Source organism: Candoia aspera, chromosome 3 (assembly GCF_035149785.1).
Source record: "Candoia aspera isolate rCanAsp1 chromosome 3, rCanAsp1.hap2, whole genome shotgun sequence".
NCBI classification, from domain to species: domain Eukaryota; kingdom Metazoa; phylum Chordata; class Lepidosauria; order Squamata; family Boidae; genus Candoia; species Candoia aspera.
Genome location: NC_086155.1, coordinates 79,691,662 through 79,762,900, shown reverse-complemented (window position 1 = coordinate 79,762,900; position 71,239 = coordinate 79,691,662). Strand labels below are relative to the sequence as shown.

General features: G+C 40.4%; 5 protein-coding genes across 5 annotated transcripts in view; 3 read left to right on the top strand and 2 right to left on the bottom strand.

Moving 5' to 3' along the window:
• The window catches only part of LOC134493552 (di-N-acetylchitobiase-like), a 9,290-nt gene extending 8,975 nt beyond the window's left edge, over positions 1-315 (top strand). The window contains exon 7 of the mRNA XM_063298190.1: positions 1-315. This exon is cut by the window's left edge and continues 2 nt beyond it. Within this exon, the coding sequence (XP_063154260.1) occupies positions 1-187 (187 nt within the window). The 3' untranslated portion in view covers positions 188-315.
• A 2,607-nt stretch (positions 316-2,922) lies between these two features.
• On the top strand, positions 2,923-22,179 carry LOC134494614 (di-N-acetylchitobiase-like). The gene is made up of 7 exons (XM_063299866.1): positions 2,923-3,060; positions 4,088-4,226; positions 5,372-5,580; positions 17,404-17,572; positions 19,348-19,445; positions 20,662-20,823; positions 21,991-22,179. The coding sequence occupies exons 1-7, from the start codon at positions 2,923-2,925 to the stop codon at positions 22,177-22,179; spliced, it is 1,104 nt and encodes a 367-aa protein (XP_063155936.1).
• Positions 22,180-26,278: 4,099 nt separating this feature from the next.
• On the bottom strand, positions 26,279-51,528 carry SPATA1 (spermatogenesis associated 1). Its single transcript, XM_063299865.1, has 13 exons — positions 50,596-51,528; positions 46,570-46,676; positions 43,599-43,716; positions 39,900-39,953; positions 39,464-39,800; positions 38,451-38,702; positions 35,284-35,434; positions 34,815-34,875; positions 32,881-33,004; positions 31,275-31,400; positions 30,846-31,024; positions 29,192-29,290; positions 26,279-27,072 (listed from the first exon to the last, which is right to left on the bottom strand). Exons 1-13 carry the CDS (start codon positions 50,707-50,709, stop codon positions 26,968-26,970), a joined length of 1,827 nt encoding a protein of 608 aa, XP_063155935.1. The 5' UTR covers positions 50,710-51,528; the 3' UTR covers positions 26,279-26,967.
• Positions 51,529-56,574: 5,046 nt separating this feature from the next.
• Positions 56,575-61,093, top strand: GNG5 (G protein subunit gamma 5). The gene is made up of 3 exons (XM_063298189.1): positions 56,575-56,874; positions 58,519-58,648; positions 60,862-61,093. The coding sequence occupies exons 1-2, from the start codon at positions 56,794-56,796 to the stop codon at positions 58,642-58,644; spliced, it is 207 nt and encodes a 68-aa protein (XP_063154259.1). The 5' UTR covers positions 56,575-56,793; the 3' UTR covers positions 58,645-58,648; positions 60,862-61,093.
• Positions 61,094-61,441: 348 nt separating this feature from the next.
• Positions 61,442-67,831, bottom strand: RPF1 (ribosome production factor 1 homolog). The gene is made up of 9 exons (XM_063298188.1): positions 67,586-67,831; positions 67,172-67,228; positions 66,278-66,358; positions 65,603-65,698; positions 64,787-64,940; positions 64,447-64,529; positions 64,192-64,373; positions 63,986-64,112; positions 61,442-62,878 (listed from the first exon to the last, which is right to left on the bottom strand). Exons 1-9 carry the CDS (start codon positions 67,733-67,735, stop codon positions 62,837-62,839), a joined length of 972 nt encoding a protein of 323 aa, XP_063154258.1. The 5' UTR covers positions 67,736-67,831; the 3' UTR covers positions 61,442-62,836.
• Between the last annotated feature and the right edge of the window lie 3,408 nt (positions 67,832-71,239).

Genomic DNA, 71,239 nt, shown 5'->3' with positions numbered 1-71,239 from the left:
TTCACAGGGTGCTTTTCATCAATTATGGTTTGATGATCCCAGGAGTGTTTCTCTGAAAGCTGCCTATGTGAAAAATCGTGGCCTCAGGGGCATTGGAATGTGGAATGCAAATTGTCTTGAGTATTCTGGAAGTTCTGAAGTGCAGCAGCAGACAGAAGCAATGTGGGAAGCCTTGCTGCCAAAATAATGAGTGCGTGTACTCTGCCATTTTGAATTTAATACTGTTTCAGTTGTGTAGCATTTCTGTTTTAATTACACTGTGTTAAACCTAGCCCATTCTTGTCAACAAATAAAATTAGATTTAACTTTCTTACACGCATATATATATTGTTTCTTCCCTTCTTCAACTGGTCTGGCTTATCATAGCAAAGCTTCTATTTCTGGCCAATTAATATAATCCTAGAATTAGGAGAGCCCTAGAAATAACTGGATAGCCTTTAAACAATTAACTTCTTTTTTCCTAATAAAAGACAAGTGTTTTTTTTAATCATCATACTGTCTTCCATCTCTATCCTGAAGTTATAGCAAAACTGAAGCAGACCTCAACCTTCCCTGATTTAAGCAGATTTCTAACCCAATTCCAAACTAGCCAAGACATGAAGAGAGGGAGAAGCCGTACTGAATAACAAGAGCCTGAAGTATGATGGAAAACAAAAAATGAAACAAAGATCTGTTCACTGACCTTTTCTTTGGCCCATCAGTGATATATTCTCAAAGGCCTGATTTCTGCTATGTTGAAAGAACACCCAACTCTCCCAACCCAGAAGGGATTCCCAGTTAGACAAGGCCCAAACCAGATCAAAAGGAAGAATGACCTCATTTCTATGGACATTTTATGGGGTGTCTCAAACAGCTTTCTGATGCTATTCCTTTTAGTAGCTATTGACTGTCATCAATAGTACTCAGGAAAATCTCATCCTCAGTTCAGAAAGCAGCATCCAAATGAATTCAGGGCCAGAGCAAATATTTGTTTAAGAAAACCAGAAGCTAATGAGTTAAAGTGGTTTCACAAAGCAGCAAATGAACCATTCATGTGACAAAAGCAAAACATTAATCACATTTTAAGGTTGCTGCCCCAAACCAGACTATTGAGACTAAGGTTCATTGAGACTTGTTTGCTTTTAAATGGAACTTTTTTCCTGCCGCCTTTAGAAGGAGCTATTGACAGTGGTATATTTATAGCTTACAAATGAAGTTGGACTAGATAAAGTTTTCTCCAAACCAGCAAAGAGACTCTGTCACTTCCTGATAAATTTCCTCCTGTTCAAAAAAATCTGTCCTATCAAAATCTACAACTACTGTATTGCACTAGAGGGAGCCCATATACACAAGATGAATGCCTGGCTTGCAGTTTAACTTCAGAGTACAGTGAAAGATTTGGAGTTAGTTTTGAGAGGAACAACAATGGCATTAAGGTTTACTTGTCTGGAAGTGTGGCTAAGTCCTGCATGCACTGACCAAGCTGGGATTTCTCGGTGCAGGATTGTACTGCCAGGAACTTGACACGGGATATTTATTTTATTGGAAATCCAAAACTGCCACTGCAACCTGTAATGAGTGTAATTTTGTACAAAAGAATTCAGAAAGAGTAGACAAGTTTTTCTCAACTGGGATTCCATGAGGGATCATGACTGAAGAAAAATTAACGTTTTCTGAACTTTTGAGAGCCAGTTTGGTGTAGTGGTAAAGGCATAGCCTGGAAACCAAGAGACCGTGAGTTCTAGACCTCCCTGAGGCATGACAACCAATTGGTGACTTTGGGCCAGTCACTCTTTCTCAGCCCAACCCACCTCATAGACTTGTGAGGAAAAGAGGAGGCAGGAGCTTTAGATATGTTTGCTGTCTTGAGTTATATATAAAAATGGCAGGATAAAAATCTAATAATTTCATGCCCCGCACAATGCTAGTGCTCAGTAGTGGGAGTTTTTACACACCACAACTTGATGTAATCCTAATTCATTCCTCTCATCTGCATGACATAATTTTTTTTAATCCATTCAATTGTGTCCGATTCTCGGAGACTGCCTGCACAAGTCCCTGCAGTTTTCTTGGCAAGATTTTTCAGAAGTAGTTTGCCATTGCCTCTTTCCTAGGGCTGAGAGAGGGTGACTGGCCCAAGGTTACCCAGGTGGCTTTGTGCCTAAGATGGGACTAGAACTCATGGTCTCCCAGTTTCTAGCCTGATGCCTTAACCACTACACCAAGCTGGTTCTGACATAAGAATAGCAATGGGCGATTACAGGACTGTGGCAAGCATATAACATCTCTTTCCTATCTTGGGCTAACTTTTCACAAAATATAACATCATACACCATAGATTACAAACCATAATGATCTAGCTACCCAAACCCAAATTTCACATTAAGGCTTAGTGTGTGAATTAGGCTATTGCATGCAACCATAAACTATTTCTTCTGTTTCTTTTGGCTTAGCTAGGCCCACTGTATCAGGGCTGCAAAATTCTAACCACCACCAAGTGGCAACACAGAGTTTTCTGCATCAATTTGCTGCCACCTAGTGGTGGACCAGAATTTTAAGCCCAGATACTGGTAAACTAGCTTTCAGATGCTTGTTTAAACTAGCTAACAGATGTTTTCAAATGCTTCAGAACCTTTAATCCAGTTAAGATGGTAAACCAAACGGAGATGGCGATGGGAATGCTGGTTCAGTCTATGGAATCCCCAAGGTTGTCTGGTCAACTCCAACATCAAAGCCCAGATGCCTTTGTTTCTTGTGGGCATAAATCACTTTTGCTCTTTTCAAGCGAGGAAAAAAAATGGAGAAAAACCCATGCAGGGTTCTCAGGCGCTCGAAACGAACAGAGTTGGCCCATCCAACTTTCCATAGCTGATTTCAGCGGGGGAGGGGGCGGAGGAAGGACAAGAACTAAGGAAGCCGATTCGAAAGGAGAAAGTCTCGGGGATGAAGCGGTTGCTAGGCGGCGGGGGCGCGCGCCTCCGCATCGCGCTCCTCCTCCGCCACTGGCTCTTGGGCTTCAGCGCGTGCCTGTGTGAGCAACCTGCGCTCTGCAACCCTATCTCGACTCAAAGGGACTTCGAGGTGCACGGACGGAGGGGCTTCTAAAGCGGGGCGGCGGGGAATTCAAGGGCATGGAGAGACACGTGTTACTGCGATCAGTCCCTCTCCGGCCGGGAGTTCGATGTCATCCTTCTTAAGCTCGCTAAATAGGTTGCCTTGCGCTATACTTAATGTTGGGTGTTAGAGCTGTTACTTTAAATGCTAAGGCGCATCAGCGAAAGCCCTCGCTACTGCTGTGTCTCCACGCCAAGAAAAGCTTCCTTTTGAAGTCGGGGCACAGCAGCTGTTGTATTCTTACCATGTGGGTAAGGTTAGTTAAGGATCTAGCAATGAGTTTGCCCAACGAGCTAAGCTTTGTTGGTATTAATCGTGGTCAGGTATTTTGCATTGTGGCTTAGTGTGTCATGGGAGCCTGATCTCTGGTGGCTTCGTGGTTCCATGCATTGTTGGAAGCTAGACAATGGTTTATTCAATGTTCAGGTTATTATTTCAGTGGTGACCAGTGCTAAATCTCTAGACTTTGGCCAGGGGGAAGAAGAGCTCCATATTTGAAAATGGCAAAGGATTGAACCTGAAACCATCTTTATTCAAAATGTGGTCTACAGCTCCCTCCTGTTTCATTTCCAGCTGATAGATTATGAAAGGTATAAGGGCCTTGTTGGTAGGGTATGGAGGAGAGAGGCAAATCTTAATAATGTATTATATACAACTCATATATTCCACTGATGGTTAAGTGGATAACGCCTCTTATAACAAAATGCCTAAGGGGGGAATGTGGTGGCAAAAGAAGTCAAACTGAACACATTTTAGAATGTCTGTTACTACCAATGTACCATTAAAGAGCAATTTCAGTCCATTTAACTGGTTGCCATTCTGCATTTTATCATTTGGAAACCAGTTTTACATTTGATCATGATTGTTTATTGTGGAATGCATCGATTCAGGATTTGCCTGCCATACCAGGTCTAATTCTAATGCCAAAGAATTAACATGTCAAGATTAGGGAAAGAAGGGAAGAGAGAGATTATTTTTTGCTGTGCCTTTCTAGGTCTTTGTGTTTGATGTTGGTGGAAAGACCTGGAAATTTTATGACTGGACACAAATTACAACAGTGGCAACTTTTGGACACTATGACCCTGATCTTCTATGTTATGCTCATTCAAAAGGATCCAGAGTTGTTTTACATGGTATGTTTTATCCAGAGTAACATAAAATGTTAACAATAACATCTTAATGCAGATCGCTGATATCAGTCCTCTGAAATGTGGCCTTCCGAATTAAGCTTAATCCTATGACATATGCATAATTGTATCCCTAATAATTATACAAGAATGATGTCATATTTGTCACAAGTTTATAGTAATGAAAGTACATTGGTTCACCAGACCATGCCATGAATTTCAGGATAGCTCATATTCTCCATTATGTGAAGCTTTTTTCCCCATAAATGGAAGATATATTGACTGAATTACCTTTGGGAATCTCTTTTGAATAGAAGAACATTCCACTGGTTTCCGAATAAGTTTTGTCAAGCAGTTATCAAGTTGGGTTGGCTGTCACCAAGCCAGCCAGTTCATAAATAACATTAAACTGCCCAGGCTCAGCATGATAGTTCAAAACACAGGAAAACTGTTAGAATCGTCATTATACCAGTTAGAAATAGCCCACTCTCCTGGGTGAGGGGGAAAAAAAGCACTGCTTGTTTTAAGATGTTGGTTGCATCCTGCTGTTTTCTTTTAAGAGATACTTCCATTAAACATTTTAAACATTTACTTCCATTAAACTATAGACCTGTTACTCTAAGAAATATTTTAGCTACTTTAATTTGTTCAGTTAATAAACATTTTAGGTCTAGAAACTGTTTAAGACACATTAATGCAGGCATTCTGTAGCTTTCTTCAAGTAGTCTTGTTCAAATTGTTTTTTTCTTGTGGAAATTCTCAAAGTTAAACAAGTTCCTTAGTTCAATCTTTGCTTAAAGGAAAAAAGACTTCATATGGCCAATGTATTTGGAGATCCATGTCACTGTGCTATTTTGAATGAATTGGATGCAAGTAACTTTTGATGATATGTGTATGATAATGAACATTACCATTTGGAACTCCATTGTTGATTATAGCTGTAGCAGAAAATTTTTTACACTTGTGTTACCCCAGAAAAGGAATTCCAGATCATTCATTTAGAGAGAAATGAATTGAATTAATGTAGCTGAATCACACAGCGCTCCCAGTCTCATGGACATAATTTCAGGGCAAACTTCTGGGTGATCCCTTTTTTTTACCCCTTTTAGTGGTGCGAACCTATTGGCAACTAATTGTTATTTGTTGTTTAGGAAACATATCTGTGAAGAAAATTTTAAAACCTGCTGTTCGAACAGCCTGGATAAAACAAAAAACAAGTCTGGCTAAAAAGCAATACATGGATGGAATCAATATAGACATTGAACAAACAGTTAAAAAATCTTCAGCTGAATATTATGCATTAACTGCTTTAGTTAAAGAAACAACAGAAGCTTTTCACAAAGAAATTCCAGGTTCACAGGTAAACCAGAAGGAAAGGTTGTTTTACATTAAATTCTCCATTAGTCAATTCCATTTCTCAATCTTAACGCATGAGTTTCTTTTGACAGTGTTTACTACTGTGAGCCCACATTTTAGTGCTGTATATTTATTGATGCAAATATATTATCAAACTAGTATCAACACAACCTAAGGGTTTTTCTCCACTTGCACCTAACCACAGCATGGGAACCTCTTTTTTCTACCATGTTGCCCTGAGATTCTCCTTCATCTTCAAGTCAGCCCATACATGAAGCTGCTTAAAGATATATTTAGCAATTCTGTTCAATGTTTTCCCTTTAAGCAGCCAACAAACCACAACAGTTTTACCGTGGGTGCCATCTGTTATGCTTCACCAACCATTTTGTTGTTGCTGTCAGGTGACCCCCAAAGTGTTGGATCAGCTCAATGCTCAAAATTGGCCACTTTAGACTGGGATAAGGACACTTCATCCATACCAGGCACTTGCCTCTGTCCTGCTTTCAGCAGCAAGAGAGTCTGGTTCTTTCAAACCTGGCTCTCTCCTTAAACCTGCCAGGTCTCCAATCTGATCTCTGGCTCAAGAGATCAGCCATGGCAAACTAAAGGGAGGGAGGCTGCAGTTGAGGAGTGAGCCATCTGCTGCTTCATAGCACAGCCTACTCACTGCACCTGTTAGCTGTTTTTCAGGATTTTAAACATAGGTTTAGTGCTGTCCTAAATCCCATACTAGCAGCTGCTGTTTGAACTATTCTGAATACTCTTGCTGTTAACCATGAGACGTGCTGCTGGCTACCAGCTTAGCTGGCTTCGAAAAAGGGTTGAACTAATTCCTGGAAGTCATGGGGATCAATGGCTATTAGCCTTGATGGCAGTGTGACTGCTTCCGAAGTTCATCAGCCGGGAGACTAGTGGGCTTCCTTTGGCAGTTGGTTGGCCACTGTGAGGACAGACTGCTGGACTAGATGGGCCAGGGGTCTGATTCAGCAGGGCCCTGCTGATGTTCTTTTCTTATGATCCAGGCCTCTGAGCTGGGGATTAACTCAAAAACTGTTGGATAAAGGTCTCCTAATCTGGGCAGCTGATATACAAGAAAGCGGTGGCAGATGAAGTAGAAGCAAGTTTTGACAGATGGCTGAACCTGCAGGTCTGGTCTAACTGTCAAAACCATCAACAATCACAATTGTGCTGTGATCGGCAGATGGGTTTTCTGCTGGCTGGGAAAGGTGGGGGGTGGAGAGCAGTGTTGCATGGGAAATGAGGACACTATGCAATGACTGCAACCCAGAACAAAGGATTGGGATTGGTAATAGGGACAGCAAAATCCGTGCTGGTTCAGTTTCCTGCTGGTCACAAATAGGAGGAGAGCAGAACGGAAAGGTGACTAATAATAGACTCACACTAGAAACAAAATAATTACATTTGGGAGGCCACAGCAATTTGCATTTTAATTTGCAGAATGAGATATTCTATCTGTCATGAGTGCCGTTGAGCTGAAGACATCAGCGCAATGGCACACATGACAATAACAAGGAAACAGGGGAAGGGGCTCAAGATAAGTAGCCATCAACTTACAAAGACTGAAGGACAAGAGACAATGGCTAAACGGATCGCGAGGCACACCCAAGCTGTTAGCGCTAACGCAACGGAGATCGCCCAGCTGACAGCAATCACCGGAGGAATAGGGAAACCGATGATGGGCGATCCCGGAACGCCAGCGGGGCCTCGCAACCCCTCACCTACCGGCAGGACAGCGTGTTGGACAAAGGGGGGGTGACGTAACCGCGAGTGAGGGGGCGCTGACCGGCGCGGGGTATTTAAACCCCGCACCGGCGCGCTCCTGTCACTCTCAGCTTTTTTCCTATACTGTACCTACACTGCGAATAAATCAGAGCCTGTTTCACAGAATCAGCGTCTGAGTATTACTCGGAGGTAGGCAGCGCATGACATAAAGCTGAGAGTCATAAACTCAGCCTCGCCGAGCCCCACCGGACGACAACGAGCCGCGGGAGGAGTAGATGGCGAGAAGACCAGGAAGATGAGGCCGGCGCGACGCGGACAAGGGGGGCGAGCCGCACGGCAAGAAGCAGAGGAGGATCGATCGAGGCCAGAGGCACCGCGGACTCCTGGAGCCATGGACGCCCACCCGACCCAACCCGAGCCTCAGCTCCAACCCCAAGGGGAGATGGCGACGGAGGCAACCCGACCACGGGAGGGAGCAACATACCTCCCGAGACCAGCGGAGAACCCCGCGCCCCACATCGCACCCCAGCAACGGGCGTGGAGCGGCAGCCCAACGGCGGTAAGCACGGGGGAGGACGATGAAGCAACCCAGCAGACGGCGGAGGAAGCGGACCAACGGCCGAGAGAGACTGAACCCCACCGGCAACCCACCCCCGCCGACACGCCGACGGAACCGGCCCCAGCGGCGGCGCGGATCGCGGACGAGGACGCACAAGCTAGACTCGCGGCCATGGAGACCCAACTGAAGGAACTCCGGACCATGCTTCAGTCGCTCATGCCCCCCGCGCCGCCCAACGACGTCCCCGCACAGGTCCACACCCCGAGCGAAGCGCCGAACCCCCACGGGCCAAATGAAGGTCAACAGACGGCCCAGGCGGACGACACCACAGGCCGGGAAGCGAGAGGAAGGGGCGCACAAAACGCCCGGGCCCCAAAGGACTTCCCCATCTTCTTTGATGGGAACCCCGCGAAACTGTCGTTCTTTATCACGAACGCCAGGGAGTTCATGGGGAGGCACGGACACTCCTACGACTCCGAAGCGGACAAGATCGCTGCCGTGGCGATCAAACTACAAGACCGGGCGGCGGACTGGTACGTCCAACTGTACGAGTCCAGCTCCCCCGCCCTCGCCAACTTCCCCGCCTTCATCAATGAGATGAAAAATTACTTCGAGGACCCACTAGCCAAAGTGAGGGCGAAAAGCGCACTCCAAAGACTTAAACAGGGCACACGCACTGTCCCAGACTACGCCCTCGAGTTCAAAGCCCTCGCGGAGAAGGTCAACGACTAGTCCGAGACCACCCTGCTGGAAATGTTCAAAAGGGGGCTCAACCGCGACGTACTTCAATGGGCCCTCTACCGCGACGACCCAGAAACTCTGCACGGGTGGATCCACCTCGCGGGGAAAGCAGAACACGCGCACCGCACCTTCCTCATGTCAACTACGGAAGACACGAACAACACCTGCAAAAAGGTACCCGCATCACACGTGGGGACGGCCGGCCCCACATACCCAAAGAAGAAATTTAATCGGGGGCCCTGCGGGAGGTGTGGAAAACTAGGGCACAAGACGGCAGATTGCTTCGCCAACCGACCGCCGACCAGTGTGCCTAAACCCACCCCGAAAACTAGCCCCAAACCACCTAACCTGCCGCCGCCCCCTCACCGCTGAATGACCGGAGCCACAGCGACACCAGAGGAAGGCGGGGACGCCTACTGGGGGGAAGAGGACGACGTAGACCCAGACCAGCCGGCGGGAAACGCTCCCCGCCTGCCCTGAAACGCGTTGCGAGGCAGGCGGTGGGACAGCAGCGCGGACCACCTCGACGGAACGGCGAAAGCTCCGTGATAATGGCGGCAATCAAACTCTCTGCCGGCAACGGAGCCACCACGGCCGCGGCACTAGTGGACTTGGGGTGCTCAAAAAACCTCATCCACCCCGACTTAGTCGCCAAACTCGACCTCCGCTGCTTTCCCCTCCCCACGCCGTTGGCATTCCACCAGCTGGACGGCTCTACAGCGGGAGGGAAACCAGCCACGCTGCAAACCGAGCCGGTCACCCTGCAAATGGGCACTCACACCGAACGCACATCGTTCGTCGTCACCCACATCGGACGACCCATTGCAGTCCTAGGGATACCATGGCTCGCGACAAACAACCCGCGCATCGACTGGGAGACCCGCACCTTCACATTTGGCGACGGCGAGTATCGGGCACCAGTTCCGGCGGGCAGAACCAACCCCACTGTGGGACGAGCAGAGGCGACTACACAGGACAACGCCGCTACCACAGCAGACCTACCGGAACAATACGCCGACTTCTCCGAGGTCTTCGGAGAGGCGGAAGCTGACCAACTACCCCCCCACCGCAAGACGGACTGCCGGATCGACCTGCTGCCCAACGTCCCCCTACCTAGACCGAAGATCTACTCGATGACCCCGAAGGAGATGGCAACCCTCCGGGAGTTCATCGATAAAAACCTAGAGAGGGGATTCATAGAGCCAGCATGCTCACCGGTCGGAGCCCCCGTCTTATTCCGGGAGAAGAAAGACAGCACCCTACGGCTCTGCACCGACTACCGGGGCCTAAACGCGGCTTCCCTGTCCAACAAATACCCCTTACCCCTGGTGAAAGACATGCTCGCCCATCTGTCCACGGGCAAAGTCTTCTCCAAACTGGACCTTCGCGAGGCGTACTACCGCATCCGAATTAGGGAGGGGGACGAATGGAAGACTGCGTTCAACTGCCCCCTAGGCGCCTTCCAGTACAAAGTGCTGCCGTTCGGACTCGCGGGGGCCCCCGGGGTGTTTATGCAGCTCATCAATGAGGTCCTGCATGAACACCTGTTCAAAGGGGTCCTTGTCTACATAGACGACGTCCTTATCTACACTAAAACGCACAAGGAACATGTGACCCTAGTCAGGCAAGTCCTCAACAAACTCAGAAGGGCGCAGCTCTATGCCAAACCTACAAAGTGCGAATTCCATAAAGCGCGCCTAGACTACCTGGGCTACCGAATCTCCGGAGACGGCATAGAAATGGACCCCGCAAAAGTCGAGGCGGTGCTGAACTGGGAACGCCCCCGCAACAGACGCCAACTCCAGAGCTTCCTCGGCTTCGCGAATTTTTACAGGTCATTCGCCCGGGGGTTCGCAGAGATAGCCCTCCCCCTAACGGACCTCCTCAAAACCAAAGGGGTGGGGGACACCCGTCGCGCCAAGAACCCGGGCACAGTACTGAATTGGACTCCCGCGTGCCAGACCGCATTCAACAAGCTGAAAGCGCTGTTCACCACGGAGCCAATCCTCGCGCACCCGGACCCAGAACGGCCGTTCGTGGTCCAAGCCGACGCCTCAGACTTCTCCCTGGGGGCCATCCTACTCCAAAAGGACCCCACAGGACTCCTGAAACCATGCGCCTACCTGTCGAGGAAATTTTCCGAGACAGAAAGGCGATGGCACGTCTGGGAGAAAGAAGCCTTCGCGGTAAAATCGGCGCTAGAAACATGGCGACACCTACTCGAGGGAGCCACCCAACCATTCGAGGTCTGGACCGACCACCGGAACCTCGAGGCCCTCCGAACGCCCAGACGCCTCAGCCCAAAACAGGTCCGATGGGCCCAATTCTTCAGCCGCTTCAACTTCCAGCTGAAGTTCATGCCGGGTAAAAAGAACTTCCTGGCCGACGCCCTTTCCCGACTGCCCCAAGACGAAGAACCCGCCCCAGACACCATTGGGACGGTCCTATCCGCCTCGCAACTGGGGATGGCCGTGACCACCCGAAGCGGCGCTCGGAGGCAGCTCGACTCTACGGCGCAACCGACGGCGGGACAACCTGTGACCAGACGACGCCAACCGCAACTACCAGGGGGGATACGCACGGACCTCGCCGCCGCCCTCCAAACCGACCCCTGGTTCCTGGCAAACCCCGACAAGGTAACGATGGCACAGGACCTGGCATGGGGGGACGGCAGAATCTATGTCCCGGACGCGCAACGCCAAGCGATCTTGCATAGATCACACGACGCCAAGCAAGCGGGACACTTTGGGTTCCTTAAGACCCTACACCTAACAAGGCGTCAATTCTGGTGGCCCGCGCTAAGACGAGACGTGAAAGCATACGTAGCGTCCTGCCCAACGTGCGCTAGGGCCAAACGGGCACCAGGCAAACCCGCGGGGCTTTTACAACAGGTGGCAGAACCCTCCCGCCCATGGGAGGAAATCTCCATGGATTTTGTAGTGGACCTCCCACCCAGCCAGAAGAAAATGGCCATTTGGGTGGTGAAGGATTACTTCTCGAAACAGGCCCACTTCATCCCCTGCACGTCGGTCCCGTCCGCACAACAACTAGCCAAACTCTTCCTCATCCACGTGTACAGGTTACACGGATGTCCCGCACGTGTGGTGACCGACAGGGGCACACAGTTCACTTCTAAGTTCTGGCGGGCCTTTCTAAAGCTGACGGGGACCCAACAGGCCCTATCCACTGCCTGGCACCCCCAGACGGACGGAGCCACAGAGGTCCTTAATGCCACCCTAGAGCAATTCATACGCTCATACACCAACTATCATCAAGACGACTGGGCCGAACTGCTCCCGTTCGCCGAAGTCGCATACAACAACGCCGTCCACACGAGCACGGGGAAAACTCCGTTCGAGGTAGTCTCGGGGCGCGACTTCGTCCCCATACCAGAGCTACCACAACCCCCGGAACCCCAGGTGGATGCTAGCGACTGGGGACGGAAGATTGCGGAATCGTGGCCAATAATCACGGCAGCGCTGAAGGATGCACAGGCGGCCTACAAAGAGCAGGCCGACAAGCACTGGCGCCAACAACCGACATTCCAAGCGGGGGATATGGTCTACCATACGCCTGTATGAGCGTATGAATTGCTCTAGGGTGGCACAACGTTAACGCGCCTGACCTGACCCGGGCTTTTCACCGGGCATACCCCGACAAGCCAAAACCAAGGCTAGCAAACCGTCCCCTGCATAACCCCTCCCCCGTGGGCCCCCCCGCCTACCGTGCCCCAAGGGAAAGGGCCCCCCCAAGCCCGCGACTTGGGTGGACCTCCACCCCCCGGGACTCACCCCCCCCGCCCCGGGCCCACGAGGCAGTAACAAGCGGTCGCCAGCACCCTCCCCCCGCCCCGGGCCCACGGGGGAGTGGCAAGCAAGTCAACAGTGCATCCTGGGGGCAACGCCCAGGAGCACACATAACAAAGGCGACGCACTCAGAATAAAAAAGAAGGGCCCTACCTGGAGCTGATAAGCACCCGACCAGCCACGCCTCTCTCCTTGTCGAACTGAGCCAAACAAACAGGGTGTGGCCGGAGCATGCGCACGCCCAGGGTGTGACCTGGGCATGTGCACTAAGAACACACCCTAGAGAGACACGTGGTAGAGGGCGGAACAAAGGGAGGGGCGAAAAACATTCCGGCGGGAAATTAAAAAAAAAAAAAAAAAAAAGAAACCATTTTGACAGCTCCCTGGTAAAAACCAGAAAACCGGGGGGGGCACTATTCGGACAGGGGGCAGTATGTCATGAGTGCCGTTGAGCTGAAGACATCAGCGCAATGGCACACATGACAATAACAAGGAAACAGGGGAAGGGGCTCAAGATAAGTAGCCATCAACTTACAAAGACTGAAGGACAAGAGACAATGGCTAAACGGATCGCGAGGCACACCCAAGCTGTTAGCACTAACGCAACGGAGATCGCCCAGCTGACAGCAATCACCGGAGGAATAGGGAAACCGATGATGGGCGATCCCGGAACGCCAGCGGGGCCTCGCAACCCCTCACCTACCGGCAGGACAGCGTGTTGGACAAAGGGGGGGTGACGTAACCACGAGTGAGGGGGCGCTGACCGGCGCGGGGTATTTAAACCCCGCACCGGCGCGCTCCTGTCACTCTCAGCTTTTTTCCTATACTGTACCTACACTGCGAATAAATCAGAGCCTGTTTCACAGAATCAGCGTCTGAGTATTACTCGGAGGTAGGCAGCGCATGACACTATCCTTTGTAATTACACACAAGACATTTTACAAATAGCCATAAATAAAATATTAAATTACAATGGACCCTAAAAAGGATAGAAAATTAAGAAAATTAAGATAGTAGAAAAACGTAAGTAACCCTGTTTTCATTGAAAATATAAAGGAAAAAGTATATTTCATGTGGCACTTCTAAGGAAGCAGATACATGCAACCAAGCTTTATATTTAAGCCTGTCCCTTTCCACTAATCTAGAACGCCAACCTATAGCTTGCTTTTTTCGCTATTCAGTGCTAAAGCATCATATTGTGAGAATGGAATTGAACAGATTCTCATATGTAGCAACTCCAGATAAGCAAACAGCTTTTCTGTACCAGTCAAATGATAATGGCACTGAGTGTTCTCAACCCAACCAAGAGGCACTGTAGTTAAGGATAACACAGAGAAGAAAATACAGTAAACGCAATTTATTTTTAAAATTTCCAAATAAACTGCCTGATATTTGGATTGGTGCCTTGAAGCTAATAGACTTGAAACTGTCTGCTCTTTGAATCTGAACAGAATAGAAAAAACAGCTGTGAGATACAGAATGCAAAATCAGAATCTTAGCATCTTTAATTGCACTGAAGTATAAGATTGTGGTTGGAAAACATATGCTACAGTCGTTTCTGATCGAGTTGTTGCCTTGGATATAATTTTCTAACACTTATTACTCACTGTGAACTATACAAATACATTCAAATCCCCAAATCAAGAGAACAAAGGTAAATGTAAAGGACATATAACAAGTTTCTTCATGTTATATAGCAGGGCTGTACAAGTTTTGAAAAATGCCCAGAAAAGACGCATCAGAATATAATGGCCAAGCATTACACCTTTTTTCAGATGAAGCCACTTTAAGGAAGTGCTGTGCTTGCACTCCGGTTTATTCTAAAGCACCTCTTCCAAACATTTTCAAGGCATACATATCACTGTTATGTAGTTTAATTAAATACATCTAGATTAGTTTTAACTACATTTTAGGCAATTGTGTATTTGGCAATAAACTATGGAAACGTTGAAATTCTTTTAGCACACCTTTATTCATACAAGAATCTTTAAGGGGTTTACTAATTAAATCCCTGATATTCACCCCAGATTCCCAGTTCCAGGTGTGTGCATTTCAGTTCCCAGAATCTTCAGCAATGGCTGTGAGAACTAAGGAGTTTGGGGATTTGCTCCATTCATTTACAGATTCCCCAAGTTGGGGAATTTAGCTTTAGCCTAAATTACCTTGATACAATAATAGAAGAACAGATCTTAGATTACTATCACGAATTACTTTCCCATGGTTAACACAAAAAGAGTTTGGGTTGTGAAGGTTACTAAAATTATAGGGCAACTAGCTTCCACTAAAAGTATGAGCTGCATTTAGGTTTTGCTATTGAGCCCTGCCATTACACAACCTGTTTGATTTGCAAATTATCCCAATTATCCCTAATGTGCTTTATTGCATTGTGTCTTTTCCCCACTTTATCATCACTCATCACCTTGCACGGCTCCCAAACAACTAAGGCTTCTCTTTGTGCTGGGCTCGGAAATGCAGTTAGAAGGTAAGGGGTATGGCAGGCACCCACAGGCCCAAAACCAATGCAGCTGACATGGACTATCATCCATATGTGACTCTTGATTTATTATTGGATTTATACCACACCTTTCTTTTGGGAGCTCATGGCAGAACTTATGGATAAATTGTGAGGTTTCCTTGCATTTCATCCCTACGCTCTTAGGAAGTAGATTGGATTGAGAGAAGATGACTGCATTGAAGCCACTAGTGAGCTTTTTGGTCAGGTAGGGCTTTGAGGCTTTGTTCTCTCTAGTCCATGTTTATCACCTTTATCTATTTATTTATCCACTAGATCACACGTTTCTCCAACTCTGCCCTCTTATCACCATCCCTACTCACATACATTAAAAAGTAAGGCAGAAATTTATCAGTCATCTTATCAATAATAATCAAATATTCATTTGACTATATCTTTCTATGATTTAGTTTTAAAAAAAAACATCTAGGCAGACCCTTCTTTCAAATTACATCCATTATGCCATGCCTTGCACTCCAGAAGGCAAAGCCTGACTTTTCCTGCATCACACTTTGTGATATTTGAAGAGTAGTACTAGCTTTTCCCACCTCCGTTTTCTCAAGGTTATCCACATTGCACTTTTAACTCATTTTGTTTGAAACCAGCTATGCCCAGGCCAGATACTACCTCCCCCTGCCCCCCCGTACCTGTTTCCTAAGCGAAGAGGTTTGCATTTGTCTTTTTAATTTAATTCTTTCCTTTAAAACCATTTTTCTAATTAAGATAATGTAGAATGTTATTTCTGTCTTCTATACTACTTGCTCTCCCACCCAATTTTGTCATCAGCAAATCTGATAAGCTTTCATCTTTTTATCCAAATAGCTAATAAAATTTTGGAAGGATTCAAGACCCAGGACTGAATATTGCATCATCTCCTTCAATACGTCACTCCTAGGTTGCTAATCCGTTTTACTTAGATGAGAACTCCTCTTCTGTCCCAGTTCATCAGATTCTTCATTTATGCCACAATCATGGCTTAAGTTTGCTACCCATTTTGCGAAGCAACATTAAGAATTTCTAAGACGTGGATAAAAAGGGTAGCTTCCTTGTTTTTTGTTTTTTTCCTAATTTTCCCTAGTCACGATATACTCTGAAAGATGAAAAATTAGCTCCTCAGCTTTGTGGAGAAACCCTACAGATCAGATTACAGGCATTTGCCCCATACTGTACATGTGGAGGGCAACTTAAAGGTTGTAGAGGAGATTGCTTATTCCTCCTCCTCCTGAACAAAAGTAGCCTGTTATAAATTTGCCTGGTACGAATTATAGCCATTGTTTCTGAGAACAGTGGGAGCCACGACTGTTAATTATCTAAGGCAGACAAAATGTCTTTAAGGTGTATCCCTAGAATTGTTTAGTAGGTTACAATTCAAGTATTGTGCTAACAGGAAGTGTACTACTTGGATCATTTTCATTAAGAAGAAACACAAACTCTCAGTTAAAGGAATGTTGCAATATTTATAAGCCCATTTAAGACTTTATCATAGCTAAGAACACTTAAGTTGCCAACATTCAAGTTGCCAAGATCTTAATACTTTATGATGAAACAGTATTTCTTCAATATATTTTGTTATGAAAGATCTTAAATCTTCACACAAAGGAAAATGGTGACAATATTCTTAGCCGGTTGAAAGAACTGGAAGCCTGGTATGAGCTGGACCTCTGAGTTAGAAGCTCGCTCTCTTCAAAACTGGGTTATAGTTTTAATTTTTCTAAAGCTTCACTTCAACATTAACATTACATAACCATCCCATACACTGGGATTTGCAGTGTTAACTTCAAAAAAGTTCATAAAATTGAAATATACAGAAAAGTCAGACACTTAAGATAATTAGGTTTGCTCGCTTTATGTGTAAACCTGTGTACAGAATGCTTATTCACAGCCAAATCTGTACAGCTAGCTTGTGGGGAAAACAACCCCAGATATACACCAACTGCAAAGAATTGGTTGTTCAAAGAGCAGGCTGTTGAAATAAAGGAGACAGCAACAACTTCTGTGAAATGTAGGCTGCAGGCAGAGAGTCTGCAAGGTTTATTTGGGAATACATCTTTGAACGCTTAGGACAAAATCTAAGAAACCCACAGAGGGTTGTGCTATGAGACATAGAATTTTATCACAACATGTTTCCAAAAGAAATAACATACCTTTATTCCTTTTAAAATAATGGATATGGCTGCAGTTTTAATAATTTTGCAACTGAGATAGAAAGGTTTTTTTTTTTTTTTTTTAAACGGTCATTATTTGTGAAGTGCTTTGTTGTGTACAGCCTAATCTAGCATCCTGGAGAGAGGCAACAGCAAGGCGTTTTTGTATTGCTGCTATGTCGCAGTGTTTATCAAAGTGACTGAAAGAAAATTTTACCTTTTTAATCTTTGTACACGGTAGAAATGTGTCTCTCTATGCTCTTGAGGTAATAAAAGTAAAGAGGGAGAGAGACGTGCTGTAGGTGCTTTTCCTTCTCTGCAGGTAACGTTTGATGTACCTTGGTCTCCTCGCTGCAGCGATAGATGCTACAACTACACTGGGATTGCTGACTCCTGTGATTTCCTGTTTGTGATGTCTTATGATGAACAGAGTCCAGTGTGGTCCAACTGCACAGCAGGGGCCAATGCTCCATACAAACAAACTTTAGCAGGTAGGAATCGGTTTCATCTCCAGAGTATAAAAAAAGAATCAGCTTCTTTAGTTGGAAAAAAACAGATAAAGACTGGATCTTTGTATAAGGCGCCATTGTAGATAGAGTCAAAATCATCCCCCAGTCCAACATCTCTCTGCAATCAGTTTCCAAGCTGGAAGGCACATTTCCCTTTTCCAAGCATAGGACACACTATACTACAGTGTTTCTCAGCCTCAGCAACTTTAAGACATGTGGACTTCGACTCCTTGATGGGGTTGCACAGCCCCAGAAGGACCCAGTGCACAATCTGGGGGTCCTCCTGGACTTAGGATTCCTGCTCAAGGAGCAGGTGGCAGTCGTGGCTAGGAGGGCCTTTGCTCAACTTCATGCTGTGCGCCAGTTGGCCCTTTCCTGGATTGGGAAGCCCTTCTCTCACTCACTCATGCCCTGGTCATCTCCCATATGGACTACTACAATCGCTCTACATGGGGCTTCCCTTGAAGAGCATCTGGAAGCTGCAGCTGGTGCAGAATGCAGTGGTGTGGGCAGTTATGGGCGCCTCTAGTGCTGCGCATGTAATACCTCTGCTGCGCAAGCTGCTTTGGCTTCCAGTGTGCTTCCAGGTCCAATTCAAGGTGTTGATTATAATTTTAAAGCCCTTCATGGCATGGGCCCTGGTTACCTGAGGAACCATCTCATCCCAATTACATTGACCCGTCCCACCCAGTCTGGTAGGAAGGGCATGTTACAGACCCTATCGACTAAAGAATTTCAACTGGCGGGGTCTAGGAAGAGAGCCTTTTCTGCCGCTGCCCCCACCCTATGAAACATCTTGACCCCTGAAGTGAGGTTGGTCCCGCTCTTCTGACCTTCCAGAAGAGTGTCAAGACCTGGTTCTGCCATCTGGCTTGGGGATCCATTATTGATTGGCAGCCCTGGGGGTGGTTGGTGGTCTCCACCTTCTAGCTTTTCTCTTTTAACTTTGTATTTTTTGTTATGGTTTTTTATGACCTTATATTTGTAAGCCACCCAGAGTCACCTATATAGTGAGATGGACGATTTATAAATTGATTAAATCAAGCAAGCAAGCAAAAGCAGGGGTTTAGCTGTCTGTGGCAGGTGTTGCCATTACAAAAACACAGCTAATGTTTTGGGCAGGGAGGGCAGATGTGCTACACTTTCCAGTCTGTCATTTCATATCAGAATCTTGCCATATCTCATAGGACAACCAGCTGTGATTTGGGGGACCCGAATGTTTATGCCCCTGTACTGTGAGAATTGACTGTCAGCTTTCTGACCTTTAGATAATTATCATTGAAGAGAAACTTTTATCTTATATTCACACCTGCTAAGTTGTTAAGGAGTCTTTGATGAGGGATTTAGTCAAAGCCTGTTTGAAAGTCAGATGGCACCTATTTGTTTTTAATTTGCTTGTCTGAAGAAGCAAAGTACTAGAATTCAAGTAGTCTTTTGTAGAGTTGGGAGGCAAGAGTTTGTTAAGTGAATTAATAGGAATCTTAATTGTGTACAATCCTTCTCTGACATCTTTAAATCTATTAATATCTCTTTCATGCATAGACTTTTCTTCATGAATAAATATAATTTTAAATAAGTTATGTATAAATTACATATAAAATTAAAGAACAAAATGCTCTGCGAAAAAGAATCCCAACTGGTTTAGTTTTACTTTGATGTTTATTTTAATGGCTTTTGTCTGGTTGATATTACAAATGTAGATGCCTGTATATAAATAAGCATAAAGAGCATGAGAGTACATTTCTATATTAAATCAGGATATGACCATTACATTCGCATGGGCATTAATCCAAAGAAGCTGGTGATGGGTGTTCCATGGTACGGCTATGATTATACATGCCCAAACTTACTTAAGGTAGGAGAAAAACAGTTCATTTCTATGTTTATATGGGCATAAATTTCACACCAGCACTACAAATCAAACAATTTTAATAACCAGTTTGCCTGTCATTTATTAAAGTATTTGCTTTAGTTTCTCCCACTCTACAATGTTCTTAAAGCAGCTGTTGTGTTTAAGCAGAAAACCACAAGGGAAGGCTCCAAAAGTAACCAGTGGGGGAGGGGGGAGATGAAATCTTAGAAGAAAGAAGAGTGGTTAGGATAGGGCAGCATAGGTATTTTTTCCTTCCTATTGTAAATTCAACAAAAATTGCCTCCACCCCTCAGAGAAGGAAATCCTCCAAAATGCATTGGATATTGCTTCAATAAACATTTTGACTCAAGTTGTCTGTGAGCTTTCATCTCTTTTCATGTGCAGCACCAAAACAAAACCTTTGGCAGGTAGGGAAGAGCTGCCCTGTTGTGCTTTCTGCCACCTTGTATGTGACTGAATTGGAACTTACATCAATTCAGGATATCCGCTTACAAAAGACCTGTAAAACAGGGCCAGCCTAGGGCTGCCAATTCCCTCCAGCTGGTGTAGGGTGAGGTGAGAAGGGTTGCTAAATGGTCTTCCTTTACTGAAACATCTAAACTTGGTCTAAATTATTGCTTTCCAACCGTGGCAACTTAAGATGAGTAGACTTTAACTCCCAGAATTCTGGGAGTTGAAGTCCACACATCTTAAAGTTGCCAAGGTTGAAAAACATTGGTCTAAAGTGACATGCATTTTCTTTTGGAGGAAGTAGGGAAATAGTCCCAGTGATGCTGGCTATATCCACATGCTGGGTGCACAGACACGCCTATACTAATGATTCAGATGCTGCCTGATGAAGGCTAAAGTGATTGAAGGAACCTCAGCAAGATTTGAAACTCTGCTTAGGTTGCAGTCTGAAGCATGTGGCTTTGGAATCAGTAAACCCATTTCTTAGTAAAGTGAAGTAACTCTGAAAGGCCTGAAGTACCTCTTGCCTTAGCTAATGATTATTTTTCAAAATACTTGTCTTCCTATAATAACGTCCACACGCATATCACCTAATTTTGGAACCAGGATTTTCTTCTACATGAGATAAATGAGAATTTGTAAAGAGAATGTTTTGGTGGGCCCTTATTTGAAAAACGACCGTGTGTATGAATAACAACGCTTTTTGAAGTTTGCCATAACTACATAATAGAAGTTACCCTTTTTTCAGGTGCATGTTTGTGTCTTTGCAAAGAATGTTTTCCAAGGGGCCCCATGCAATCATGCAACAATAAGTCAAGCTCCCTATAGAATCATCATGAAATGGGAGAAGTCGTCTATTTCTGGGATCCTGTGGGATGAAGAACAAAAAGCTCCCTATTTAGAATACAAGGTAAGTTGTTCTAAGGATTCCTTTGCATGCAAAATACACTTCTGTAAAAAAATTAGAACAACAAAAATATATTAGTACAACATTTTGTGTATATTCCCTCTGGCAGCAGACCTTCTTTTGTACATTTCAAGTTTTTCTGTACAGATTTTAAAATTCCCACCAGTCTTGTGGCTTTAGACATATATTAAAAGAAAAGGGTAAAGTTATGTATAAATTATGAACAACAATAGATCACAACTCAGGGTAGTAAGAGAAAGATGGAAGCGTAGAGGATAAGAAATAGGTAATTTTTAATTAAAAAAAAACAAAACACCTAAGGGAAGGAGACAATACTGCCATGCCAAGATCTCCACTGCCTCTTCTATGGATAAATTTTAATTCCTCTTACAGCCAATTTAATCAGTGGCCTTAACCAAAGGAGTACCGAAGGGGTATTAGTACACCCCATCTTATATGCTCTATTCAAAGACACAATAATGTCCATATGCTTGGCTGAGCATATTGTTTTAATGAAAAATGAGTAAAAATTAATGTTCTGTGAGTTAATTCAAACATATTTTTCATCAGACTCTAAACTGGAGTTCTTGTTCATGGGTTTTAATTATTTATTGTATAACTTCAGAAAGTTCCTTCTTGACTTCAAAATGAAACTCTGAAGATGCCTATTATTTTCATTTTATAGAGAGCAAACTTAGAAAGTGACTAAATCCAGGGTAAAAGTGTCCCTTAAGTTTATTGGTGAGTTTGTATCCCTACAATCAAAAGATGTTGTGTAGCAATTTTCTCTTTCTTTTTTTTTTACAGAGTATTACTTGGGGGAAAAAGTGAAAGAGCAATGGGAGAACATGGGAATATTAACAATGAAAGACACTCCCTCCCCAATAAAGTTGCATTAATTTCACAATAGAAACCTGTCTGGAAGCTCCTTTTGCTTAGCCTGACTTACCTCACAGGATTCCTGAGAGTAAAACTGCACGTGAGAGAGCAGCCCCATCAGCCCTATTTTAGTATGTTTGGTAGAGATGCTGTGAAGTGGCATTTCCACTGTTAGCAGCATGTCTTGTTATCATAGATGTTTCATACATGAAGAAGTAAAGTAGCAGCTTGGATTTTGACAGGACACAAGGAAGCCAGTTAACATGTTCTCTTCATTTGGGTCTTTTGTAGGACTCACAGGGTGCTTTTCACCAAGTGTGGTTTGACAATCCCAAGAGCATTTCTCCAAAAGCAGCCTACGCAAAAGCACACGGTCTGAGGGGCATTGGGATGTGGAATGCAAATTGTCTTGATTACTCTGCAAGCTCTGCAGCTCAACAGCAGACAGAAGCAATGTGGGAAGCCTTGAAAAGTGCGTAATTTATAACAGTGGCGCTGGAATTCAGACAGACCTGCATGGTTAATTTTTTTTAATGGGTACAGTATAGTGCACAAGAAAAAACTGTGAAGACTAGCTGAAATTCAACTACAGTGTTCCACAAATGGGATATGTGCTGTTGTTCCTTGGGGTTGTGATTTTTATTTATTTCTCAGTAAGGAAAAGAAGTTACAACAATCATTCTAAGCATGTCATTTAATTCCAGGAAAAGAAAGGGGAAATGCATATGTCATAAATATGGCAAATAAAATCTTCATAATTACAGTAAAAGCTTATTGCTTAAAATATGTGACTTCACATATCAACAATTGAAGGGGAAGAGGATGGAGCAAAAAACGATTGCATTAATGAACTGCTTTTAATTTGCAGTCTGGTTCAGAATATGTTATTCTGTGCACTCAGTAGAGTGAACCTTTTTATAGTTCATCTTAAATTAGTTGTAGAAGCAGCTTTGATTCTTTCAGATTTTGTATAACTTTTAATATTTTCATTTAATTCCCAGTAATTGTGGCAATTGAAAATGGCAATTATTACTATTAAAATCAATATATTTAATACTGTTAAGACATAGGCAGTTTCGTAATAATGTTATTGAGCTGACCCGAAGCACTATAAACATATTTAGAGGAGCTCCAGTGAAAATAGAGTTACAGTAGTATGAAATAATTTACATATAGATGGCTGTAAAGTTACTCACCCAAAAAGGAAGTATCAATAAATATTAGTTTCCATATTTTATATTTACTGATTTCATTTTAAAGTTGAATCGGTTGTTTCTCTTAAAGGCAATATACACTGCAGTCACATGCAGGCCTTTTCAGAGGCCAATCAAATAATTTCTGTGGGCATATTCTATCATAAGAATCAAAACTTTTCATGTTTTAAAAGAAAATGCAGTATTCACTTTCTTTAAAATACATATAAGTAGTTAAATAAGACTGTGTCAACTTTCTTATTTAAGAAAAAAAAACAAAATTTCAGCTTTGGAATTTTCTTTAAATGACAGATGATTTGGCCTTTCAAATATTTTCATGTGTTCAGACAGTTCATTCTTTACTGGTATTTTTAGCCAATCACTAAATAACGTGAGATTCTATTCTCTATCCATATCATACTTCATTACTCATCTCACAACAATATACTGATTTTTTTTTAATCCATTAAATCATATCCGATTCTCTGAGACTGCCTGGACAAGTCCCTGCAGTTTTCTTGGCAAGATTTTTCACAAGTGTTTGCCATTGCCTTCTTCCTAGGGCTGAGAGTGACTGGCCCAAGGTCACTCGGCTGGCTTCATACCTAAGGTGGGACTAGAACTCATGGTCTCCTGGTTTCTAGCCTGGTGCCTTAACCACTACACAAAACTGTCTCTCTATACTGATGATACCCAGCTCTATGTCTCCTTTCCATCCCAAGCTGGAGGCTGTGATAAGACAGAACAGGTACGAGATGAATCTCAGGAAGATGGAGATGTTTTTTCTTCAGAACCCTTCAGGTTCCAGAATTCCCTCCATCTTTGGTTCTGGAGAGGGTGGATTACTCCTGAAAGAACAGGCCCTCAGTTTGGCTCTTTCTAGATTTGTGGCTCCTTGTATGGCAGGTGGCACTCATGGCTATACGGAAGGCAATGGCAAGAGTAACTCATGCCCTTGTCATCTCATGCCTGGATTACTGTGATTTGCAATACATGGGAATCCCCTTAAAGGCAATTCAGATGCTTCAGTTAGTCAAGAATGCAGCTGCATGCATGCTAATTGGTAGAATAAAACCAATTTTGCAGGTGCTGCCCTTGGGTACTTCCAGATCTTAATGTTTATTATACTCATATCCCTGCCTTTCCTTCAGGAGCTCAGGGTAATATATGTAGCATGTGCTCCACCAATTTTTCCCCACAACAACACTGAGGAAGGTTGGGTTGAGAGAGTGACTGCTCCAAAGTCAATGAGCTTCCATGGCTGAGAGTGGACTTGAACTTGTCTCTGACTGGAATCCAACATTTTCACCACTACACCAAACCAGCCTTTCATTACCTTCATAACTTAGATTAAAACACACGCGCTCCACATTGTTATAGAAGCATCAACCTTCAATAAGAAATAACTTACTGAAAGGATTTACAGGTAGTCCTCAACTTACGACCATTCGTTTAACAACTGCTTGAAGTTACAACAGTGTTGGAAAAAGTAACTTATGACCATCCTTGGACTTACGACCATCGCAGCGTCCCTGCAGTCATGTGATCAAAATTCGGGTGCTTGGCAACTGGCATGTATTTATGATGGTTGCAACGTTCTGGGATCACGCGATTGCCGTTTGCGACCTTCCCAGCTGGCTTCCAACAAGCAAATTCAATGGGGAACCGTGTGATTCACTTAACTGCAGCAAAAAAGGTGGTGAAATTGGACTTGATTCACTTAATGACCGCATTGCTTAGCAATGGAAATTCTGGTCCCAATTGTGGTTGTAAGTCAAGGACTACCTGTACTCATTCTAAAATGATAATAAAAATATGATAAATAAAATAAATAAAAATATATGATACCAGAATTAGAGATGTTTGGCATCTGAAAAGTAGAGTTTCTCTGAGAAGTGTTGCAAACTTTTAATATCCTCTTTCTTATCTCCTTTTGCTCAAAGTAATTAGTACTTTTCTACCAACAGCATATTGACACCTAATCCCTTGGTGTAGGAATAGATTTACATCTTGTCTTCCAGGCTGAAAAGCTTGAAGAAAGGGCTTGTCTAGGTTTACCACATTCTCTAGAAACATAAAAACTCATTCTCTAAGGACAAGAAAAGGTCCCAGATCTGAGTGCCCTATTTTTTAAGCAAGCCATTAACTGTATCTCTAGATGCCTTGGCCTTGTAAAATTGGCCCCGTGTTCAGTCTTTCCAAAGGAATACATGCTTGCTAACAAGAAACAACCCCAACAGTTCAGAGTCTGGGAGCCAAGGAATATGCGTAAGCTAGTCCACATTGTCTGCTGCTTACATTCTTCACCTCTTGGCCATAAAGAACATTATAGCATTTCCACACATCTGTACCAACAATATGCCTCACCAATGGCAGTTCTGACAACACAAAACCCAGGCCATTTCTGTTGCTGTGTATATCCCTGTTGTCCATAACAGCAATAGCAGCTTGTGTATCTTTCAAATGTTCCCTTTCTGGTGTTGCTATTAGCACTAAGAAGCTCAAAGCAGCAATGCTGTAGGTATGGGAGGACCTTTGCATTGGATGGTATTTTTATCTATCCACACATGTGCTCAGCTGAACCATTTTGTAGTGAACTGGGGCAGAGAGGTAGCTTCAATGACCATCCCTTGCTTTGGTAGTGTTTCTCTAGAGCATTGAGAGCTCATTTGCCCTAATTCTCTTCTTTCTTCCTTCCCTTTAGTGTTATGGTCACAGCAATTCAGAAATAAGTTTACCACTATGGTATCCACTCAGCCTTCTTTATCTAAGCTGGTTCCTGTATCACCATAATGATAGGACACTATGGACATTTATTTGCCATACATTTTACCAAACTAATTCATTTTTGTGCAGGAGGATAGAAAAGAAAATTGGTTAATTCAGTATCAGTAAAACCCTAGAGGGCAGGATGGTAAATTATTAGCCAGTTTGGAAACATCAAGCGTAAGCAAAAATATAGACATGCCTGAACTTCAAACATTTGAATATTAGAATAGAACTGAAGAAAAGAAAGACAATTCATTCCTCTGGCTTCATTTTATAATCCTTGGGAACTGACAGTCTGATTGTCTGAAGTGCCTTTAAAGCTTGAGAACAGAGAGAGAAAAAAATGTTTTGTATTCTGAGTTAAAAGCAAGCACTCTTCTTTATACCAGAATTGCATCTGGATGGAGGAGATCAAATGTGGCTTTTCAAGAACCCAAGCAGAGAGTTTTGCAACATACATTAAAGTTCATGATAGGAGTTTCCTACCACTGTCACTTTGCAAGACAATACCTACACAAACATATATGAAAAGGCCAGCACAAAACAGGGGAGAAAGCCTGTTCATTTCTGTTTGCCCCAGTTCAATTTTCTATGTTCACAGATTTGGGGTAGTTAACATTTGTTCACTCAGCTATACCAGGAAACAAAACTGAAAATACATGTTTACTGTATGTAGTTACTGGTTTTTGTACAGTAATAAAATGTTTATTGGTATACTTGACACAACTAAGTAATACAGAGTATCAAAGGTACTTGACTCTGGCTTACAGTAAAACACACACACACACACACACACACAACTGAAAGGAGATCAGGGAATCCTAAACTAAAATTTTTGTTTGCAAAATCTTAGATTTGCAATGAGTAATAGAGGATATTTACTAATAATTATATCTTTAGGTAGATATTGTTCTTTCCAACCCAAGTATGCTGCAACTACAGCAAACTGTAGAGTTAAATATACAAAAGTCATTCTACCCCAAGAGATGATATGCAGGTGGAAGATTAGGGCTTAAAGGCACTTCTTCACCATCCCCCCCAAGGTTGTTCTTCACCATGCCCCCCAAAGGTTATTCTTTATAGCGAGGCTTTCTCCTTCCATCAAGAATGCTGTTGCAATGGACACAACTAGGATGTTATTGCTGTTTTGGAGTGCTAATGCCACATGAACAGTAGAACCAACTATTGGTCTAGCAATGAACAGTTTTTTGATACATACAAGCTTTGCTATGTTTAATCAAAATTTAACCAAAATAAATAGGTTTTTGAGCAGCTGTAGAGCGAAGAATTTCATTTACAAGGTTAGCTAAAATATTTGCTTTCCAGACTGGAATCTTAAAGATGACTGAACCTTCTTGTGTACCAGTTCTGCCTTCAGTGCTTGTAAATCAGAAGTTGCCTGTTTTTTCAACTACAAAAGATCCAGAGATATGAAAGGAAGAATTAAATTACAACCATTATTTTATAGATAAGAGTCAACTTTTATGTGTTTAACAAGCACAGTCTTGCTCTTTAAACTTTCATGCCTAACCAGTTAATGCCTCAGGTGATGGCAGATCTTAACATACATAAGGCATCATGTTTGATTTGACATAAATGGGAAATTGGCTAAAGAAACATCATACTGTAGATTGTATTGCAGATCTGTGTTTCAATAACTCAGTCTCCTGTTCATAACATTTTTCTGTCTATGGCAAATGCCTAAACTATTGTTATTATGATCCACATTATTTGTACAGTAGCATCAATGTGGAACATGCTTTATAAGCAAATAAGCAAAACCTGCCAAAAAAGTATGCTTTGTGAGGGATCATCCGGTACCCAAGAAGAGTGAGCAAAAGCACTCATGCCTTTTGTTTCTGATTTTAGCCTCCCATTGGTATAATCCACTGTACACAGGCAATAAGACCCTACTAATGTAGAAGGCCTTCTTACTTGGCTGTGTTGGCTCAGGATGAGAATTGCAGGAACGTGTTTGAGGAAGGCTTAGTTCTATGATTGGTTTGACATGAGAATATAAATAACAGTAAATATCATTTTTTTACCTGCCACTCGCCTTTCTACTGAGAAATCCATGACCAGCTTCCAAGGACTTCCTCAGGTCACAATTTCAAGACCATTGGAACAAGTGATTTATTGACACACTTTTAATTAGTGTAAAATTATTTGTCAATATTATGAGTCAATTATGTGTCACTGAATCTACAGTGCCGTATGAGTGTATGCACATGTGTGTACATATGAGAGATGCATTATATTGGCCATGTTTAACGCCTCCTATTAATGGCATCATGGCATCATACAAGCACACAGTATTAGATGTATCACAGAAAAAGGAATTTCCCTTCTAGAGTGGCTCTTCTTTTGCACTTTGAATGCTTTCAGATTAATGAGATCCTTTAAATTAAGATAGTAATCTCCCCATGGCTTCAAATGCTGCAAAATTCTATTAACAGGACTCCTCAGAAATTTCAAAATCCTTGCACGATAGTGGTTGAAGGATAAATTTAACCACTACCTGATGGAGGCTACCGGAAAGAAACAGCATTGGTGTTCCATGCAGCTGGTGTAATCTTTAAAGCCTCATTATCCACGCACTAGTCTATACTGATGTGCAGTATTTGTCTTTTCAAAGGGTAGTTAGTACTGGCATGGAGATAGAGATCATGTATGCACTAGCCCCATGGCAAGAAGTTACTGTTGATGAATGGAAGAGTGATAGGGGACTAATGTCTATAGGCAATTTTCAGCAGTATTTCCCCATGTCACAAGCAATGCCATCTTCTAAGCTTAATTCCTCCCTTTATTTTTATTTTTTTTAGTCCTTTCATAAATTATCAGTGAAGCCTATATGTAGTACGTTCAAAAGAAAATCACGGTTGATTCAATGTATGCACTTATGGGAGCAAATGGGGAATCATTTACTCTAACTTGTTGATGTAAGAAAAAGAGAAGCAATTTTCTATGTATAATAGAAAAATAGATAATTTACTGTTGCAAGAATACTATCGTTTGGGTTTCTGAACCAAGTAGCATTAGATAAAAATGTTTCTTCTGAGAATCAAAACAAAGTACCTAGAGTGGAATAGTGATAGCCACCTGCAGGAACATTGTTAAATGGAACCAAAAAAAAAATGCACATTTGCACAGAGTCCAATACTTCGGTGATTCCAAATGATAGTATAACCAAAACAAACAAAAAACGCCCCCAAACCCAAGTGAAGATTCCTTGACTGAACAGGAGTGTGTACTCCTTGGATGTCAGCTGTCTGTGCCTCATTCTCAGAATATGTCTCAAGAACTCAAACTATTGCAAAGCTAAAATAAATATTTCCCCTGATTTCCAATTGTCTACTATTTGGTGTATTAAAGGCCATTCTTGAGATAATCCATTGATGATTGTTACTGGCTTCACTGATTGTATGTGCATGTGTGTGTGTGTGTGTGTGTGTGTGTGTGTGTGTATGTATGTGTGTGTGTGTGTGTGTGTGTGCGAGTGCATGCACATGTGTAATAAATTAGTACAATACCTTGATTTCTATGACAAGCTTCATTTTGGCATTATCTAGCTTTCTCTTTAGCTGGTCAATCTCATGCTGCAGAGTTGTAATCTGGATTATTACATTATTCTATCAAACAAACAAACCCCCAAAATTGATTTAGAACATAACTTCATATATAAAGAATATACTCACTCAGCAATGTAATTATTACTCAGTGATATAAGTTAAACCGATGCCTAGAGGCTGTCCAGGCACTTATTTTTAAATATATATTATTAATTCCTTTAGCACTCTGAACAGTTCTCTGTGTCATCCTTCTTCAGAAGAATGTAGCTATTAGGTTGGTACAGTATATCTCACATAGGTGGTCAGATAATGGATTGACCACAGAGCAGAGCAGTGCTTCCATACACTGGCTACAAAAAGCTAGGTCAATATTTGAATGTTTGTCTTGCTATGGCCAGCCTAGATTTACCCAGTTAAAAATAATTTAACCTTCCCTTGTGAAACTGCCATTATAGAAAATCTGAGAGATTTTATTTAATAGGGAAAACGTAGCCCTGCAAAGGTGAGAGTGACCCACCAGTAATCTTACTGCCGCATTCTAGACAGTTGTAGCTTTGGGTCACCTCCAAAGGTTGCCCCAACTAAAGTTTTATGCAGATGTTGAATCCAACTGTGGGACTGAATAGACACCACAAAGTAGATTTTCAGTACCATCCATAGAGTTAGTAGTCAATAAAGAAATATAAGGCATACAGCTGCATTATATGAAATTATATGAAGTTTAACAGGAAGATAACCTGAACAATGGGAGAAAGTTTACCATGTGGGAAAAAAACCTAGATAGAACATTTCTTAGACTAATTAACCAAATTGTCTTGATATCTGGAGGGCATGATTCATATGGCAAGCATTTAATTAATTTAAAACTTTAGTCTCATGAATTTTATTGCTGAACCAGTAAGGAAAATATCTTAGGCACACCATGTTATAATGAAAGAATGAGGACTTAAATAATTTTAGCAACATTACACTAATTCAAATCAAGGGAAAAGAACCTGCAGAATAGTTTCCTTCATTTTTGTCTACGGTACTTTATCTTCATTAATTAGAGTGATGATATATTTACAGTAATTTATGTTAAATCATAATTAGAACATAAATATAGTCATTATATAAAGGTAAAGGTTTCCCTTGACATTAAATCCAGTCGTGTCCGACTCTAGGGGGCAGTGCTCATCTCCGTTTCAAAGCCGAAGAGCTGGCGTTTGTCCATAGACACTTCTGTGGTCATGTGGCCGGCATGATTAAACGGCATGATTAAACGCTGTTACCTGCCTGCCGAAGCGGTACCTATTGATCTACTCACATTGGCATGTTTTCAAACTGCTAGGTTGGCAGGAGCTGGGACTAGCAACGGGAACTCACCCCGTCATGCGGATTCAAACTGCTGACCTTCCAATCGGCAAGCTCAGCAGCTCAGCGGTTTAACCCGCAGAGCCACCGCGTCCCTTATTATATAACTTGCGTTTAATTTCTGCACACTTCAGCTTTGGGCATTTTTAATGTATATTGACAGTCTGTTTAAAACTGCATGATCATCAGATTCTAAGATTCACTGTAATGATTGACAAAGCTTAGTTTTTATGGACAAGGAAGGTTAAAAAAAATTAATTACCTTTGAATTGGTGGTTTGTCTTAAATTATTTCGTTTTTTCTTGGTATCTCTAGCTTCTAGCTGCCTCAATAATTTTTGGTGGTGAAGTTCTAAATTTTCTTGCAATTTATTTAAAACTTCCTCTGAGGAAATTGTGACTTTCTTCATTTCAAAATATTTTTTTTTCCAGGAATCACGGGCTGCAGGATTAAAACAATATATTTACAGTAAGCAGTAAGTTTCCTCAGAAAAGGATTCCAATTCAATAGTATTTATTCCAAATTAATGTATATGGGTTGCAGCTAAAGAACCAGGGAAGTATATATTTGTTTCAACGTAATTAAAAGTTGAATAATATTTTTTATAAATCTCAATCCTGATGTTGGACAAAATTCAGTTTTTATAGTTGTTGGTCAGTGAAAAAATTGGATCTATCAACCTAGAACATACCATAGCATCTCCTGAGCTTGTGCTGTTCAATCAAAGTTTTCACTTTTTTAACCAGTTCCTCTCTAGTCTTTTCCAGATGCTTTCTTTCTGTCTTGGAATGTTGCAGCTGCTTATTTAATTCATTGCCTGAGGAAGAAGAAATCCCATATTTATTATATTTGCAAAAATTAATAACGAGAACATTTCTGAATAAGCAGTTTCTTCACAAAGAGAAGCCCAAAATTAGAGTTAAAAATGTGTCATTCTCCTATTGGTCAACACAGGCTTGATCCACAACAATAAAATAAAATGTACTCGAACCAAAAAAAATTTAGTGCTTGGTGCTGGGTTGAAAAAGATAAATATCTTGGATATTCTCATTTGAAGCAACTGTCTGGCATGTGGGATTTACATAAACAGATTACCCAGCAGATAATCTGAAGGGGCGATGACAGTGCCCAAACTTGCTCTATCAAGAATTTCTTCCCATACTTTGGATCATGAATTAAAGATGAAAAATTCTACACATTGACTGCTGTAAGAACAAATATGGGCTGCAAAAGTCCAGAGAACCACAAGATGGCAGCAAAGAATTGGCGTCTTCTGTGCTGTTGTGAGACTAGGCTGAAGCTGCCATAACTAAAGATGAAGCAGGCACGTAAGCAGAGAGGACAAAGGCCAGGAATCTTGTCTAAAAGATCCCTTCAGGGAGGTAGATAAGAAGGAAGCAAGTCATTAAGGAAACAAAGGAAGAATGTCACCTGAACCAGACAAAGGAAGTTGGGCCTGAGCACATGGAACCCCCCCATCCCATCAACAGCTACTTTGGGGGATAAAAGGGGTCCCAGAGCCCGCCCACTCCTTGAGTCCTCTTTGGATCCAGACTTGGCAGCTTCTGTCCCTCTAGCTAGTGCCTGGCAGCCTAGCTGAGAAGGAGGTGGGTAAGTGTGGGTGTGTGTGTGCACGCGTGTGAGAAAGAGCAAATGTACCTTGCAACCAGTAAAGTTTTTGCCGTTACTTTAAATTCACTAGGTGTCCATGTATTACAAAGAGCCTGTTGTGCCTCAGCGTTGGGTTGAAAGTTATTTGTGTGTGTCCCTAATTACTTCCCGGCTGTTGACCAGGGCTGGGTCTTGTCTGCTCAAGCTGCACCTATCTGGAAAACCCAGGTTGAAAGCAAGGGGGGCTGACAAAATCTGCGTGCCCCGACAGGCTGTGAGTGTGTGAGTGAGTGACCATAAGCTGAACCTGGGAGCGCACATGTAACACTGCCACCTACTTCTCATCCGAATTTTTGCACCCCAATATGATAACCCTGAGCTTAGTAGATGATGGAGATGGTTGCTAGACAAATTCTACAGCTGTAAAAAAAATACCCATTTATCCTTTTCCAGAAGGCACTTAGACAAAGAAAAAGCATGAAGTACATTATCAGAATTACTGTCGTAAGAAAATTGCTGACAATCATAAGTTACCTTTTAGAGGCTTTTTGATTATGTTTAGGAGACATGTGAATACATACCATTGCTTTCCTTGCCTTCAAGTAAACCTGATCTCCTCCTTTAAAAGTAAGGGTTAGGGTGTCAAACCCCTAACCTCACAAGAGGCCTTGGAAAGATTTCCTCACCTTCTGTTGGAAAACCTTTGTGAGGAAGTTGAGCTCTATGTACTGAGACAGCCAGAAGAGGTGGAGTAGGAGGGGAAAGATACTGACTTGGATATGCAGAGTCATTTAGGTTATTCCCATTGGTCTAGGATCAAATAAAAATGTATCAATGTTCAATGTTAGTTTTAGAATATAAGAAGTAGGATAGAAAGACTGGATTTGGTTCTAAAGAAAAGGTTGCCCCTAAGTTCTCTCTTTCACTCAAGACTTTTTTTCTACATGATTGTCTCTACAAAGAATGTTTCTCTCTGCTCCTTTCAGAGCTACTTGTGAAATGGTGCTGAAACAAATGAAACTTGCAGAGGAACCTGGGCATATTTCAAGGCATGAGCAAAGTCACAGACTTTGCTCATGCCTTGAAATATGCCCAGGTTCCTCTGCAGGTTCTGCAGCCAGAAACCTCAAATTTCACTTTGGCTCAGAGCACATCCCCAGAACATAAAACATAAAATAAGCTGGAAAGGCATTTTAGTGATAATACACTGAATAAATACTGAGATTTAATCATTTATTTATTCAATTTGTATAGCTGCCCATCTCAAACCAGTGACTCAAACCGATGAACAATCATAAAAACAATTAAACAAAGCACAAAAAGAAATTAAATACAAACAGCAGCCAAGAGATATTATAATCCATTGGTGTTGGCACAACCAAGAAATGGGGCCCTTCACGCACTTGGGACCCCAGCCCTGGGCACGTAGCCAGGTCTTTAAGGCCTTCAAAAGGCCAGCAGGTTTGGGGCGATCCTAATCTCAGAAAGGAGGATGTTCCAGACAGCAGGAGCAAAGAGGCAGAAAAGGCACATCTCCTGGTCCCTGCCAGCCGACATTTCTTGGCTAGCAGGACCCAGAGCATGCCCATCCTGCTGGACCGGATTGGATGGGTAGAAACAACTGGGAGAAGATGGTCCCTCAGGCAATATCCTAACAACAGTACAAGAATGACTAGAAAAAGAAAAAAAATCTTTTCCATGGAAATCACAGCAGCAGGTAGTTTACTAACAATTATGAGAAGATCTCCCAGCAGGGCTGGCTCTTGCCTAAGGCTCATTAGGCACCAGCCTAGGGGTGCCAAATTTTAGGGGATGCCAAGACTTCCGAAAAACACAATAAAAAAGTGAAAAGCAGTAACAATGCACTCTGTGAGGCAGCAGGCCTGCTCCAGGGTTAAATATAATTTTGCAAAATTGCTGCCATATGACAGCAATGGGTGCTGATATAATTAAATTATTTACTGTGTAAATAGGGTGAAAATGTCCAAGAAAGGGAAAAAAAACATTGTTCAGGACTGAAAATCATAAGTGTAAGATCAAAAACTTGAAGAAAAAAAGAAACAAGAAGGCACCTTTCTGAAATTCCTAATGAAATTGGAAGATGAGCCAAACCTTAGGAGACACTAGAAGATTACTTTGACTAGGGCAAAGTTCTAGATCTTCTTGTTTAGATTTTCTTGAGTTATATAGCAAACCTTTTCATTTGAGTCATCTCTTTATTGTTAAGAGGGCCTAATCTACTTTAGACTTTGAATGTAGCCCAAAGTGGTATTAGTCCTACACAAACAGGCATAGGCTTATTCTGTCCCTTATCTGATACTCTATGTCTGCATATAGATAATATTATATCTATACTGTATGCTTCTATTATATACAGAGAGAAAGAGAGAGACAAAGTACTCACTGCTTGTAATCTATGCCCTACTTCAAAAACATTGATTTCAAACCAGTTCAGAAATCGGCCAGATATGAAAATGATTAATCACAAGTGTTATATGTAATTTCAATAGATCTTAATAGTCAAATAAATTCAGCCCAAACGACAGAAATGTGTTAACAATCCATTTTAGCCAGCTCAGTTTTTGTGCTAGGCTCCTCTGAAGAATCTCTGGGAACATACCTGATTATTCTGCACATCAGCAGGGTCTGCAACAGTCTTGGTAATTCCAGGATGCTGTTGGCTAAAGATGAAATCAAGGTAGAGTGTAACAGCTACATTAGAAATAAACCTCTGATTAAACCTGTTGGGGCTGCAAGTTGGTTTGATTGAGTTACTAATCTGAAAAATAGGATAGTGAAATCAGAGTGGGAGAGTCTTTTGGTAACAAACTGGATTAACAGCAAGTATTCCAAGGATGCACTAACCTCACACACAGGAAATTAAGCTAGAAGAACAAGTTCACATGCTTAATTATATTTATCTGAAAGCTAATTAAAGAGTTAGCTTTTCCATTATTCAATATGTTAGAAGTTCTTAATGTTAAACATTTTTTGATTTTGATTTTAAAATTTTAATTTTAAACTTCTTAAAGTTCTTCCGTGACTGACATTTAATACTGTCAGCAAAAATAACATACATATTTCCTTACCTCCGCTTATTGGGTGAGTATTCCATGTCTCGGTCTTCCAAGGATTCGGGGATTCCAGAATCAGCAGTCGTATGCCTTCTCATTCCAATCCCTGTTAAATTCCCTCCATTTTGTGTATTTGTGTCCAACATGAGAGAAACCTCTTCTGCATCTAAAGTCAAAATATTATCTCTCTGTATATGAATGTGCACATACAAATACACATAGAGGAACACAAAAGTTTTTCGTCTGTCAATTGCCAGCTAATAGCCATAATACAGAGCAAAACGGGCTATTTTCTGGTAGACATCAAAACAAAAATGTCCCCCACAATTGGAATAAACAAGAGTTCTCCAAAATCTGCCTATTATCTGTACTTGCAAGCTTTTGTAGATAAAGTTAAGATCTCATCAGATTTACATTGTCCACGCCTGGATTTGAAGGATCACAAACTTAGTGTAGTTTTATATGCTGCTTTTCTCCTAATAACATCAACTATCTTATGGTTCTCTGTCACTCTATCCCTAGTTTGTTGTGATATGAATCAGACAACTATGGTTAGTCCTAAACCCCAAACTATAGGCACCATTCCACTTCAAAACACCATCTCAACTCACAGGTTGGAAGTTAAATCTATAGTAATCATATTTTGCCCAGTTTTAATATCATTGCAAGCAATGGTTAGAGAAGAGAGAACTGGCATTTAAAAGGAGAAAGCAGAGATGGAAAAAAAAAAAATAGTGCATGCACCTGCAGCTATATCCAATCCTTTAAACAGCAATGCTTTTGATACTTTTAAGACATGGTTTCCACAGGCATTTTATAAGAGAACTATACCAACTTTAATATTCCCCTTGATTGCATGATGTTGCTCTCAGCTTGTCCCCAGCTCATGATTTAAACAATCTTCTATGATCAGTTTGTGTACCAGTAGTTATCCCCCATAATTTAACACTGTTGCACCACACCTTCTAAGTGAATAAAATGTGTATTATAATACTTGGCTCTTTATTAACTTGGAGGTGAAGACAAATGAACGGTTGTGAGTGTAAACAAATGCATATTTGGGGCAAACTGGAAGGTGCTGGCATGCACCCTCCACTCCAGTCACCAGCCAGATCTATCACAGCCATTTCCCCCCTAGATTTTGCCTTCCAGCAAGTGCTATGTAACCCCTCTCAAATGTCTATTTTTTAAATCAAATCTCTCTAAGCTTCCAGCCAGGTAGTGGGGAGGAGAACAGATGCCTTCCATGTGAGGAAGAAGAGGGGGCATATTTTGTTACTGAATTAATGAGACTTCTGCATCCCCCTTGACCACATTATCATGATTGTGTCTGCCTCCCTCCTTTCTAGAACTATTTCTGCCCTATGTGTCTCTAATGTTATTATCCAAAATAGAGTCCTTTTGATGCTGTTCATTTCATTAAAAATAAATTGTAGAGACACATTTATGACTGGGAATCATCTTTCCATATGTTCCTTTATTTCACTTTAGTTTGAACTAGCAGGATGCCCAAATGAGGTTTGGGAAGAAAGGCAGACAAACCAGCCTATAGAAGCCAACAGGAGCCAACAGGGAATCCTAAAACTGTGGCATTGGGTAATAACAGTCAATCTACCCCATCTATACTATAGTACTCTGATTGATGGATAATGTTAAGTGATACGCTGAAAGGGGTGATGGCAAATGTCATGATCACCGTTGCGATGCTTGTGACATCGCAACGGCTCACATGACAATGCAGGGAAATGGGTACTAGGCAGATTAAGGAAAAAGGCAACTAGCTAACGAAAGCAACAGGTGCTGGCAACAAAGTATCAACTCTAGCCAGAGGCAGGGAAGAGAGAGATACAATTTTGCAAAGAAGGTAATTGACAAGTCCAGACCATGAGGCGCGCCCGAGCTGTCAAAGAGATTAGGAACCTGATCGCCCAGCAATGAACCATCACCGGCCGGGGAAACAATCAAGGAAACGCCCGGAGCACAGGAGGGGCTCCATGACCCCTCACCTACCGGCAACGGAACCGACGGGGCTTGGGGCGCACCCGAAGTAAGGGGTGGAGCGCTGACCGGCGTGGGCTATTTAAATCCCGTTCCGGTGCGCTCCACTCACTCTCAGCTTTTCTAAAAGGCATGCATTCTGTTCTATCAATAAAGCCAGAACCTAAGCCCACGCTAGCGTCTGTGTCTTTACTGGTTAGCAGGCAGAGCCTGACAGCAAAGCAGAGGAGAAACAATCACTGTGCATATAATGCCTGACACACCCTGGAAAATTGGACATGGTTTGACAGAGAGTTGCAGTAAGCACAATGGAGGCATGATAGAAATGGATGATCTGAACAACCAATTTCATGATGGCATTGTTTTGTGGCAAGACAAGGAAAGATGGATAGTGGTTTAACTCAATGTACTTGAGCTGAAATGGCACATAAAATGAACACTGAGTATGAACTTGACCCCACAACCTGGTACAAGATGAGGTCTTCTATTCCCTCCAAATATCATCTACTAACTACACTGCACTTACCCATCTGAAGTAAAAATGGAAATTATCGAAGTACAGAAAAGCACTAGAACATTGATAGGCAAATGGCTCCCAACCAGAATCCAAGTGCAAGAGAAAATCTTGAGATAAAGAAGTGTTAAGAACAACTAAAGAAAGCATGCAATATGTTTTAATAAAAGGAGTCCAGCCCTGAAGCACAGAAGGATGCAAAGAGCAGGAAATGGGATGTGGGCGGGATCTAAGCCATCAATTTACTATTTCCCGGAATGCATTTTCCTCATTTTACACCACTGTAGTCTATAGAATCTATTTATTCAATCACATCAAAAGCAGAAGTGGTCACTTCAAGATTTTAATTTGGTCTCATCTTAAGGACACCTACTGTAAGTATATTCCCAGTAAAGCCATCAGCATATGACAGCTGGATCTATTCCACAGGTCACAAAGAGCTTCATTCAAAGAATTGATTGCAATCAACATATTAATGAAATGTTCTTGCACTTGAAATATCAATTTTATGTATTATTTATCATTAGGTCTTAGAAATGCCAGCTCCTTACAGAAAGCGTACATTAGGACAACAACAGACAGCTGTAACCAAATAAATTCCTTACATTGCCAACTGCAGGTACAAATGCAAATAATAATTACACGCAATACTCAGTGAAATAAAGTATACCTTTTGTGTTCTGTGGGGTGTGATTTAATGGAAACTGGTTGCTTTCCTCCTTTTCATGGTTCTGATCTATCTTTGGAGATGCAACCTTCTTTTTGTATTTTTCAACCTTTCCTGGAATATCATGCCTTTCTGGGGTTGGGCTGAGAGTCTTCTGATGCATTTTCACTGATGCCAGTTTCTTTGCAGGGTGCTGTTCTGAAGAACCTGACGATGGAACAGATTCTGTTTTGTTGATGTTACAACTGATTTTGCCTGAAAAATGACACAATGATTAAGATATAGAGATTGACATAGACAATATTGTATATTTCAGAGTACTGTAAAATAATCGACTTAATCATATCATTTTGATTTTATTACATGAAATCAGTTTTAGTTATATGAGCTGTTTTACTTTACTTATATATAAAATATATATAAATATATATTTTATTAATTATTAATTAGGCACTAATCTGTTTATTAGTGATTTTAACTTCACCTAAGAAAAAAGGAATATAATTTTTAAGATAAAGGGAACATGATATTGACAAAACATAATACCAATCTTTTAGATATTCTATTTTCTAGAATATACATGAGAAAGATAAAACAATCAAATCAGATTAACAGACAAAAAAGACCAAAGTGCAAGTGACCCTAAGATGCTTATATAACACAGCTGAGATGTTAGACACTGCCATAAATTATTATAAATTATATAAACTTAAGGCGATCCAAAAGTCCCGTTGCTCAATTATTGACATGTTGCTAGAAAATACTTAGCTACCCAAGGTTCCATGAGCTCATGTAAATCAATTATCTCTGCTATAAATGCAACAATATAGAAGTGGAATTTTGGGAAATAAGACAAAAGAAAGCAGAACAGGGAATGATTGCTTTAGACTTAATAGAAAAACTAGATATATCTTGTTTGAAAAACTACAATGACTCTCCTCCCATTAGTGCAAAATATTGTTACCTTGCTTATAATTTGACTTTTATAGCCTTCCATTTAAATTCTAAAGTCTCACCTTTCCTTTGCTGTGAACTATTTTTTCCTTGAATACTTTCATTCTTTTCTTGCTCAAAGCTTTGCTTCCTTTGCAGAACTGGAATAGTTTCCTTTTCATTCCATCCAGAAAAATTAGCTTTTTTCCGAGTTTGACTGAGATTGTTTTTGAAGGAGCTATCCAGCATTGTTGGGTTTGGATCATCATCAGGATTTGGAGAAATTAAACTATGTGGTCTTTCATATGATGCATATGTAAGCACATATTCTGGATTATTATGGTGTTTCTCTGGAGTTGATGAAGAAGATGAATAAATACTTTCTATTCCTGGTAACAGATACAGTTCTGGATGAAATGCCTGCAGTGTAGAAGATGGAAGATATAAGAAAATTAACTTAGAACTAAGAACTTTAGCTTTGTTCTTAAAATTGAAATAATAACAATATACTGTACATACATATGGAGGAGCAAATGATTTGAGCTTCAGCTCCATCTCTTGTTTTGCTTTCACCTTGGAACATTACAACAAAGACAATATTATCAAAATGCTTTCAATCTTCCATCACCTTTATTTATAGAAATTGGGCAAAATTCCAATTTCACATGAATAAAAATATGATTTTGTCTCATCCTCCTGCAGTTCTGTTAAACTCTAAAAATTTACCAGGAACATGGGTTTGAAGACCCTTTGGAGCAGTTATGTTTTCTTCTCCAGTAGAAATTGTCCCATTCATAAAACATTATATATTATTTTAAATGTCATGTTCAAGTGTTAGCAGAAACAGAAGATCATTGTAAGGAATATTTGTATAAGATTTTTATTTATTTATTTATTTATTTAGACATTTTGCTTTGGCAGGAATTGTGTTATTACATTGTTTTATTGATTTTTAATTTTAGCATAACATTTTATTCTTTTCAATGTGATTGTTTAATTTGTGTAACCTTCATCCTTTTTTTAAAAAGAGGTGCTTAAAAAATCTTGTCAGTGGATAAACTTCATTTCAAATCTGTTGTTTATCAGATTAATCAGATTCATCTCAAGAAAATACCTGTTTAAAGCCAATATACAGTTGCTACCTATATACTGTGCAGTTCTGACACATTTTAAAAAATAAGGAATAGGTTCTTTTGAAAAGGAAAGTAAAAGATGTTCTTAAAATGAATTATTTAACTTGACGAATATAAAAATAATATTGCTGATTCTCGTAAAATAACAGCAACTGTTTTTATAGTGTTTTCTCTTTTATGAGGGAAAAAAAAACCTTGGAAAAGTTTAGAGCCCAGTACAAGTAGAATTTAACAAATGTTTACTCATATACATATAGCTGCAAAGTTGCTTTCCAAATCTTACACATCAACTTCGACATTCTCAAAAGGATGCTGACATTATTTGTAAAAGCCTGATTTGAAATGTATAAAAATAAAGCGTACACAATCCTAAGGCAAGCGTTTCCAGCAAATTATTCTTTGCAGATTGGGAGCATACCTTTGGAACTTGCACGATGCCTATTCCCATCTCTCTTCCCCTAGAGTTTTTCCTATCATGGTCTTTCTATAGTTAAGTTAGCCATCCCCAATTTAGTGCTGTCAAATGTGCTGCACTTCAATATCTAAATTGTCCTGACTACTTGGAATTACAAGAGATACAGTCCAACATAACTGGATACATAAAATCTGATTTATGTATACAGGGTTGTTGTGGGGAAAATAGGAGGAGGAAGGAATATTAGCTATGTTTGCTGCCTGGAGTTATTTATAAAAATAATAAAGGTGGGATAAAAAATAAATAAATAAATATTCACAGACATAAAGCATGGTTAACAGTAACTAGTTTCAGTATCAGTTAGGAGTTTAAAATGTGCTTTTAAGTGGGTTTTGAGTATTGGTTAATACTGACCCTAATTAGCACTATAATCAACATCAGTGGAGATACCTCACTATATTACTAAACACAAACCTCTCTGTTCATGAGGCTAACTGATTTACAGAATAGCGTAGTGAGTTGTTGAAACTAGAGACAATGGATGACATATTCTTTCAGCCTTATCCAATATGGCATCCTCCGGAGTCAATGTGGTGTAGCGGTTAAGGTGGATTTTGAACTGGAAGCCACATTGTAGTCCACTTTCAGACATAGAAACCCACTGAGTGAGTTTGGGCCAGTTATTCTTCCTCAGCCCATCTACATCATGGGATTGTTGTTATGGAGAAAATAGGAGGTTGTATACATCCCACTTCAAGCTCCTGAATGAAAAGTGGATATAAATCTAACAAATGAATGACCTCCCAGAACTCTTGCCAACAGGATCATTAGAATTGTGCAGTGCTTTGGACCTGACCCTACAGATCTGTTTCAAAGCATGTGGGAGTGTGAAGAGCATGTGGGGGTCAGTCTGCAACTTTTAAAAAGTATTGTGTATTTTCCCATGACTGTGTGTAAAAGATATGGTAATTCCAAGAGTTGTAGACTGCTGCTATATTTCAGCCCCATGTGATCCAAAGGACCTTCTTGGAATCAAATCCAAAGCACTGCAAAGCTGTAAGAGTTACTCCTGAGAAGTCTGACAGTGCCCAAGTTGGCAATGATTTCATTACTGCTATGGCAGTGAATTGGATTGCAACTGGATTGCCTACAAGTAATGAGCTGGCGATACAAGCATCCTAGTGTGTCACTTTTGTGCTTGTTTTAAAATTGTTACCATAAATAATGCATGCCATTGTTAGGCAAATAAAAATTTAGTCAAGGTTTAAAATGGAGGCAAGTGAAAAAGGGAAGTATGGCTGAATATGATTTGTTGTGACAGCTTTACTGATTGTTACCAGGACACCCACGTGAGTCAGATTTTTCAAGCAGGTTTTCAAGGGGGATGCATAAAACATGATTGCACATTTATTGTTCATATGGAATAACTTGAAAAGCATGGCAGATCAGGCAGTCAAGGAATCATCTCGTGTTTCCCACAGCTAAGACCAGAAAAAGAACTGGCAAAAAGACAACTGGGGCAGTAAAATATAGCAAAAGCAACAGAAATGCCCTTAGCAGAGAGAGTTCTAGAAACTGAAAGGAAAAATGACATTATTTAACTATTCAGTTTCAGAATCATTACCTACCACTGCATCAGTAATTAAAAACAAAACACTATCTATGTGTTTTTAGAATGTCTCTGCATCTGAATTTAATTTATTAAATTTATATGCCACCCAATTCCCAGCAACTCATGCTATAGGAAGCTTAACCTTTCAGCGTCTCTCAAGGTTCTTATGAAACTATATACTATTCACAGAAAAGAAGCCTTTTAAAAGAGAGCAAACCTTTTGGTTACTTAGGTTTTTCATTTCCTTTACAAACCAATTAGAACATCTTAACTGATGAAATGCTCTTGGAGTTACATTATGCAACCTTGTAGAATTCTAACATGTAGGTTTTGATACTCATTGTGAGGGGAGAGACCTCAGGTACTGTTCTTCTTCCCACGCAATAGCTCATCAGGCTTGTTCTGAAAACTTAGTTCATTATTTTTAAACATTATTTCATTACTGAAAATAGATATTGGATGTAGCATGAAAAGGGCTGCCATTCAGAAAGAGCACATCCCTTAGACATATGTGATCTCTGACCCATTAGCAAAGAAATATGCTGCACCGTAGCTATAAAACAGATTATTTAAAAATATATTGGCTTCTCCATTCCTACTGCTCCTTCGTTGTATAGCTTCATTTTGAAATATTTTCCCCAGGATTATTACAGGCAACAGAAATTTATAAATATCCAAATAATTTATAATATAATAATATAATAACAATATAATACACTAATATTGTTATTATAATAATATGATTATATTATAATAATATAATAAGTTATAAATTGTCATCTACATGGTGCTTAGCAATTGCCTGTGGGCATTCTACTCCATGAAATTCAGGCAGAATGTAAGGACATGTCACTTGTTGCCAAAGTTAGTTTCAGATCTCCTTTAAAAGAAGCCTGCAGCGTGGTTAATAAAATGTCAGAATATATTGTCTCACATGGTATTACCCAGAACTCATTTTGCCAATATCATATTATAACTTTTGTTCCTGGGTGGCATCCTTGGATATATATGTTGATAATCCTGTATGGCAATCAGAAAAGAAACATGACGTAACTTACCACCACAAGTCTCTCTCCAATACATTTTAGAAAGATATACTTATCTACTACTGTATCGTCACCAAGGTACTCTCCAAGGTGTTCTCTTAATGTTTTCAATGTCATATGAGGTGACACCCTAGAACATCAGATTTTATTAATGCATTAACATGAAATATATGACAACACCTATACTGTACAGTATTTAGTTTTGGAGAGATGGGAATATAAAGGGAATATAACATACACAGAAGGCACTTGAATGAGATACAGTTAAAGCTGAAATGTAATTCCTGTTATGAAACTGGAATTTTTAACAGCATTCAAGATTGCAATGCAATTTCATTGAGTCTTGCTCACATTTTATTGAAATAATGAAAAGATAGAAAGCCTAAAATATAAAATAGGGCATAATGAGGTAAAAAACTCTTTGGATGCATACCTGTTTGCTTATAGCTATCACCCACATTCTAAGAATGAATTTGCACAGTACAGTCTCTGTGGTTTGATATGATAGAGAACCAGTTTGGTGTAGTGGTTAAGTTGCTGGCCTAGACACCAGGACACTGTGAGTTCTAGGCCTGCCTTGGGCACAAAGCTGCCTGGGTGACTTTGGGTCAGCCCAACCCACCTCACAGGATTGTTGTTGTGGGGAAAATAGGAGGCAAGAATATTAGGTATGTTCGCTGCCTTGAGTTATATATAAAAAAGGCAAATTAAAAATTAGTAATAATAAAGGATGAAGCTTTACATTTAATGGATCATGTTTATTGCCATAACCTGAATCAAAACAAAAAAGTAAAGTCTTATCTTCTCCAATTTTTTTCATAAACTCAGTTAAATGCTTAAGTGATTTCAATTTACAAATCATGTATAAAATATGTACCAAAAAACCCACTTATATATAATCATCTCAGGGTTCCTCAAATGTTTATTTGTGGCTTAATTATTGAAACTTACATTATTTTTCTGAGACCTCTAATACTATTATGGATTTTCTAATACAGAATTTTCTAAATATTGATTGTAACAAAAGGAAATGGTAAAAATACAGAATATTATACCTATTTATTCCCAATGATTCAGTCAGGTTAGATTATGAACAGTTGAGATGGTGCTGTTAATTTCACATTTAAATAGCATCATTACTAAAATTACTGGTATTCTCAGTAGTTTTTTAAACTATTACATCAATATTTACCTTTTTTATACCCTACACACTATATTATAATTATTGATGCAGGAATGAATCACATTAATAGGATATTAATCAAATCAAATCAGCAACCACTAAAAGTGACTAGGATCTTGGAATGATAAATAGGTGGGTACAAGTTCTGAATGTAATATGACTATTAATCTAACTGAGGATAACAGAGTTGGGAGTTAACTTTAGTTCTAGTCTTTAGTAGGATTAGCTGGCTGGCCAGCTGATTACAAAGGTGAGAAGGTAAACAGCCACATCTGCATAGCATGTAAATCTTCAAATCAGGGACCCCTGATCTGAACACCTATCCTGGGTTCAGCAACCAAAAGGTGCTCTACTGGGTTAAGTCCACGTGACATGGGTGAGGCACACACACATATGTATTGGCCTGGGTTACCCAGGTACCTCCATTACAGTACTGTGAGGATAATTCACCTCTTTTAGAGATAACATTACTTTCTCTGAAGAGCTGGACCAACTTGAGAGCCCTAGTACATTTGTTTCTCTCACAGCCCCAGCAATAAAACTGCAGCCTTATATTCCCACTGTCTAAACTCTTAACTCTGTGTCTGGTGTCTGCATTTCTGAATCGGGAGGGGGACAAGGGAAGTGGTACAAATGTTCTTTGTCACTTTGCACATAAAGCCCCCGATATTTTATTTTGCAAAGCATGCAAAATGTTTTCTCATACTCTTCTATAATTAGGAAATTGTTAGAAACTGGTGTCTTTGGTAAGCATCTTGATCTGTCTGCAATTTATGCTCATTATTCTTCATGGAAATTTTTATATTTTATCAGTACAATCTACTTTTACAAATGATATATTATAGAAATGGTCACACTGTTCAAGTGAAATATATTATTTTCTCAATATCAGAACAGTCCACCACTATGAAAATATTTCTGTGCCACAAAATACTGATTTAATGTGCTAACTTTCCTGCATAGGAATTGTGAAAGGTCCCCTGTGCAAGCACAGAGTCATGTCTGACCCTTTGGGGGGATGCTGCTTTCATGACGTTCTCTTGGCAGACTATAGCAAGGTGGTTTGCCATTGCCTTCCCCAGTCGTCACCTTCCCCAGCAAGCTGGGTGCTCTTTTTACCGACCTCGGAAGGATGGAAGGCTGAGTCGACCTGAGCTGGCTACCAGAGAATCCAGCTTCCGCTGGGACCGAAGTTGGGTTGTGGGGAGAGTTTTGGTTGCAATGCTGCCGCCTACTACTCTGCGCCACATGAGGCTGTTATGCATAGGAATTACCAAAGCATAAATTGCATACAAGAGAGCAATAATTCCAAAATTATCCCTTGATAATAAATATTGTCTCCCTAGTTCCATAAAGCCATACTATAAATTATAACCGAGTTCTGTAATCCTTCCATTTTTTTTCACAAGAGGCTGAAATACTGTAATGAGTAAAAGAACAGAGAGTTTGCTTTCCTTCCATGTTTTCCATTCAAAATTTATTTCTCTATGGAAGAAGATACAAGGTACATGAATGTTTCCGTTACAGAGAAAAACAGCTTGCATGAGATTTTAAGCAGGAAGGAGATCAAAGACTTCTGTCTCCTACAATTTCATTGGTCTTGATTTCAAATGGTCATAGCAGTTTTTGTTTTTTCTAAAGAAGTTGGAAGATTCATAGAAATTCCCTATCAAATATTTAGTCCTTGGAGAGCTGTAACATTTGTGTAGGACAGGCAAAGTGTTTTAAGCAATTGCTAAATAGTTATACAGAGAATTGCTATTGTTAAGGCGGGACTATTATTATTCTATTGCATCTCACCTTATAAATCCAGCTGAAAAGAATTTGCTTATCACTTCTACAGGAATTGTATTCAACTTGAAATTCCACACTTCTTCCGGAACATAAAATACATGAAGCTCTAAAAGCTAAAAATATATAAAAAGAAACTGTTTAGCAATTAGCATGGCCAATTTTAATAATGGATAGAATATCTGACAATACAGTAGCAATGATTTCTTCTTAAGCAAATTGGTGCAAACTATAAAAATGGAATCCATCATGCCATAAATGGACCCATAATTTTTAGAGCCTACTGTTTTAAGTATTTCCCTCACTCAAAAGTTGCATGCAAAAATGAATCCATTTGGGAAGTTGCATATAAAAAGTGTATCTCTTGTAAAACTTACAGAAAAGAGATTAGTTGTGGAAATTGTATACAAAGATGTATATTGAGGTGGCAGCAAGTAAAATATTCTGACAGAGATAAATATTATGTACAAGCTGGCAAATGAAAATATGGGCCATGTGATACTTTTGTTACCAGTTTGGAACTAGAATCACTCGCATTCATTTTGATTTTGATGCCATAATGGTTACAGACCTGGTGGATGGAAATTTGATCTATTTTGTCCAGTTAGATAATTTAAACCCCAAATAGGGACAAAATCTTTGACAAGATGAGACCTATTATGCATGCTTGATCCTTGCCTTTCTAGTAGTAGTCATTCTTGGGGATGGCTGGTCCCTAAAATGGCCCTCATATACACACGAACTGAATTAGAACTTTCATTGCCATCTGGATTTTATATTTATATCTTGTATTTATATTTAATGTATTATTTATGGTTTTATTGTATTTTAAATCCTTTACCTTTATTGTAAACTGGCCAGAGTCCCTCCTCTGGGGGGAGATGGGCGGTGGCAAAATTTGATAAATAAAATAAATAAAAGGTGAATGATTTGGAGTTGTCCCGATTGTTGCTTTGCTGCATGGTGTTAGGAGGTAATGTTAAAGGTCTCTCTCCAATAGAAGAGAATATCTGTAGCTCAGGGTTGAACTGTGGAGTCCTTGGTTCTCTCTGAGCTTGGTTCTTTCCTTGCAGACATTTCATTACCCAGCTGGGTGACATCATCAGTGCTAGTGAGTGTGGGATTTGCTCCCTGTTTATATACAGTAGCTTGCCCTGCCAGTGTTGGTGAAGGTGTGGTTTTCTCCTTGGTAGTGCCTTGATTAGGCATTGTTTTCTGCTTGATTCCCTGCTTATCTGGGTATTGGCTGCTGGAGGGGATGTGTTCTGGTTTCCTTCTTAGCTTTTTGTTGTCTCTCTTGAGTGGTGTGTAAATATGTTTTATTTCTATGTGTTTGTTGATAGCTGATTTGTCTGAATGCCAAGCTTCCAGGTATTCCCTAGCAATTTTTGATTTGGCTTGGTCTAGATGCTCACAGTTTGCAAGTTAAAACTGTGGTTGAGTCTGTCCATCTGTCCACGTGTTGTGAGATTAAGGAGTTTTATTGTGTCTTCTGACTGCTAGCTGGTGTTCATCGATGCACCCTGCTAGTCTTCTGCCTGTCTGTCCTACATCGTGGCTATTACAATCCTTCACTGTAAATTGTAGATGACTCCTGTTTTTTCTTCTTGGGCTACTGGATCTTTTGGATTACTTAAGATGTTTTGAAGGGTTTTGGTTGGTTTGTGTGCTACGGTGATGCCGTGTGGTTGTAACAGTCAGTTGGTAGTTTCTGAGATGTTTCTGATGCATGGCAGTTTATCCTTTTCATAGCTTGTGTAGGTTGTGCTGTAGTGGGTTGAGTGGTCAGGCACTTTTTGATAAAGTTATGTGGTATCCATTTTGTTGGAAGGTGTTGTATAGGCAGTCTATCTCCTTGTTCTATTATATGAATTGCTCTTCCATTACTGTGGAGCAAATCTTTAGCACCAACTTCTTGTAATTTATCTCTGCTGCATAGCTGTATTCTGAGTTGATGATTGATGACACTAAATTACTATATAGCAGTTACATTTAGAATAAGGCAAGAATTGTATTGCATTTAAAGATTCCACATTGGATTAAACTGTCCTATACAATTAAAATAGAGGAGTGGCAAAGCTGCTTAATGCCAAAATAGTGCAAATGAGAGATAATATCATGAGCTGGAACTGGGTTTAAAACTCTCTTGGTCTCTTGTTATATATCTTATTGCTAAATGTCAGTTTCAAAGCCCATGTTTTGATGCTTACATGAGAAAGAACAGTAAAAAATGCATGGTTAAGGTTGCTTGAAGGTAAACTAAAAGAAAGGATAACCAGTTGGTGCCATGAAGAGTAATTTATTATAATTTCCTAATAAATATAGAAAATACATTTTTGTTAGTATGAAAAAACTTTTCCCCTTTAATTATAAAACTTATTTAATTTTTATCCCACCTTTATTACTTTTACAAATAACTCAAGGCGCCGATCATACCTAATATTCCTTCCTCCGCCTATTTTCCCCATAACAACCACCCTGTGAGGTGAGTTGGGCTGAGAGAGAGTGACTGGCCCTAGGTCACCCAGCCAGCTTTCCTGTCTAAGGCGGAACTAGAACTCACAGCCTCCTGGTTTCTAGCCCATTGCCTTAACCACTAGACCAAACTGGCTCTTTCAATTAATGCAGTAACAACAGTAAAGTATGAAACATCCAACTCTCCATGCCTCTTAAGATTACTAATGGTGTGAAGCTCCACAGGTGCAGGATATTAAGAAAAAATCTCTTAATAAGATAATAGTTTATCTTATCCTTGAGGTTTCCCAGGTCCAAACTATACAAGGCTTTCAACTTAAGAACCACTATCTTAGATGTTTTCCTTCAAATTGAAACTGATTACACTAGAACTTTTATTGCCTGTATTCAGATCCATTACCAGGGAAAGGAAATTTGTGAACAAGGTACTGATGAACATCAACTCCAAGAATCCTTTCACTGGCCATGCTAGCTGGGAGTATTGCAAATTGTAGTCCAACCACATTAGAAGAATCATACAATCTCCATTCCTCAGCTAGGTGTTATTTTTAGTACATAATTTCCTTACTTAATATTAAATTATGAAAACACAGCTTTGACATTTCTGAGAAGCTATTCCTCTCTTTACTATGCATATTTGTATTATAGTTCCTGCTAGTAGTGCTGAGTCAGACTCAGCAATAGTGCAGCTGCTCCCAAGGCTGCACTAGAGAACTTGACACTTAGGACATTCTGTTGCTAACAGCTTTTCAGCTCTATTAGTCAAAGAACACTGGAATGAATCATTCCTGGGTGTGCCTAGTAGCAGGTGCAACCATATTAACTGAATTATTTCTGACTGCAGGACCAGGACCCTGTACTTAACGTTAAAATGGTGCCAAATAAGAGAACAACTATGAAACCAATTGTAGTCCGGGTGGAAAAAAACTATGGGAGTCAACTGAGTAAAAACTGGAAAATCTTGATCATTGTCTATGTGTATAATCAGCATAACTAAATAATAATAATACTTACAAATATTAATTGATTATAGTTTAAAATTAGCCTATATGTAACTTCCATTATTGACAATAAGAAAGGATTAGAAGTGGAAAGAACGTATATATATATATATGTATATGTATATGTATATGTATATATGAGTAATTTATATGGCTGCCCATCTCACACAAGGCAACTCTGGGTGGTGTACAACAATTAAACAAAAACAGTGAATAAATAAACAATCATTATAAAAGATGAAAGTGATTATTAAAAAAGAGTATTCTCAAAAAAATTTAAAATATACCAACCTCGCAGAGAGAGCAAGAATGTCACTCATAATAGAGCCATCTCAGAATGTCCCCCGTTCCCAAAGACCCCCAGGCCTGACAACATAACCAGATCTTGTGGGACTTCCTAAACGATAGCAAGGAAGGAGCAAGCCTAATTTCAGGGGGGGAGAATGTTCCACAAGGAACATTATTTTTATTCTTATCAACTAATAGCAGAAAATATTGCATTACAGCATACACTGAGCATAACATCTATCAATGGTTACTACGATGCATTATTTCTCACCTCTGATGTACGTGGTCTGATTTGATTGGACAGCATATTCCTTGATGTCTTTTTTGCTTTATACAGAATTCTGGATATTAGCTGTTTTTTAATCACATATTTAAACCCAAGCATTATTTAACACTGTATTGATAAATCCTGCAGGTATTTAAGATGCAATATTCCACATTTTAGAATTGTTTCCATATCCTGCAAATGTTGAATGTAAAACAGGGACAGCTTCAGGGCAGGAAAAGACTTTCTTTCTTGTTAACCTGAAAATTAAGTGAAAGGATCCAAACATTTGCTAATAAGAGCTGAACCACCTTTGAGGTGACCACTCCCTCTGTATAAGTAAAATCACCTTAGTAACACAATGAAGTACTTAGCCAGGACTGTGCACCTGCGATTTGCTGCAGTAATCAAAGTCTGCTTTACTTAATATTGCTTACATGGAGATACGTGTTTCAACATGTATTCCATAACTTGGGCAGTGCAATTTAGGGAATGTAAGGCTTTGATCAGAAGTTCATGTAAATATTTACTTAGTACTATGAAGAATTAAGGATCGGACTGCTTCTTTTCCTGTTTGTTTCCCTTCAACAGCAGCAGTAATTATATCTGCTTTATTGCACATTGACTAAAATGGGCCTTATATCTACCTTAAAATGTATATTTGACCAGACAGGGGTGAATATCAGCCAGCCTTAAACACAATATTCTGGTTCATACAACATGCTCAGCTTGTGCTTGTTTGTTTATTTAATACCCCACCAGACTCCTGCAGGACTCTTAGCAGATTACAGGAATAAAACCACCATTAAAACATCCACAGTCAGCATTACAATGCATACATACATTCCTAAAAACATATGCAGTAAACCAAAATCCCAAACACTCTCTGGATCAGCTCTCTTTTTAACTGGTTCCAGGAAGCAGTTCAGGTAGGGACTAACCTAATACAGAAGGAAGCTGCGACTCTAAGCCTTGCCTCCCTCCTTACCACATGAAAGTGGGAATCTACCAGCTGTTTACCCACTAAGACTGATAATCAGGCCAATTCTAGTGGGCAAGTGCAGTCCTGAGAGTAACTTGGTGCTAAGCCCTGGGCATTACAGGTTAAGACCAGCACTTTAAATTGCACTTGGAAGGCTATGGGAAGCCAGTGCAGGATCCAAAGGTGTAATATATTCTATTGGTACCAGATAGTATACAAGCTGCTGCACTTTGGACCAACTAAAGCTTCTAAGTGGTCTTTAAAGGCAACCCTATGTAGAGCATATTGCAATATCCAAGTGGGTGGTGATGAGTGACATGAATCACTGTAGAAAAGGTCATTTTGCCCAGGTATGACTGCAACTTGCACACCGGCTAAAGCTAGACAAAGGCCCCCCAGCCACAGCTTCTACCTGCTGTTCTGGGAGATTTAGTCACAGATTAGCTCTTTCAGAGGTAGTGTTTTCCCATCCAGATATACCACTGGCGCTGCCAGAGAACCAGATTGATAAACAGTAACTCCATTTTGCTAGGGTTCAGTTTTAACTTGTTCTTTCCCACCCTGACCTTTACAGCCTCCAGGCAGCAGGACAAAATCTCAACAGCATCAGCAGCATGGCTTAAGGTAGTGGAGCTAAATATCACAAGCATACTGATGGTACTGAAGCTCAAATCATTGGATTACCTTTCCCAGTAATATCTATTTAATTTCATGTAAGATTGACCCAAGGCATCTCACAAGGGAGTGGCCACCAAGCCAACCTTTCCTCTCTTACCACCAGCTGGAACCATCCATTGAAGAAGGAGAAGAACCACTGTACAACAGTGTCTCCAATCCCCAATTCCTGTAGTCGGTGAAGAAGTATACCAAGATCATTGGTACTGAAGGCCACTGAAAGATCTAAAACAACTTACTGAGAAGGGTCCAGATAATCTATTTCATCTAGGATGCTCTGCAGTTGATCTGTCACTACTGTTTCAAAAACCTTTGTCAGAAAAGAAGGTTGGAGACCAGGGAGTAGTTGTTTAACATCTCTTGATCCAGAGAAGGCCTTTTAAGGAGGGGGTTCACCATAGCCTCTTTTAACACTACCAGCAGTGGCTTCTCCCACAACGATGTGCTAACAATTTCCCAGATCCAGGAAATTATTCCCCTTCAGCTGCTTGAAAGAGCCAAGGGGGGCAACAGTTTAGCCCCCAAGTAGCAGAGGACATCCTAGAGAGCACCCAATCTACCTCCTCAGAGGTCACAAACCAAAAGGAATCCCAGATAACATGGGAAGACAATACCATAGTCACTGGTGCCACATGCCCCAATGGCTAGGCTGTGAATGGTTTGAAGCCTAGGGTGTGGGTACAGAACTTGGGGGTACTGGCAAATACTCACATGAAATCTCCAAATTGGCCACCAACAGGCCATTCCTGAGAGACGTTACCAATGGCTACTATTTATTTGTTTGATTTATAACACACCTTAAATTTTTACCACTCAAGGTGATATATATAGTGTTCCGTAAGCACAATGTTGATTACATCCAATGTAGAATAGAGCCCTACATGGAAGAAACAGAAATGCCAGATGTTCAAGCTGGCTTTAGAAAAATCCGAGGAACATGAGACATTATTGCTGATGCACACTGGATAATTGAGAAAGCCAAAGAACACCAATTAAGTCACTGTGTGCTTCACTGATTATAGAAAGGCCTTCGACTGTGTTGATCATGTCAAGCTGTGGAATGTGCTTAGAAAAATGGGAATCCTAGAACATCTCATTTTCCTCACAGAAACCTCATATACAGGTCAGGAAGCCATAGTACGGACAGAACATGGTGAAACAGACTGGTTCCAGGTTGGCAAAGGAGTGAGACAAGGCTGTATGCTCTCCCTTTATTTATTCAAGCTATATGCTGAATATATTTATTAAGGGAAGCTGGATTGGAAGAAGATGAGCGTAGTTTTAAAACTGGAGGAAGAAACGTCAATAACCTGTGCTCTGCTGACAACGCTAGTCTAATAGCTGAAAATGCAAAGGATCTGCAAGGTCTAGTAATAAAAGTCAAGGAGCATAGTGAAAAAATGAGATTAAAATTGAATGTAAAAAAGATCAAGCTAATGACAACAGATACAACAACCAGCCTTGGAATTGATAATAAAGATAGTGAAGTGGTAGATAGCTTCTGCTTCTTAGGATCAAACATCAACACTAAAGGAAGAAGCAGTCAAGAAATATGCTGCAGACCAGCACTTGGAAGAGCAGTCATGAATGCCTTGGAAAAGATACTCAGAAGTTGTGTCTATACCTACAAAGATCAGAATAGTGCAAGCCATGGTATTCCATGTCACACTGTATGGGAGCAAGTGTCACAGCATAGAAGAAGCAGGATAAGAAGAATATTGATGCTTTTGAACTTTGGTGTTGGAGAAGATTCCTGAGAACACCATGGACAGCCTAGAAAATAAAGCAATGGATCATCAAACAAATTAATCCAGAGTTCTCACTAGAGGCACAAATGACAGGCTCTAATTGTCCTACTTTGGACACATTATGTGAAGACCTAATTTAGAGAAGGCTCTAATGCTGGGAAAAGTGGAAGAAAAGAGAAGAGGACAACCAGCAGCAAAGCGGATGGACTCAGTTACAGCGGTGATCGGTGCACCATTAGAAGACCTGAAAGACCAGGTAAGGGACAGATCGACATGCAGGAAATATATCTGTGCGATTGTTAATCACTATCAATAATAATCAAGTACAGTGTATATTACATGTGATACCATAACTCTCAGTAAAAGTTGTTAAGGAATACAAGTAGGAGAATGCAACTACATTCATGTCCAGCTTGTAGACCCCTCAGAGCCATCTGATTAGTCACTGCAGAGCCAAAATGTTCAATTAGATCAGCTTGGCATACTTCTTCTTATGAATTTGATGCAAATGACATACAGGCTAGATTTACTGTGCTAGCTATAGCTTAACTATAAACTGTTGACTAAACCTCAATCACCTGGGTTTGCACAACACACTTAAACTATTAACCATGCTTTTATTAGCTCCATGGCTACATTCATGCAATTCACAGTAAGCCAAAGTCAACTCCATTATGACTTAGCATATTTTATGAATAATGCCACAAATTTGTTCGAAAGCCTGAACTCCTGGTCACACACACATTTTCTTCGTTTTAAAAATTCAATTTAGGTCAGTGGAAATCATGTTTTGTTAATACAATTCTTAAACATTTTTGTTACTGCCATTTCTGTCAGTTAAATAATTGTCAAGCCACTTGTTTCCTATCAGTAAATCCAGAGATGTATTGCTTGGTACCAGGATGAATGGTACCAGGAAGGACTTAATTGTTAAAAACTTAGCTTAACTGCCACCTGATCTTGGATGTATGAAAAAAAGTGCAAAATTAAGGCTACATGTTTACTTTCACATAAATGTGCATAGGATTGTACCGGGTGGTGGGAATGAAATAAATTGTAAGGTAGCATTAAGTCGTGGCATTCATGAGTTCTTGTTCACTTAAATTTTTGATAAAACTTCAGGCATTTTGCACTGAAACAACCCCTTCAGAGAGAACAGGAGAGTAATTATAGAAACAAAGAAGTGTTAACTGAGCAGAGGGTGAGGTAGGGAGGGGAAAAATCAAGCTTATTTCCTGAAGTTGTTCCTTATTGAGGTATCTGTAGCAAAGTCTTCCCTAAAACCTTGGGCAATCTTCACCACGCAGGGAGGGGAGCGATTGTGGTTTGGTAAAATCTGGTTTCTGCCCTTTCCCTAAGAGTTACGAATGGCGGGAGGATGTGTAACTCTTACTTATCAGTACTGCTTATTGTCTTTAAACTCCATTTCGGTGACTTCTGAGAAGAGGCCAGACCTCCTCTTTAAAAGCCAACTCCCCTTCCCAACTGCTCTGCCATCAGGGGCACCACAACGGCTTCCCACATCCAGGAAGTCAACCTCGTTTCACTTTCCTCCCACCCGAGAGCCGTTGAAAGCGGCGGCTGGCAAAAAACTAGAAATAGCGAGGGAGATTAAACGGAGAGGAGACGAAATACTCCGGTTCTATTTTACGGTGAAGCTCAGCTGTGTGTTCCTCCACCCCCCGCGATGGGTGGCAGAGAAAACGTGGACCATCGTACAGCGTGCTCAGCCTCGCCTCTGGCTTACAAATAAAGCGTTAATTTAAATATTTAATAAACGCGTTTGTGAAAACCGTTTTTTCTCTCAGAACAGCCTTACACCGTAGGCCCGTTGGAAATGAAAGGGTAGAGATTGTATAAAACAATTAGAGAAAGTATTTGCAGTGGCCATACCATCTAACGCTGCATCTCCCCCGGCTGGAGACAGAAGTCTGTAGTTCTGAAAGTTGGGGAAGTTTACAACATTCCTGCAAGAGCCGATATTGCAGATTATCGGTGACGACCCGAGACTGTTTGGAATTTCCAGTCCCAAATACAGAACTTTTGCACTGTATTTAGTCACGTTTTTCCAATCTTCTCAGCCCCAATCCAGCGCTCGATCGCATATGCAAAATTAGCCTTATGCGACCTCTTGGGATGCAGATGTAACACTCAACTGGTTTTTTGCACAGCCAATAGGGATTGGGGAGAGCAACCATGAACATGGGACATAGAACATTTAAGTATATAGTGCGGCTTAAACGTTAATGAATCACAGTCCTGCCGCTGACCCACCAAAACTTGCGCGATAATGAACATAACGAGAGCCGACTCCATGCGATTTTCTCAGCAGTCATGTCGCCCAACTGTTATGCCAATACAAAGCCTGCCTTCATGACTGATGCATCGGGCCAGCCATGGTTGGGCGACGCTCCAAATTACTAGCGAGGAAGTTGAAGGAGTTTTGTTGCACGACTGTCCCACCAGCGGTAAAGATATGACTCCTCTCCTTCTCTGCCGCTACAGTGGAAGGACTCGAGACCATACTTGAAGCCCCGCCCGCCCAGCTTCTAAAACTACAGTTTTCGACTGGCAACTTCGACTTCCGCTTCGGGGGAGCGCGCGGCCGAGGTTGCACAGGGAGCCCGCCAGCGCGCGCTGCGCACGAGTCTCCCCTCGAAAGTCTATGGGCGGGGGAATTTTCGAAGCGCCGGAAACTTGGTCGAAAGTTACGAGAAGCCCCCGCAGCCCGCCCGTTGCCAGCAGCCCGGCAGCGGCGCTTTTACGGATCCGACGTCGCGCGGAGTGAGGGAGGGGGCCATGTCCGGCGCCTCCAACGTCGCCGCTATGAAGAAGGTGGTGCAGCAGCTGCGGCTCGAGGCCAGCGTGAGCCGCGTGAAGGTGAGCGCCGGAGCGGGGTGGAGAGCGGGCCGTCCGCCCGTCGGAGCGTCTCGGCCGCCATTATCGCGCCTTGGGGAAAGCGCTGCGTGGGCGTTCAGTTGCGGAGCCGCCTCAGAGCCTTTCTCCCTCGGGCCTGAGGAGGCGTGAGGCACAGTGTCCCGGGGCCTGTGCAGAGTTAACTTTCGTTTAAGCGTTTCTTAAAGTGTGGCCCTAGGACCCCTGGCGGTCCCTCAAGACCCTCTCAGGGGTCCGCGAGATCAAAATTATTTGCCAGCCTATGTTGAAAAATAATAACAGTATTGAAATCCCATCATACAGTCTTGAGAAGCGGTAGCGAATGTGTCAGTTTTTATTTTTAATACAGTAAATATCGATAAATACAACCCATACAACAAAAGCTCTTTTGGGGTCGTCTATAAATTTCTAAAGGTGGGAAAGGGTCCTGAGAGAAAAAAGTTTAAGAAACACTGGCCTGTGTAATACCGTACAATTTAACTTAGGCTCAGCAGCCGTAACCATGGTGGGCGGCCCCTCCCATCAAGCCAGACCTAGCTCGGCTCCCCTTGATTTTATCCGGTACCCTCCACATGTTTTGAACCAAAGAAACCCCAAATCGTATCCTCCCCAGGCCGTGGGAGGTGGAGGGAGGGCACCATGTTGCCGAAGTCCGTCCCAGTCGGATTGTCCCATTCTTCACTTGGATCAAGTCTTATTGATTCTGATCGTTTTCCGGTTGGTCCGATTTCCCCGTTTAAGTCTTGAGAGGGCAGTTTGGGATCGTTGTGAATCGAAGGGAACAATTTGTCTCTTGATCTACAGTTTTTTGTTCTTCAGAGGAAAAAGAGAATAAACGCCATCTGGCAAACCAACTTGGGACTCCACCCTTGTTGCAATATGTGGAGTGAGTTAATTGGCCAGGGAAAGCTGTGGAAGGAAGAATTCTTTGCTGAGTTTGTTTTGTTTTTCAAACCGGAATCAAAACACATTTGCTTTCTTCATTAATCAGGAACAACTGATTAGAATAAAATAATACTGCTTGCTAATGAATATTTCTTAAGCACTTCAAGTGATTTTTACAAGAATTCTGAAGAGTGAAACAGTAGTTTGACAATAACTGAACACTGAGTTTTAATATTGAAGATTAGCTTGTTGAGCAGTTAGTGAATTTTTAATACACCTTGGCAAACCGTCCATATTTTCATTTCCTGTTCCGTCAAGGGCAGTACTGCAGTCCCTGATCATTGCTTCTTCTTAGAGAGATTTGGGATATTTGGGAAATGATGTACAACACCAGCAACTGTGAAAGGCTTGATTTAAAAACTCCCAGGCTGATCTGGGAGTTGTATCAGCTGGCAGGAACTTTTGATAAGATCTTGGAGAGTTCCTGTCATTGACAGTAAACATAGTGAATCTGGCTGTGAAGAGTTTTGTATGTGAAGAGAGGGTGTGCATTTGACAATCCCAAAGTTCTAGTGTATTCTTGAGGGGATTATTTTGGACAGTAATTAATCTCATACTGTATAGTCTTTGGGGAGGAAAAACCCTCCTTTTTTATTTCTGACCAGTTTAACTATTTACTATTACAGCATTCGAACATATTAATAAAGTATATTGCTTTATGTAAATATGAATTTCTGTTCATAGGTTTCACAAGCTGCAGCTGACCTGAAGCAGTTTTGCCTTCAAAATGCACATCATGATCCTTTATTAACAGGAGTTTCATCAAGTACAAATCCATTCAGACCACAGAAAGTCTGTTCTTTTCTCTGATTTGGTGAGCCACTGGAATCTTTCACTTATAAGACTTTTAAAGTTAACCATGACTTCACTTTCCCTAAAACGGGTGGTGACCTCTGTACTTTTTTTTTTTTTTGCAGCCCCACACTGTTGTTTGGTCACAATTGTAAAAATAATCAGAAATTCAAATAAACACAAAGTAAGAGGCTTAGTATTTTTTAAAATAACTTTCCTCAACCTGCTCCTCTGAAAACCCTAGTGAACCGCAGCCTGATCTGTATATCTCTTAAGAGGCATTAAGTGTCAGTCCTCCCAGTCATCTAAAAGTTGCCAACCTTGTCCTCAGGTATAGTGGTTCATGACTTATCCTTCAAAATTAACATATTTTGTTTTCCCATAACCTGATTTTGTACAGGGTTTCTAGGAAGTACGTCCCTCTTTATTCGGCACATACTTCCTGGTAAGTGTCAGATTGCACCTTAAGTTTTTACTTACATTTCTAGTTTAACAAAAGTATCTTTTTATTGAAAGATATGACAAATATTTAACCATTAATTTATTACAATTTTGAATACTGAACTATAGTCCTTCACAATAACGTTTATTTTTATTAAAAGAGGTAAAAAATCCTGAATGTTTAGCTTGATTTGCAATTACTACATGCCAAATATGTGCAGTTTTCTTTGTAATAAATGATTGGTCATTGCATTTTGCAAAGAAGTCTTTTTCCCAGACTAATCTAAAGCCCTGGGATTTCCTGATGGTTTCCCATTCAGGTAGTAACCAAGTCCAACTCTGCTTGACTCTTTCAGCATCCATCAGGCTTGGTTAGGTGCTATCACCTGATATTTTTATGGAAATAACGAAAGATACTGGTAGTCCTCAACCTACAACCATTCGTTTAGTGACCGTTTGAAGTTACAACGGCACTGAACAAGTGATAGTTATGACCGATCCTTGGAGTTTTGGCCATCCCAGCACTCCGTGGTCATGTGATCACACTCTGGGCGCTTGGCAACCGGTTCACAGTTACGACCAGTGGCAGTGCCCTGCAATCACATGATTGCCATTTGCAATCTTCGCTGCCAGCTTCCCCAGAAAGTCAGTGGGGAAGCTGACAGGGAAGGTTGCAAGTCACGGGGTAAGTCTCCCCCACCAATGCACCCTCCCCCAGCCCCTCTGTATCCTTGCCGTGCCTAGTCTTCAGTAATTAACTGAAAAACCTATTACAAAACTCTGTGATTCTGGTCAGCAATCAGTATAGAGATATTCTGTTCTGGATGCTATGCAGTCATTTTAAACATACAAAATCTGCTTAGAGAATAGCCTAACATCCAAATAAAAAAAAGTCAAATACAGCAATAATAATGGCAAATACAGAAAAAGCAAAACAAAAACAAAAAGCTGAAGAGCAAAATTGTAATGCATCAGTAACTTCTAGAATGCCTGGAAATATAAATTTAAAAAATATTCACATATTGCCGAAAAGGACAGTAATGGGGATGGCAGAGTCTCACCTTTGTGGTTTTTTAATGCTGTAAGCCCTTGCTGAATATTCTCATAGCTGTAGAACTACATGAGGGCAGTCTGTTAATGCTTCTTTGTGGGATTTTGTAACAGCAGATTCCTTTGTAACTTTAAAAAATATGTAGTCACTACACATTATGTTATGTCCTCCTAACTGCAAAATATGCTCAGCCTGACTAAAGTATTTAACTAGCATTGGATAACCCAACAAACTGAGAGCAGTTCTGGTTTGCTGAAGAGAAGCCATCTTGGTTGGTAATTTGACCATTTTTACAATATTGTCTTCACCCTTCTTTTTTCTTTGTTGAAGTAAAAAGGAGTATTTCTATGATGCAGACAAAGCGTGGGACATCTCATTTTCTGTCCCCATCTCTCTCTCAAACACATATATGCACAATGATGGGAAACAAATGTGACAAAAGGATAGGGGAGTTAGGAGCCCCATTTTGTGCTGCTTTAGTGTCCTATCTCTTGATTTGGAAGCCAGTAAAGGCAGGTGATAGGTTTTAACCCCAAAGTAATCTTCACTTACATTATAAGTAAATGTGAACATGGCCAGAAACTGATTTCTTTGGTGTATTTTGATTTGTTGTACTGTATTGCAAACTGCTGCTAAAAGCTTGTCATCAGTTTAAAGTTCTTTAAACATTTGTCAGAAACATATAACTTAGATATTATGCTTAGCTTTGTTCATGAGTTTATGCATTCTTCTCTCTCTTGCAGATCTAACAACTTTTCATAGCTGGTTATGTTGAATATGGAAATGAAGCAAGGTGGCTTGGAACCTGTACAGAAACTTTGTATTAATGTGCCAACTTTGAGCTTGTAAGATTGCTATTGTTTCAAAACCCCTTAAAATCTACCTCTCTAAACAAGCTGTATGCTAGTTGCTATAACTCTGTATCATGAGGGAATCACTTTTATATTCAAACAATAAAGAGTTGACTTACAATGATTTTGAATGTTAGCATAAAGTATTTCAACTTGTCCTAATACTTTTAATTGTATCCAAAGCTTCACTATTTTTCTGAATACTGTAAAAGTTAATACATTTTGTAAAAATATTCCTGCTTTTCCAAAACAAAATAGCATCTTTGTCTAAATGAATGGTTTACAATCAATATAGTACTCTTCATTTTTTTCTGCTTTAGTAGTCATATGGTTATAACTAATTTGGAGTAAATTGTATTTGCTTATAGAAGCATCCTAAATTGTGAATATCCTTCCATACGGCTCAAATAAATAAATAAATAAATGCCTTGTTATACACTATTTACAAATCTAATAAAATTCCATTTTTGTATGTTTTAAAAAACCATTTGTATCAAGCTAGATTGGCTAAGTTAGCCAAAAAAGAAGCCAAAAGATTGAAATTGACTACTAAATACTAACATAGAACAAGAGTATTATGTAGATCTCTTAAAATAGTTTTGGAACAACCCTGTGTAATCTTAAATGCCTAGTTGCATATAGTTTTTCTTATTTCCAGGTCCATAATTTATCATGCCTGGCAGGTCAAAGCAAGATCTTATTGTTACCTGAGCTGACTGTAGCTGCTTATATCATGTGCCGAGAGATGCTCTGTTAAGTGGAGTGTAAACGTTCATTTGAAACAATCAGAATTACATAGAAAAATTTCCTTTAATTGTCTGAATTCCATGGAGAACATTGATTTAATTTTCTGATCTATCTGAACAGACTGATTTTTAAGCTACCGTTTTATATCTAAACTCTTTTTCTTTGTATATCTGGGAGGTATTCAGTTAAAAATGGGGAGTATATGGTTTACCATTATGTCTAAATTGGGAACTGCTTTGTAGTACCTATAATAAATAGAGAGATGGAAGTGCAGTTAGTTGGAAAGAGAATGTTTGTGAACTTATGCTCCTGAGAGCTAAAGGGAATACATACATGCAAAGGTAATGTGTTTAATGTATAGACTAGAATTACAGAGTAATATTGGTCAGATTATATTCAAGAGAACTTTGGTTTTGTCTCAATCCTTAAGGAAGCCCTATGATTATAGATGACCGAACTTCCATTATCTCAGGTTTCATTAAGACAGACTGAGAAAATGGGGTATTACGCTAATTCCTTTCCCCATTTTTTAAAAATAAAACATTCATTTCCCCATTTATTCTTTGTATAGGCATTTGGCCCAATATTTCACTTCTTCCTTAGCTAGTTTTAAAATAACTTGTTTAATTTAGCTTATTGAAAATCAGAGATAACCAAGGTTTGTATAGCCATTTTCTAGATCTGGAATTGCATTTTTATTTTTCTGCATTACTGAGCAACCCTTGAACACTCACCAATACATGGTAATAGCAATCCTTTGACATGTAAAATGTTTATTTTTGACAAGTAATATGTCCAGCATAAACCTTATTTTAAGATGCATAACTAGGTATACTCTTAATTCAGAAGTAGCCATGAAAGAGTTGTAAGTTACAAAACATTTTTGAGAGGGGTCCATGACTTCTTAACAAAAGAAGATAGCAGCTGATGCAGTCTCTTTCCTCTACCTTGAAGTCTTCTATTATTTATAAACAGTAACTCAGTTTTCAGCACTGAAGAGAACAGTGTCTGACAGAAATGGCCATTTGAAGGTTTCCATGTAGAACCTGAATATCCTTAAAGGTAGTCTAGAATCTTGTTAGTGTGACAGAATACCACAATGGCATCTCTGTGTGTGTTCTTATAAGTGAAATTTTCTTCGGCTTGTGTCCATTTCACGGCGCTGAAAGACAGCAATATATATTAGTTTGCTACAAAAAATATAAATATTTGTAAATTCCTGTAATAGAATTCAGACTCTGGAGCAATAAGGAAGTTAATACCAATTTATAAGATTTTAAAGCATGTCTGGAATTAAAGTAATTACTCCTACAGGTAACCACACCACAACAAACTTAAATCAGCCTAGGTTTAATCTGGACCTTAATTCTTCTTACTGACAAACAGAATGTCCAGTAATAAAGATTTACTGGACAGGATCTTAAGCACATAGGCAGCCTTTTGTTCACCCCTTCATTTGGGGATATTCACTGCCTTTTGACAACCTTCAAGCCTGGAACTCAAATAGAAATCTTTTCAGTATATAATGTAAATGCAAAGGCTTCATTTATCTCCCTCCTCCACACCAGCTTATGCATATTTACACACAATTCCCATTTATTGCTTTCAGTAACTTGTTCTGTCTTTCCAAGTTTTTAAATAAGTAGTCTTAAGCTAAAGGCCATATAATAATTTATAGCACTCTGACTCTGTTCCCCTTCAATTACATTTTGAAAGTTTTTCTTTTGACAGGTGCCTGCCATGTAATACCACAAAAATATCTTTGAAAGCTAGCATCTTTCATATGAGTTGGGCAGGTGCCAAAACTATGAATTAGTAACAAAAATTACTCTTACTATTCTTTAGAATGTGATTGTTGTAATCTTGGCTTAGCATTTTTATGAGAGAGATTTTATTAACAAAATCTATATGGAAATGTTGACTTGTCAAGTATTTAAAAAACATCTCAATTATAATCATACGTAGTGTGAACATGAGAATAACCCTGCTGGATCAGATCTAAGGCCATCCAGTCATTGTTCCATTTCAGAGTGACCCACCAGATACAACTACGTAACATGCAAACAGGAAATCAAGGCAGCCCTCTCGCTGTTGCTTCTATTTATCTAGTGTTTACAGGTAGACTGCCCCCATGCCTGCAGGCAGCATCCGCTATTGATAGACCACCCATACAACATTAACAGTTTTTAAGGAATCCCTTAACTGCAAAATTCAGTCAAATATCAGCAATATATGAGATGCTTTGCAATGCTTTGTTGAGGGATAATACCTTATGAATCCATTCGTATTCTCCAAACTTGGAGTCAAAAGTTCCCTTTTGAAGAGACCTTAATTTTAGGGTAAAACGTGGCCCTAGTTCTTGAATGGCCACTTTTTTCTCATTTTTGAAGATGTATCTGTTAAAGGCAACACACAGCATTACCAAAGCGGTCATACAAAAATAACTGTAGCATAAATGCTTGAGAACTTGCTTACCTATGAAATCTGAAAAAGATATAATCACGCTGATTGTGAAATGTAGCTACTTGTCTGCCAACAAAGTGAGGATCGTGAGGAAAGAGAGAAGCCAACATGCGACCAATGGAATGGCCCAATCGTGTTGTAAAGTTATTCAGGATTATTTCAGGCTGATGCTCTGTGGGATTTTTCCCTTTTCGCTAAAATTAACAATGAAAACATTGTATTAAATGTTAATGTTAGCAAGCAGAGAAACTGCTAGAATAAACTCACCTTTATTTCTTTACGCAGACGAACACTGCTCATCTTAAAATGAGCAGTTGGGCCTTCAGGCAAATGACTTAATACAAGCCCATCTATTTCAAGTGTGTTAAGATACAATTAAATGTGTGATTTAAAGCTAATACAATTTATGCATAAAACTTTATTTTCCAGAAAATCCAATATAACAATAAAATTTTGTACTTTGTACTTCATGCGCAGCTTCAGTTTTTACTAAACATGCCATACAGAAACAACTACTAAATCCTTTCTCTTGTAAGCCCATAGTAAATTTGCTGCTCTGTAGAGATGTTGATATCAAAAAATACTAGATAGTTTTCATGAAGGATACTTGGTATTTTACGATCTTCATTGATAACAATCAGATCTGTGAAATCCCTCGAGATACATTGTGGAATAATTTTTTTTAAAGCCAGTCCTCTTCGATAGTAAACATGTGAATTTGGAATACATGTTGATAACTGTTCACAGAATCTCACAGTTCTCTGCCAAAAAAAGAAAAATGAAAATGAAGGTTCAGGTATAATTTTTATTTTCACATATTAAAAAATCCAAGATTAATGAAAGATGGATTGCCTTTCTTTACTCTTGTAAGGAAATTTGGTATATACTTTAGACTAGACTAGACTGTCTAGTCTCTTCCTTTATATAAGGTAAAGATATAACTACTATCTGGACTGTGTTAATGACCCAGAAGAACTTGCAGGAAAGAAATACACTGTGCTGTCTGCAGTTCATGAAAAAATTAGTGTGACATGTTGGCAGATGAGACAAATGCATCCAACTTTGGCAGTAAAAACTGACAAGACATTTACCTTCCATCCCACGGATGAACTTACGTATTCTCATTATTTTTTAAATACAAGTTTATCAATGCATATGCATTTTGAGTCATTAAATGCAGTAATTTAAATGTGCATGTCTCTCTATATATTCATTCAATTTTGGCTATGGTATAGTGCACATAAAGTTTAAGACAACAGTGACTGGTTGCTATAAAATTATTAAATGTTTACTGTTCAATGCATCTCTCACACACACTAGTTTACAGAACAGTATATTATAGCTAATACATTCCACAATATATATACTTTAATATATTCCTTAATCAAAGCAAAATATTATCAATTTTAAAAAGAAAATTTACCCCGCGAGGTCTGTCAGATGTCGTGATAAGAATTTTTGGAATAGTTTGCCTATTGAAGTAAGGAGCAAATTCATCTGTAGCCTCATCCAAAGTAACCTAGAAATATATGACGACGACTAATGTATGAAATTGCAGTGATATAGTTAATTTACAGGAATCAGAACCTTCCATCTAAAAGAAAGAAAAACCAGTAGCTCTGTTCTTGGGATTTATAATTTACAAGATGCAATAAAAATTATCTAAACACAATCTTGCATCAAGCCCTTAGATATAAGATTATAAAAATAGTACAGTAGCTGACTTTAGGCTTCTGCTTAGAAACATTTTTAAAATGGGAATGTAAGAGTTTCCTCTTACGTAAACCATTTGTCTAGGCCAAGATCACCTACTCTGTCAGCAAGTTTCTAATCTTTCACATCATCTAATTATAATTACATAGTCCAGATTTTAAATATGGTTCATCTGCGAGAAAATCTTTTCAGATGGAAAACTTATTTTCGGAAAGAAAATTGTGAAGAATTGAATGTTGAAGAAACGGTTTGCATGAATTTCAGATAAGCATCCTGCCAACTATTACTATATGTTACACAAGAGAGAAAATGTGTTCCCAAATTCATTGACCTAATTATTTATCTGGCATTTGTTTCCTTTAAAATACTTATAGAAAACTACTACCTCTTCATCATTTGGATCAACCGCGGTTTCATCATACACCCGCTGGTTCTCAATGGTCTTTGGTTCTGGTTTTGGTGGTGCCTATAAAATATAGTAAGTTCAAATGTGAAATGGATAGACAACTTCATATGCAACTCCATTTAAAAAAGACTGATGTAGTTTGGCAATAGCATCAAAAATGCTAGAAAAAGAGTAGGCAATCTTAACTCTCATCAGCTGTAAATAGCAAGAATGTCAAGCAGATCTGTGAGTTGCAGAAAATAAATGGGGGACAGATTACCCATCTAGTAGCCAAAGTTTCAGACAGAGTGTTAGTGCAGTGGAAACATTAATGCTTTGAAAAGGACAAATTCCTTGCTAGGAATTAAGAAAGGAACTTAAAATTATCACTACCATTAATGGCTTTAAAGAAATCAATGTCGCAATCATAGTTAATATAATCATTGGACATCAAAAAGAATACGCCAGAAAATGCTGCAAAAAGTTGCAACAGGATTTGGGTCTTATAACAAAAAGAAATAAGCAACATGCATGTTTTAAAGAAAGTGGATTAGAAAAAAAAATTCCTCTTTTACACTACTTTAGCACAATCTCAAGAAACCGAAAGATGGGACTGAGTTCAGAACAAAGTCATTCTTTAGCACAAAGGTAAACTGTCAAATTTATGATTACAGGATGCACAGGCAATGATGGAGGATAAGGCTATTATTGACTACCAATCATGACAGCTATACATGCATCCAGTAATAGATGAATGCCTTTTAATACTAATTCACAGGAAACATGAATGAAATTGTGTTCTGCTTGTGGGCCTCTACTGTCATCTGATTGGCCACTAATTGACCTGATTAACCATTTCTCTCTCTCTCTCAATCACTAACTCTTCCTTTTTACCTTATCTCCAAGGGCTTCCCGCTCCTTCTTCCTCCTTTTCTTAAGGGCTATTTTTTCCTGTAGGAGGAAGGAAGATGAACAAAATAAAATTAAATGAGATGGGGTTTAAAAAAATTAGTCATATGACATATTAAAAGAGGCATCACACTGAATTACAACTACAGACCATACAGAAGAGAACCCACCATACATTGCTTTAACAATCCCCCAGGTCTTGGTATTAAATCTGAGTTATATTTTTTCTTTTCATGGCTCTGAAGACAACAATTTACTTCTCAATCTCTGGTGATCCCACCGAGCCCCTTAAGGGCTCAAGGGCTCCACTTCTCTTATTTTATTAACATCTCTCCTCCCTTCCCAATTAACTTTACAATTACCAGCAACCATCCCTCCTTACTACCCCTTCCTTCGCACCTTCTGCTGCTGCTGCTTCCAGCGCAGGAACATGAAGCGACGCCGCTGCTTGTTCTTAATTTCGGAGACACTAAAAGACGGCGGGAACACGGCCTGGCTGGGTTCAGAGGGGTTTCCATGACCCTTCTCACCACGAGCAAGTTCATGCATCTCCTCAGCACCAGGTCGCCCCTGAGACTCTCTCCCTCCCTCAGAGCCTCCAGCCACGCCGCTTCTTCAGTAGGTGACCTTTCACCTCTTCGTTCTCTTCCGGGTTAGCCGTCGCTCCGTCGCTTGCTAACTGCGCCTGTGCAAACTCTCCTGCACTCTCCTATTTAGGAGCTACATTGTAAGTCTGCGTGTGAAAGCGTTATTATGCGGCTCAGTTTATTTAACCAAAGACTAAATGGAAGGCTCCTTGCATAAATTATTTCGATATTGATTTTGTATGTCTGCCTGTTTTTAAATTACCTCAACCATTTTTTTTTACAATCTGTCACGAAACTTGCAAAAATCCATAGTAAGAGAGGCAGAGGCTCGAAATATGCACGCGCATGCTCAAAGTGCACTCATCTTTGCCGAAAGTTGACGGGGATTGGAAGATAATTTGCGCAGGTACGAGATAGCGAAGCGAAGAAATTGGAGAGAAAAAGCGGATTTAGGTTGCTCTGTACCGATGGATTTCTGTTGTGTGCGAAGTGAGCCCTGATGATGGAAGTTATACTTTTCACTGCTTTGGGAATGATTCTAAAGATGGTTGATTGATTATGTGCCTTAAGTCATTGTTAACTCTTAGCGACCACACAGATTTTCTCCATGACAATCTGTCCCTAACCTGGTCTTTCTGTCTTCCAATGGTGTTCTCATGGCTACTGTAACTGAGACCAGCCACCTTGCTGCTAGTCATCCTCTTTTTCCTGTTTCCTTCCACTTTTCCCAGCATTAAAGCCTCCAGAAAGCAGGGTCTTTGCATAATGTGACCAAAGTAGGATAATTTGAGCCTGGTCATTTGTGCCTCAAGTGAGAACTCTGGGTTGATTTGTTTGATGATCCATTTGTTAGTTTTCTTGAGTGTCCACAGTATTCTCAGGAGTTTTCTCCAACACCAAAGTTCAAAGATGTCAATACTCTTCCTATCCTGTATCTTCAAAATTCAACTTTTGCTTCCATAGAGTGTCATAGGGAATACCATGGCACTATTCTGATCTCTGTAGCACATCACGACATCTGAGTATCTTTTCTAAGGCCTTCATGGCTGCCCTACCAAGTTCTAGTCTGCAGCATATTTCTTGAATGCCTGTTCTCTACTGTTGATGGTTGATCCTGAAAGGCAGAAGCTATCCACTACTTCAATATCTTCGCTGTCAGTCCTTCTGAGCAAGCTCTGTGGGCTAGAGAATGGGGGCATCATTTTGCAGTGGTTCTGTTCCATACTCTGCAGCCGGTTTCAGTTGGCAGGGAGAGATTTTTCCCTAGGCCCCTCCTTTGTGGGGCACTGCAGAGTTATATTCTCTATCCTCTCCTTTTCAACATCTACATGAAACCGCTGAGTAAGATCATCGGCTAGTTTGAGGTTTGGTATGATCAGTACACTAAGTGAGACTGTTGAGGTTCTGTTCCAGTGCCCAGTGGTTGTGCAGGTTTGGATGGGGAGGAACCGTCTCCAACAAAAAAAACCCAGCCAAGATTTGAGTGACTGTGGGTATTTGGACTTCCCAGATCTGGGAATATTCCAACTCTGACCTTTGTTGGAGTGGCACTTGGCCGTTCAAAAATGGTGTGCAATTTGGGTTTCTTCATGGACTTACAGCTCCTGTTTAATGTCAGCCCTTTTTGACGACAAGTCAAAAGTCACACTTCGGATAGTCACTCACGCCCTGGTCACTTCATGGCTTGACTACTGCAATGCCCTCTGCATGGGGCTGCCCTCGAAGACTATTCAGAAGCTTCAGCTGATCCAGAATCCAGCGGCACAGGCAGGCAGTAATGGGCATTCCTTGGTATGCCCATGCAACACCTCTGCTTCATGAGCTGCACTGGTTTCAGTTTGTTTCTAGGTGTGATTCAAGGTGCTGGTTCCTATCTATAAAGCCCTACATGGCATTGGGCCTGGTTACTTGAGGGACTGCCTGTCACCCATAGTATCTGCCCGGCCAGTTCAATCAACACTGGGAATGGCTGTGCCTATTGAATTTATCTAGTGCCTTTGGGTGTGATTTGTTTATTTGCTAAGAGCTTATCAAAAGTTACAGATTTCATAAATGAAATGAGGAAAAGTTGTATGTGGGAGAAAACAAAGCTAAGACATTAAGTCATTCTTAGTATAAAATTGATAAATAGAACACCCCCAAAACTCACTATATCAACATAAATATGTCATCTCTTTAAGTATTTTCTGAATGCTACATAGATCTAGTCAACCCACATTTTCAGTGCTTTTATTTGGTCATGTGAATTTGCCATAAGCTAAAGGCCACATGAGGCACATTTTAGAACACCAATTCTCAAGAAGATAATTGAAGCCAATATTTAGGCAAAAATATTGTTTTCATCCTATGAATATTATTAATGTTATTATTAAATTTATTATAGCCTCACAAATACTCATCAAAATATTTCTAGAATAGGCTGTAACCCACTAGACAAAATGGGTTTAATTTGTTGTTTATTCGTTTAGTCGCTTCTGACTCTTCGTGACTTCATGGACCAGCCCACGCCAGAGCTTCCTGTCGGTCGTCAACACGCCCAGCTCCCCCAGGGACGAGTCTGTCACCTCTAGAATATCATCCATCCACCTTGCCCTTGGTCGGCCCCTCTTCCTTTTGCCCTCCACTCTCCCTAGCATCAGCATCTTCTCCAGGGTGTCCTGTCTTCTCATTATGTGGCCAAAGTATTTCAGTTTTGCTTTTAATATCATTCCCTCAAGTGAGCAGTCTGGCTTTATTTCCTGGAGGATGGACTGGTTTGATCTTCTTGCAGTCCAAGGCACTCTCAGAATTTTCCTCCAACACCACAGTTCCAAAGCATCGATCTTCCTTCTCTCAGCCTTCCTTATGGTCCAGCTCTCGCAGCCATATGTTACTACAGGGAACTCCATTGCTTTAACTATGCGGGCCTTTGTTGTCAGTGTGATGTCTCTGCTCTTAACTATTTTATCGAGATTGGTCATTGCTCTTCTCCCAAGGATTAAGCGTCTTCTGATTTCCTGACTGCAGTCAGCATCTGCAGTAATCTTCACACCTAGAAATACAAAGTCTTTCACTGCTTCTACATTTTCTCCCTCTATTTGCCAGTTATCAATCAAGCTGGTTGCCATAATCTTGGTTTTTTTGAGGTTTAGCTGCAAGCCAGCTTTTGCACTTTCTTCTTTCACCTTCATCATAAGGCTCCTTAGTTCCTCTTCGCTTTCAGCCATCAAAGTGGTATCATCTGCATATCTGAGATTGTTAATGTTTCTTCCAGTGATTTTAACTCCAGCCTTGGATTCCTCAAGCCCAGCATGTCGCATGATGTGTTCTGCGTACAAGTTGAATAAGTAGGGTGAGAGTATACAGCCCTGCCGTACTCCTTTCCCAATCTTAAACCAGTCCGTTGTTCCGTGGTCTGTTCTTTCTGTTGCTACTTGGTCGTTATACAGATTCTTCAGGAGGCAGACAAGATGACTTGGTATCCCCA

What these genes read in the sequence shown, in the direction of transcription:
- LOC134494614 (XM_063299866.1), top strand. Translation starts at nt 2,923, where the DNA reads ATGAAGCGGTTGCTAGGCGGCGGGGGCGCGCGCCTCCGCATCGCGCTC. An exon ending in ATCCAGAGTTGTTTTACATG is followed by an intron (nt 4,227 to 5,371) that starts GTATGTTTTATC and finishes TTTGTTGTTTAG; the next exon opens with GAAACATATCTGTGAAGAAA. An exon ending in ATACAAACAAACTTTAGCAG is followed by an intron (nt 17,573 to 19,347) that starts GTAGGAATCGGT and finishes ATATTAAATCAG; the next exon opens with GATATGACCATTACATTCGC.
- SPATA1 (XM_063299865.1), bottom strand. Translation starts at nt 50,709, where the DNA reads ATGCTTGGGTTTAAATATGTGATTAAAAAACAGCTAATATCCAGAATT. An exon ending in TAGTTCACAGCAAAGGAAAG is followed by an intron (nt 38,703 to 39,463) that starts GTGAGACTTTAG and finishes GTCATTTTTCAG; the next exon opens with GCAAAATCAGTTGTAACATC. An exon ending in CAAGCTCAGGAGATGCTATG is followed by an intron (nt 31,025 to 31,274) that starts GTATGTTCTAGG and finishes TTAATCCTGCAG; the next exon opens with CCCGTGATTCCTGGAAAAAA.
- GNG5 (XM_063298189.1), top strand. Translation starts at nt 56,794, where the DNA reads ATGTCCGGCGCCTCCAACGTCGCCGCTATGAAGAAGGTGGTGCAGCAG. An exon ending in CCAGCGTGAGCCGCGTGAAG is followed by an intron (nt 56,875 to 58,518) that starts GTGAGCGCCGGA and finishes TTCTGTTCATAG; the next exon opens with GTTTCACAAGCTGCAGCTGA.
- RPF1 (XM_063298188.1), bottom strand. Translation starts at nt 67,735, where the DNA reads ATGCATGAACTTGCTCGTGGTGAGAAGGGTCATGGAAACCCCTCTGAA. An exon ending in TGAAGATCGTAAAATACCAA is followed by an intron (nt 64,530 to 64,786) that starts GTATCCTTCATG and finishes CACTTGAAATAG; the next exon opens with ATGGGCTTGTATTAAGTCAT. An exon ending in GTCTGCGTAAAGAAATAAAG is followed by an intron (nt 64,374 to 64,446) that starts GTGAGTTTATTC and finishes TGTTAATTTTAG; the next exon opens with CGAAAAGGGAAAAATCCCAC.